At 36.3% G+C, this 72,089-nt stretch overlaps 4 protein-coding genes, 1 long non-coding RNA gene and 1 pseudogene across 6 annotated transcripts; 1 reads left to right on the top strand and 5 right to left on the bottom strand.

The window, feature by feature from the left end:
• The first annotated feature begins 23,623 nt into the window (after positions 1 to 23,623).
• On the top strand, positions 23,624 to 25,399 carry LOC133834072 (uncharacterized). Its single transcript, XR_009893301.1, has 4 exons — positions 23,624 to 23,753; positions 23,835 to 23,910; positions 24,380 to 24,441; positions 25,160 to 25,399. It is a non-coding gene; the product is annotated as an uncharacterized LOC133834072 (long non-coding RNA).
• Positions 25,400 to 37,562: 12,163 nt separating this feature from the next.
• On the bottom strand, positions 37,563 to 41,112 carry LOC133778432 (short-chain dehydrogenase TIC 32, chloroplastic-like). 2 transcript variants are annotated; one of them, XM_062218359.1, is made up of 9 exons: positions 40,964 to 41,112; positions 40,735 to 40,860; positions 39,660 to 39,891; positions 39,347 to 39,426; positions 39,056 to 39,209; positions 38,875 to 38,953; positions 38,404 to 38,488; positions 38,042 to 38,088; positions 37,563 to 37,920 (listed from the first exon to the last, which is right to left on the bottom strand). In XM_062218359.1, the coding sequence occupies exons 2-9, from the start codon at positions 40,838 to 40,840 to the stop codon at positions 37,756 to 37,758; spliced, it is 948 nt and encodes a 315-aa protein (XP_062074343.1). In that variant the 5' UTR covers positions 40,841 to 40,860; positions 40,964 to 41,112; the 3' UTR covers positions 37,563 to 37,755. The 2 variants fall into 2 exon arrangements, with proteins under 2 accessions (XP_062074343.1, XP_062074342.1); XM_062218358.1 differs by having other exon boundaries at positions 40,941 to 41,097.
• A 3,052-nt stretch (positions 41,113 to 44,164) lies between these two features.
• LOC133778431 (aquaporin PIP1-1) lies at positions 44,165 to 45,968 on the bottom strand. Its single transcript, XM_062218357.1, has 4 exons — positions 45,535 to 45,968; positions 44,980 to 45,278; positions 44,590 to 44,730; positions 44,165 to 44,497 (listed from the first exon to the last, which is right to left on the bottom strand). Exons 1-4 carry the CDS (start codon positions 45,860 to 45,862, stop codon positions 44,399 to 44,401), a joined length of 867 nt encoding a protein of 288 aa, XP_062074341.1. The 5' UTR covers positions 45,863 to 45,968; the 3' UTR covers positions 44,165 to 44,398.
• Positions 45,969 to 50,415: 4,447 nt separating this feature from the next.
• On the bottom strand, positions 50,416 to 51,825 carry LOC133780102 (uncharacterized; annotated as a pseudogene).
• Positions 51,826 to 55,004: 3,179 nt separating this feature from the next.
• On the bottom strand, positions 55,005 to 60,718 carry LOC133778430 (signal peptide peptidase-like 2). Its single transcript, XM_062218356.1, has 14 exons — positions 60,431 to 60,718; positions 59,461 to 59,619; positions 59,240 to 59,351; positions 59,023 to 59,142; positions 58,512 to 58,663; positions 58,147 to 58,329; positions 57,871 to 57,905; positions 57,383 to 57,539; positions 57,229 to 57,282; positions 56,801 to 56,893; positions 56,549 to 56,691; positions 55,755 to 55,825; positions 55,488 to 55,571; positions 55,005 to 55,382 (listed from the first exon to the last, which is right to left on the bottom strand). The coding sequence occupies exons 1-14, from the start codon at positions 60,575 to 60,577 to the stop codon at positions 55,258 to 55,260; spliced, it is 1,635 nt and encodes a 544-aa protein (XP_062074340.1). The 5' UTR covers positions 60,578 to 60,718; the 3' UTR covers positions 55,005 to 55,257.
• Positions 60,719 to 65,551: 4,833 nt separating this feature from the next.
• LOC133778429 (uncharacterized) lies at positions 65,552 to 68,712 on the bottom strand. The gene is made up of 2 exons (XM_062218355.1): positions 68,404 to 68,712; positions 65,552 to 67,784 (listed from the first exon to the last, which is right to left on the bottom strand). The coding sequence occupies exon 2, from the start codon at positions 67,575 to 67,577 to the stop codon at positions 65,964 to 65,966; it is 1,614 nt and encodes a 537-aa protein (XP_062074339.1). The 5' UTR covers positions 67,578 to 67,784; positions 68,404 to 68,712; the 3' UTR covers positions 65,552 to 65,963.
• Positions 68,713 to 72,089: the final 3,377 nt, after the last annotated feature.

Here is a 72,089-nt window from a genome sequence, read left to right as displayed (position 1 = left end):
ATATATGCACGTTTACCTTGCGTGTGCAGACTTCACAAAGGGTCACAGCCTCCATACGAAGTTCGTACCACGAGCTTCATACTTAGCTCGGTCCTCGGCCTTCGGAATTCCTGCTCCGGCCTTGGCGGTGAATGCGAGCTCTTGGGGCTTCCTCGAGCTAAGAAAGCACGACACTACGACAGAAGCTCCGGCCCTGGGGATGATCATGAGGTAATCATGGTTAGGCCGCAGCTCAGCTTGCTAATCAGCCCGTGGGAAAATCAAGGCGTACATCTGCCCCCCAAGCTCCTGCTCGTGGTATATTACGTCGTATATAAGACCACAGTGGGGGCTTTTGGAATTCCCCATGAACTCTTCGTATTCCACTTTTTACGCAGGCGCCTGATATGTGGAACATCGTGGGTGGTGACGGTACGTCTTACGAGAACCGCATTTAATGGCCTAGCCTATGCCTAGCGGTCGTTTCGTATTTCGAGTGGAGGGCCTCGGATCCCTCATCAGGGCCATCCAACGGCCCTCTACACGTGATCCTTTACGCATATAAAAAGGGGTGGCCACCCTACGCATGGGCCACCCTTTCATTCAAAAAATTTCAAGCTTCAAACTCCTCTTCTTCTTCTCTCTTTATTTCAGAAGAACAAACCCTCTACTCTGTTATTGCCATTTTCAGCGTTCAAGAAGCTTAGGCGCACGGATTTCTTCAAAGCTTTGGAAGCCAATACATCGACGAAGCTTTTATCAAGGCGATACTTCCATCCACTCCCCAGTCACACACTGTAAGTTTCCTGACCATGTGCTTTTTTGAAAATATTTGTCGCTGTAGCATAGGTAAAAATTTTACCGTGGCCACATGCAAGGGTTTACTAGGTTTTGTGGATACGGAGGGTGAAAGCCCTTTTTAGTTAGGGTATCTTTGCTGTAGGAAACCACTTAAGAGTATGGGTTTTAGGATGCTTTTGGGGAAAATTTTCTGGGTAGGAGTTTTGGGAATTTTGGGTGCAAAACCGGGTAGCTTAGGGAACACGCCTCACATGCGGTTTTGCAATTTTCTGTCTACTGAAACTTTCCCCCCAAGGAAAATTCTATCCTGACCCTCCTGACACACGAATCCCGAGTAATCGGGGATCTGTTGGGAGCACAGGCGCGTGTTCATCGAACCGCGTGGTCCCACTCTCCACGGGCTGAGCTTACCTCAGCTCGTGCAAATAATAATTGCTTTTTCCTCATGCTTGGGTCGCCTTTTTTGAAATGTTTTCTTTTGTTTGTTAGGCAACCAGATGGCTCCAAAGAGAAATCTCCCACAGAGGAACGTCAGCAGCTCGGCCTCCCAGCAGGACAGAGGGAAGGCGGCGATGCCTAGCTCCCCGATCCCCCGCTTCGGGCCGGCAATGGAGAAGGAGGTCGAGGTGGCCCCTGATGCATTCTTTGAGGCGGAGAGGATCGTCTCGAAGATAACCGACCAGGTGAAGATTAACAAAATCTTCATTTCCCACAACATTGCCCTGGGGAAAGCATCCGTAGTGGCCCGACCTGCTTCAGATGGCGAGCGGAGCTGTGCGCCGCTCGACGAGTCGTTCGCGGCCTGGAGCGGTGAACATTTTAAGGCAGGGGCCATCCTTCCACTGGATCAGTATTTTGCTGATTTCCTTAACTATGTGGGGTTGGCCCCATTTCAGCTCCCCCCCAATTCCTACCGTCTGCTGGCAGGGTTGAGGTATTTGTTCCAGAAGCACGAGTGGGAGGTCCCCACTCCTGCAGACATTTTATATTTCTTCTGCCTCAAAGCCAGCCCGGACCAGCGGGGGCGAGGCGACGGGTTTTACTATCTAACCCGGTTTCCCAATACGGTGGCGGTCATCGAGCTGCCCAGCCACCCTAATGACTTTAAGGACCAGCTCTTCATGTCAACTGGGTTCCATAACTGCAAACACCACTATTTCAATCGTCCTCGTAAGTTTTCTCCGACCTTAGCTCATACTTTAAGTGTCATTTTAGCTCCTCCCGTACCCCGTTCTGACTCAAACTAATCTTGCAGCCATCTTCGCGAGGACAGAGAAATCTGTGACCCTCGGGGCCCAATATAAAACGCTGGCGGGCTTGCCCCCCAGTGAGAAGGATTATCGCGTGCTCGTGACGGACGAGACGATGGTGGCCTGCAAGCTGATTTTTCCAAACCAAACCTTGAACCTAAAGAGGCCCCGGGTGCTGCCCCCATCTCGCGACACCAGACCTATCATCGTGGAGGAGGTCGCAGGAGATGAAGGTGAGGAGGACGAGGGCGACGAAGTTCCACTCGTGAGGAACAGGAAGAGGACCCTGGAAGTCGCCCAGAGGATGGGCGAGGAGAGGACCCAATCCGGAGCAGCCGCGGGTCCTTCTGGCCAAGGTAACCCTTACATGTTTAGGAATCTAGATAGGGCCACTGCAGATCCCCGTTTGGCTAGGTTCAATCCTAGGCAGCTCGTCCATCGTCACCGAAGCGATCCGGACCTGAACACGATCCTGCTCCATTATGTCGACCGGCTCGTGCTGGATCACCAAGAGAGCCGACCTAGGGGTACCGTAGTAGTAGATAACACCCTAGCCTTTAGGTCGATCCTATTCGAGGAGTATGGGACCAACCTCCGCACATGGCCATCACTCCAGAGGGGTATCTTAGCTCCGGGACTTAGGCAGTATGTAGGAGAATCTAGCCCTGAGTCAGACCCGGACCCAGAACTTGCGCCAGTTCGGGAAGTAATCGTCTTAGGTTCTTCCAGCTCGGGGGGTAGGGCTCCCTTAGTATTCGCACACTTTTTACCTTTAACCCTTTGTTTTTATCTCTGTATGGTTGCTAACTTGTACTAACCATGGTTTTGTTTTGACAGAAGAGATGTCTCAACCCGAGGAGAGCTTGCAAGGCACAGTCTTCGGGGGGAACCCCTCAGCCGGGCCAAGACTGAAAAGGCTCCGGGCGTCCAAGAGCGCCGCTGGGGCCTCCACCAAATCTCCGGCAAAGGAAAAGGAGAAAACCCCGACAGCCCAGGTCGCGGGAGCGATTCTTCCTGCTGCAGGAGCAGGCCAAATGCCTCCACCACCTCCGCGAGCTCCAGCCGCCACCCAGGACGCAGGAACGGAGCTCGGGACTCCGGCCATGGCGGCCTCCGATGTACGCATCCCAGTCAATCCCCAGGACCTGGAAAAGATCCCAGAGGCCTTCCGGGGAATGGTGTATGAGTCGGCGAACTACGCCGTCAGCCATATATATAAGTTCACCGAGAAGGAACTCCGAGCCATTGAGACCATGAGCCCGGTTGGCGTAATGGAGTCTTCAATGAGCATGACCCTAACGGTAAGCTGCCTTGTTTTCTTTAAAGCTTTTACCATTACACTTTGCCCTATTTTTCCTCTAAGGCAATTTATCTTTCATTTCTCGCAGGGCGTCGTCGCTCTTCACCAGAGCATCATCAGGGCGAAAACTCAGCTCGAGGATATGAGGGCCGAGCACCAGGCCTCTCTTCAGGAGGCTAAGGCGACTAAAGATGCCTTGGCGACCACGAAGGCCGAGTTGGAGAAGACCCGCTCGAAGGTCCAAGAGCTCGAGACCTCCCTTGCCACCTCACGGATAGACCTCGAGGATGCGAAGACTGAGATCCAGGCCGCCCTGGAGGCCGAACGGACCACTTCAGAACAGTCCATGGAAGATCTGTTCTATCACTGCTGGGCCTACAATCCGGAGGCTGACTTTTCCTTCATGTCACCGAGTCTTTGGGCGCGCTTGCTGGTGAAGTTCCAAGCTCGCCTTGAGAAAGAGGCGCCGCCTTCGGAGACTGGGGAAGGCTCTGGCGCTGCGGAGCAGGGTGAGACAGCGACCTCCCAGGGGCCATCTGGCGGAGCTTAGGGCGTTTTTTTTTTTTTTTTTTTTTTTTTGGCCCTTGAATATTTTCAAGTATATATATTTTTTTTATGTAACCTTTGCATGAGGTGTTTCCACCTCGGGACAATTTGCTTTGACGTTTTTAATTTACGCTTTTTCATGCCTTTAAGCATTTCGGTTACAATTTATTGAAAAACTTAGTTCGCGTTAACTTTCATCCATATCTCGAGCTCTTTAGGAAGAACATCGATCAACAGATTTAAATTAACTTCTAAGTCCTATGACCCGGTTAAAACCAGGAACTTAATTTGAAAACTTAGTCCGTGTTAACTTTTATCCATATTTCGAGCTCTTTAGGAAGAACATCGATCAACAGATTTAAATTAACTTCTAAGTCCTATGACCCGGTTAAAACCAGGAACTTAATTTGAAAACTTAGTTCGTGTTAACTTTTATCCATATTTTGAGCTCTTTAAGAAGAACAACGATCAATAGATTTAAATCAACTTCTAAGTTTTATGACTCGGTTAAAACCAGGAACTTAATTTAAAAACTTAGTTCATGTTAACTTTTATCCATATCTCGAGCTCTTTAAGAAGAACAGCGATCAATAGATTTAAATCAACTTCTAATTTTTATGACCCGGTTAAAACCAGGAACTTAATTTGAAAACTTAGTTCGTGTTAACTTTTATCCATATCTCGAGCTCTTTAAGAAGAACAACGATCAATAGATTTAAATCAACTTCTAAGTTTTATGACCCGGTTAAAACCAGGATATGACTTAGTTAGCGTTAACCCTTATCAATATCTCGCGTTTTTAAGAAAACAACGGTCAATCGATAAGAATCTACATCTAAGTCGTTAAGGAGACCTGGTTATATCCCGGTACCATATGCCCCCCAAGTAACTGGGAAAGGGTCTTTCGTGGTTACTTTAAGATTACACTTGCAAATACGCGTAAAAAAAAACTGATTTTCATTAATACATAAAAAGTGGCCTTCCAGGCCTTACAAGTGGATCATTGATAATATCTCTTTAAGTGGATGGCGTTCCAAGTCCGCGGGACCGCCCCTCCATCAAGTCGAGCTAACTTATAAGTTCCCTCCTTGATGACTTCGATGACCTGGTATGGTCCTTCCCAGTTCGGTCCCAAAACTCCATCTTTGGGATCTTTTCCGGCGAGGAAAACTCTCCTCAGGACCAAGTCGCCCACGCTAAAGGCGCATTATTTAACCTTGGTGTTGAAGTAGCGGGTGATTTTCTGCTGATAATGGGCGAGCTGGAGTTGCGAATCCTCTCGCCTTTCCTCAACCAGATCGAGGGAATAGCGCAGGAGATCATGGTTTCGATCTTGGTCGTAAGATTGGACTCTATGCGAAAGAACCTTTATCTCCACGGGGAGGACTGCCTCACTCCCAAAGGTTAGGGAAAAGGGAGTATGACCCGTAGGAGTCCGATGCGAGGTCCGGTATGCCCATAGGACCTGGGGGAGCTGTTCTGGCCAGACTCCCTTCGCCTCATCTAATCTTTTCTTGAGGCTCGCCTTTAGGGTCTTGTTGACAGCTTCGACCTGGCCATTAGCCTGAGGATAGGCCACGGAGGACAAACTTTTTACAATCCCGTGTCTTTCACAGAACTCAGTGAACAGGTCGCTGTCGAACTAAGTGTCGTTATCGGAGACGATCTTCTTGGGCAGGCCGAAGCGGCAGATAATGCTTTTAACCACGAAGTCAAGCACCTTTTTGGACGTTATCGTTGCCAACGGCTCTGCCTCAGCCCACTTAGTAAAGTAGTCGATGGCTACCACGGCGTAACGGACCCCTCCTCTTCCAATGGGGAGGGCGCCAACCAAGTCTATCCCCCAAACGGCCATGGGGACGAGATCATCTTCAGCTCGACCGGAGGAGCTCGGGCAACGGCAGCGAATCGCTGGCACTTGTCGCACTTCCTCACGTACGAGATCGAGTCTTTGGATAGAGTCGGCCAGTAATACCCTTGCCTGAGAACCTTCAAGGCCAAGCTCTGCCCCCCGGTGTGGTCTCCGCAGAATCCTTCGTGAACTTCCTGCAGGATGGCCTTCGCTTCACTTGGAAGAACGCACCGGAGGAGAGGTAGGGAATGCCCACGTCGGTACAACACCCCATCGACCAGCGTATATCTTGGAGCTTGATACAGGATTCGTCGTACATCGTTACGTCCTTCAGGCAGCTTGCCCTCGCTGAGATATTCAAGAATGGGTGTCATCCAGGTCGGCCTGGCGTCGACCATCTCGACCTCAGCCCATTCTTCTTCTATACTTGGTTTTTCCAAGAATTCTATCGGCACCAACCCCAAGGTCTCCGTCTTTCCCGAGGTGGAGAGCTTGGCAAGAGCATCTGCATTAGCTTTCTGCTCCCGAGGTATCTGTTCGATCGATCCTCGCTCAAATGCGGACAGCTCAGCTTTTACCTTTGCCAGATAGGTGGCCATCTTGGGTCCCCGCGCCTGATATTCACCCAGAACCTGGTTTACCACGAGCTGGGAGTCACTGAAGCACTGGACGGAGCTCGCCTTTAACTCGCTGGCTATCCTCAGCTCGGCCAACAAAGCTTCGTACTTCGCCTCGTTGTTGGAGGCCTTGAATCCGAACCTTAGCACCGAGTGGAATCTATGTCCCTCGGGGGATATCAGAATGATTCCGGCCCCGGAGCCGTTCTCGTTGGATGAACCATCTACAAAGATCCTCCACAACGATCGGGGCGAGGTGACCTGAGATGAGCCCTTTGCTGGATTCTCCTGGAATCCCGTGCATTCTGCCACGAAATCGGCGAGGGCCTGACTTTTTATAGCAGTTCGTGGAGTGTAGAAAATCTCGAACTGACTGAGTTCGACCGCCCATTTTAACAAACGTCTCGATGCTTTAGGTTTTTGCAAAACCTGCCTTAAAGGCTGATCGGTCATGACGTGTACTGAGTGAGATTGGAAGTACGGCCTGAGCTTTTGCGAGGCTGTGATTAGGCAGAACGCCAATTTTTCCATCAGTGGGTATCGTGATTCTGCCCCGAGAGGTCTCTTACTGATGTAATAGACTGGCTTCTGAACTTGGTCCTCTTCTCGTACCAGTACGGCACTAGCTGCATCCTCAGTGACAGCCAGGTAGAGAAAAAGAGGCTCGCCTGCCTTGGGCTTGGATAGCACGGGCGGTTCAGCCAGATGTGCCTTCAGGTCGAGGAATGCGCTTTCGCATTCTACTGTCCATTCAAACTTCTTGTTTCCTCAGAGCAGGTTGTAGAAGGGCAAACACTTATCGGTTGACTTGGAAATAAACCGGTTCAGTGCTGCCACTCTTCCTGTTAAGCCTTGGACATCTTTCCGCGACCTGGGCGAAGGAAGCTCAAGCAGTGACCTGATCTTATCGGGGTTTGCCTCGATTCCTCGGGTATTGACTATGAACCCCAGGAATTTCCCTGATGCGACTCCAAAAGTGCATTTCTGGGGATTGAGCCTCATGCCGTATTCTCGTAGTATTTTAAAACATTCTTCCAGGTCGGAAACATGGTTATCCGCAGTCTTTGACTTGACTAGCATGTCATCAACGTACACTTCCATGTTCTTTCCGATCTGGTTCGCGAACATTCTATTTACTAATCTTTGGTAGGTAGCTCCGGCGTTCTTCAAACCGAAAGGCATGACCTTGTAGCAATAGACATTAGTCGGGGTCATGAAGCTGGTGTGTTCCTGGTCAGCCGGATTCATCGCGATCTGATTGTAGCCTGAGTACGCGTCCATAAATGACATGAGCTCGTACCCCGCCGTGGCATCCACCAGCTGGTCGATCCTTGGCAATGGAAAACAATCCTTGGGGCAGGATTTATTCAGGTCGGAGAAGTCAATGCAGGTTCGCCATTTCCCGCTGGGCTTTGGAACTAGCACGGGGTTGGCGACCCAAATTGGAAACTTGGCTTCACGGATAAAGCCACATTTTTTGAGCTGGGCTACTTCTTCTTCTAGGGCTTCAGCCCGGGTTGTCCCTAAACGTCTTTGCTTCTGAGACTTGGCAGGAATGCTTTTATCCAGATGAAGCGTGTGCATGATGACACTCGGGCTAATCCCCACCATGTCCTCGTGGGACCAGGCAAATATGTCTAAGTTAGCCCGCAGAAACGTAGTCAGCTCCGCCTTCCTCTTGCCGCAGAGGTTTTTCCCGAGCCTGACCGTCCATGACGGATTCTATGGATCAAGGTTTACTTCCTCGAGCTCCTCAATAGCCTGGAGCTCGGATCTGTCTTCGCCTACTCGGGGGTCAATATCCTCGCCTAAAGCGACATTTCCCCCTTTGGCGTTTTGAGGTTTTTCAATCTCAGGGCCCGCTGAGGGGTCCTGAGATTCCTCTTCACTCAGAATGGCCATAGCCAGCTGCCCGGGTTTAGATTTTCCCTTCATGGAAATGCTGTAGCATTCCCTGGCATCGAACTGATCGCCCTGGATTGTGCAGATTCCCGTTGAAGTGGGGAACTTCATGGCGAGGTGTCGGATGGAAGTGATAGCCTCGAAATCTATGAGCGTAGGTCGGCCCAAAATGGCATTGTAAGCAGCAGAGCAGTCTATGACCACGAACTCGAGTAGTTTGGATACTGTTCGAGATTCTTCTCCTAGGGTGATCACCAGCTCGATCGTCCCTATCGCTGCTGACCCTTCTCCCAAAAAACCATACAGCATCATGGAGGTTGCCTTTAGATCGGCGACAGTCAAACCCATCTTCTCTAAGGTGGATCGGAATAGGAGGTTCACCGAACTCCCGTTGTCTATTAGTACCCTCCTCACCCTCCGGTTGGCGAGCTGGACTGCTACAACCAAGGGATCGTTGTGAGGGAATTGGACATGGCCTGGATCTTCCTCCGTAAAGATGATTAGTTGCCTCTCCGATCGCTGCTGCTTTGACTGACGCTGCTCCGGGACGAACTCCACTCCGTTATGAGCCTTTAGTTCATTCACGTATCTCTTCTGGGCACCTCTGCTTGTGCCAGCCATGTGTGGACCTCCCGAGATGGTGGATATCTCTCCTCCGACCATGGGAGGAGGGACGTCCTGATCTACCCGGGACCCGGGCTGACTGGCTGGGACCTCTGGAGCAGGTCGACTCGCTGGGACCCTGTTCCGCGAGTATTGAGCCAAGGGGCCGGCTCGGATGAGAATCTGAATCTCATCTTTTAAATGCCTACAATCGTCAGTATTGTGGCCCACATCGTTATGAAAACGGCAAAATTTGGAAGTGTTTCTCTTTCCTTTGTGGTGCTTCAATGGCTCCGGCCTCTTCCAAGGGACCCAAGTAGAGTTGGCCAAGAAGATACTCTCTCTGGACTGCGTGAGCTCAGTATATGTCATGAAAACGGGCTTAAACTTATCTACGGACTTATTCTTCTTTTGCCCGTGCTGACTGTTTTCGCCATTGCCCTTTCTCTTGCCTCCACCGGGCTGGCTGTTCTGTGCGACGTTTGGGGTCACTGCCACGACCTCTGTCCCTACTCCCGCAGGCTGATCGGGAACTTGGCTAGTTCCCGCAGCTGAGGCTTCGGCTTCTTCCAAGTTTATCCACTCTTGGGCCCTGTTAAGGAATTCGTTGACCGAGCTGACTCCCTTCCTCTGTATATCCTTCCATAGGTCTCCTCCGACAAGGATTCCGGTTCTCATGGCCATGAGCTTAGAGCTATCATCCGCGTCTCTAGCCCGAGCAGCGACGTTCGCGAATCTGCTCATGTAGGCCTTCAGAGTCTCACCGGGCTGTTGTCTCACGTTAGCCAAGGAGTCGGCCTGAACACGGGCGGCCTGGGAGGCTCGGAATGCCCTTTTGAAGTCGGCTAAGAAGGTCTTCCAGGAGCTGATTGACTGTCTTTTACTTTGCTTGAACCACTGTCTGGCAGGTCCAGTCAGTGTGGAGGGGAAGATCAAGCATCTCAGCTCCGGGCCAATGTTATGGGCCATCATTAGGGTGTTGAACATCCCTAAATGGTTCGATGGGTCTCCGTCCCCATTGAACTTTGACAAGTGAGGCATACGGAAACCAGACGGGTATGTCGTCGCTGCTATGTTGGGGGCGAAGAGTTCCATCTCGTCCCCTGAATCATATTCGTCTTTTTCTTTTTCTGATAGGAGCTTCCTCATCAGCTCCTCCATCTGAGTCAGGCGCTCGAGGGTTTGGTCCTGATGTCCTTGGTTATTCCGGGGCTGTTCAACAGCTCTGGATCCATTGTACACATTTGGTGGGTTATTGCCCCTCCTATCTTGAGATAGGTTATTTGGGACATTCCCTCCGTTGCGTATTTCGGACAGGACCCCCCCTGAACGAGCCTGGCCACCATCTCCAGCTCGGTCCTCTCTATGAGAGTTGAGGCGATCTCGCAGGTCACCTCCCTGGGTGCTCTGGTGACTTTGTGCCGAACTTAACCGCTGACGCAGGTCTCCCCTAGAGAGATCACTCCGGCGACTACCGGTCCAGTGGCTCCTGCTGGATAGGCTTGGAGTCCGCCTTTGGTGGTGACGACCTGAGCTTTCCCCTAGCGCCCTGCTACACCGGGAAGGTCCAGCAGATGGCGGGTTTCTCCTACTGCTCCCATAGGCTGGGATGTCCCGGACGGGCCGAGGAGGAGACGGATATCTGATCAGAGATGGAGGATGCCTGACTGGGGAGGCGATCCTAGTTCTGTCTGGACGGATCAAGTTTGGTGGGGGCCTTTCGGCCCTGCCAACCTGCTGGTCCCGCGCCGGGCGATCTATACAAGGTGTAGGACGGTCGTCGGGGACGGGCTGATGTCGCGAGCCCCCCCCCCCCCCCCGGATCTCCTTCAGGAATTTCCTCGAGTTCCCCTGGGCGTTCTCAAGGAAGGCTGAGAGCTAGGAGTTGACGTCCTGACCGAACGGCTGTACTGCGGTTGTCCGGTCCTAGGCACTTCCTCGAAGTTTGCCTCTCGATGGTGTGACGAAGGGGTGGAGTTGGCTGCCGAAAGCCTATCCGAACGGCTATGCCTGGATCGGTTACCCCGGCGAGACTTAGGAGCCTCGCCTTGCCTCTCTCCGACGTTAACGCCGGTTGTGAGAGGGGGTAATCGGGCCAGGATATCCTGGATCTGCTGGCTGGCTGTTGCTAACTGGCTCCTCAGTTGAGCGTTCTCCATCTCCACCGTAGTATAATAACATGGGTTTGGATTATGTGGCCGAGGCGCCGAACTACCGGTATCATCTTGGCCCACCGGCTGTTTTCCTGGCCGCTGCTGGACTTCAGGAACTTGTTCATCAGGGATGGTAGTATGATGAGCCTCCTACCCATCATGTTGTTCTATCTCGTTACCATGTCTGGACCGAGTAGTCACCATAGTTGGATGTTTGCAGCAGTACTAATTGAACTTGCTCTCAATGAAAGCACTAAACTGTTGACGCGGTTCTTCGCCAACAGGTAATTAAGAGAAGAAGAGAAAGGGATTAGTGCTAAAGGTGAACCGAAATAGATATATGATCTTAGAGGATGAAAGAGGTGACTCAAGACATGGTTTTTAAGTGGTTCGAAGGTTAAAATCCTTCTACTCCACTAGTCAATATTATTGATCTATACTGAGTATTTGATTACAGAGTATTTCTTACAAGAGATTATTTTTCCGACCTATATCAACTCCCAGGGTCTCCATATTTATAGGAGAAGGCACCTGGAAGTTGGTAAGAAGGTCATCTCGTGACCTTCTTACTTGTCGTATCAATTCTGTGACATTCATGATTAATTCCTAAACCTGACACATAAGTGTGGTCAAATCGATAGGTAAGGAGATAATGGGCCGCACGGCCCAACCCAGTCGTGGGTGTCTGAACACGCACGTTCCTGCTGCGTGTCCGAGAAGTCAGGGGGATACTAGACACGTGATGCCTGATATATGCATGTTTACCTTGCGTGTGTAGACTTCACAAAGGGTCACAGCCTCCATACGAAGTTCGTACCACGAGCTTCATACTTAGCTCGGTCCTCAGCCTTCAGAATTCCTGCTCCGGCCTTGGCGGTGAATGCGAGCTCTTGGGGCTTCCTCGAGCTAAGAAAGCACGACACTACGACAGAAGCTCCGGCCCTGGGGATGATCATGAGGTAATCATGGTTAGGCCGCAGCTCAGCTTGCTAATCAGCCCGTGGGAAAATCAGGGCGTACAGACGTTGTATGGATTTTCAAGTGAAGTAACTGCCAGCACGGGATCCATCGAGCTCCCTGTAACCTTGGGAGACTATCCAGTCTCGGTGACCAAGAAGATGGAATTCATAGTGATGGACACCACGTCTGCCTACAACGTACTGCTCGGGAGACCAGCCCTGGTTAGGTTGAGGGCAGTGTCGTCTGTTAGGCATTTATCCATCAAGTTCCTAATGTCTAGTGGCATTGGGACGCTGAAGGGAGACCAGCTCGTTGCACGGGAATGCTATAACATTTCCATGAGAGGAAAGAACCAAACAAGTGCACAAGCACTTGTTGTTATTCAGGAAATGAACGGATCCGTCTTCGAAATCGAGGAAGAGATCGACCCTAGGGTTGAAGAAAGGGCTGATCTCGAACCAATGGAGGAGCTTGAAGAAGTGAAGCTAGATGAGAAAGATACCAAGAAGGTGGTAAAAATAGGGAAAAATATTTTTGAAAATGCGAAATAGCAATTAACTCGCTTTTTGAGAGAAAAACAAGATGTATTTGCACGGTCACACTCGATATGGTAGGGATCAGTCTGAGCATTATAAGCCATGCACTCAACAAAGATAAGATTTTCCCTCTGAAGCAACAAAAAAGGAGGCTCCTGGACGACGATAGGAAGAAAGCCCAAAAAAAGGAGGTCGAAAGGCTAAAGGCAAATCGGTTTATCCGAGACGCTTTCAACCCTGATTGGATAGCCAATCTTGTGTTGGTTCAAGCCCAATGGCAAATGGTGAACTTGCATAGATTATTCGGACCTCAACAAGGCATGCCCCAAGGATTGCTTTCCCTTGCCTCAAATCGATCAGCTCGTAGATGCCACAGTGGGTCACGGCATCATGTCATTCATGGATCCTTATTCTGAATATAACCAGATATCCATGCATGCACCAGACCAAGAACATACGAGTTTCATGACCAACAAGGGCTTATATTGCTACAATGTAATGTCTTTCAAGCTCAAGAACGCATGAGCCACATACCAAAGACTGGTGAATAGGATGTTCGTTACGCAGAAAAGAAATAACATGGAAGTTTATGTGGACGATATGTTAGTCAAGTCCAAACATAATTGTAACCATGTGGATGATCTCGCTGAATGTTTCGCTGTACTTTGAAAATACAATATGAGACTTAACCCACAGAAATGCTCATTAGGAGTATCCATGGGAAAGTTTCTCGGATTCATAGTGAATGCTCAGGGTATAGAGGCTAATCCCGACAAGATTAAAGTGTAAATTGACATGCCCTCACCTCGAAAACATAAAGATGTTCAGAGCCTAACTGGACGAATGACAGCCTTAGGTAGGTTTATCTCGAAATCTACAGATTGGTGTCTTCCATTCTTTAATATTTTGAGAGGGGGCAAGAAGTTTGAATGGTCGGTCGAGTGTGAACTCGCATTCCAGAACCTTAAGAAACACCTCGCCGAGCCACCAATCTTGTCTAAACAAATCAAAGGGGAAGTCTTGTACTTATACCTCGCCAAAACCAAGCATGCGATTAGTGCAGTATTTGCTCAGGAGAATAAGAAAGTACAAAAACTCGTATACTACGTCAGCAAAAGGTTATTGGGGGCAGAATTGAGATACCCATTAATGGGAAAACTGGCTTTGTGCCTAATGCATGCATCTCGAAAGCTTCGACCCTATTTCCAAGCACATTCTATCCATTTGATAGCTGATCATATGTTAAGGCAGGTATTATTCAAGCCCGAAGCATCCGGGAGATTATTGAAATGGGTTGTCAAGCTCGGACAGTTCGAGATCTACTATCATCCTAGAACGACGATCAAAGGACAAGCTTTGGCAGATTTCATTGTCAAATGTACAAGGATCTCCAACGAGGAATTCGTAACCCCAGCCCGCGAGCTGTGGAGACTTTACGTCGATGGTTCCTCTAATGAAAATGGGTCGAGGAAAAGAATCATTTTGATCACCTCGACGAGAAATCGCTTCCATTCAGCATTAAGGTTTCTCTTTGAGGCATCAAATAACGAGGTTGAGTACGAGGCATTGTTAGCAGGTCTTTGGATAGCCTCCGAACTCAAAGCAAAGGCCATCCACTGCTACAGTGACTCTCAATTGGTTGTTAACCAGGTCCTGGGTGAATATCAGGCTCGTGGCATAAAAATGGCAGCCTATTTGGAGAAATTTAAGGCATCATTTGGGGAGTTTGAGTTATAGACTATAGAACAAGTTCCCTGGGAACAAAATTCGAATGCAGATGCATTGGTCAGGCTCTCCATGACCAAAGAAGCTGACACACTAAACGTGGTTCCAGTATAATTCCTACCGGTTCTGAGCATAACCGGGCCTGAGGAAGAAGATGTAAACATAATTGAATCGCAACCCACCTGAATGACCCCGATAGTTGACTACCTCGAAACCGAAAGTCTCTCAGCAGACCAGAACGAGGCTAGAAAGCTTATGTACAAAATACCAAGATACACCATCTTGGAAGGAAAATTGTACAGAATGGGATACTCTATGCCACTACTTAGGTGTGTAACTCCCCCTGAGGCAAAGAATATTTTAGAAGAAATCCATGAAGAATTTTGTGGAGACCACACTAGGGAGCATAACCTGTCAAAAAAGGTGATTAGGCAAGGATATTTCTGGCCAATAGTCAAGGCAGACTCATTCGAGTACGTTAAGCGTTGGGATAAGTGTCAACGGTTCGCTTCAATATCGCGAGCTCCACCCACCGAGCTTACCATGATGAGCTCCCCATGGTCATTCGCAGTATGGGGAATCGACCTTATAGGCTCATTTCCAACTGGAAAATGTGGAGTAAAATATGTTGTAGTCGCCATCGATTATTTCACGAAGTGGACCGAAGTCGGACCCTTAGCTACTATCACCTCAAAGAAAGTCCTAGATTTCATAGTAAAAAACATCATCTGTAGATACGAAAACCCCAAGAAGATTGTGTCGGATAATGGGACCCAATTTGACAGTGATTTGTTCACACACTTCTAAGAAAAATATGGGATAATTAAAATTATTTCCTCCGCGGTCCATCCCTAAGCAAATGGCCATGTCGAAGCAGTAAATAAGACTCTAAAAATTCTATGAAGAAAATGCTAGAAGACGCTAAGTGAAGATGGCCAGAGGAACTACCTCAAGTCATGTGGGCATACAGAACAACGACGAGAACCTCGATAGGGCATACCCCCATCTCCCTAGCTTATGGATGCAAGGCCATGTTGTCTATCGAGGTCGAAATCCCAAATATAAGGTGTGACACATATGATCAAACCACGAACCAATCTCAGCTCGAAGAAAGTTTGGACCTTATCAAAGAAAGATGAGACGAAGGCCCGCTAAAAAATGCTACATACCAGCAAAGGGCTATAAGATATTTTAACAAAAGGGTCCGAGATAAGAAATTTGAATTGGGAGAATCGGTGTTAAGGTGCGTGTTTCTAGCCACACGAGACCCATCTGCTGGAGTGCTCGAGCTTAATTGGGAGGGACCCTATCAGATCGAGTCCATTATTCGACCTGGAGTTTATAAACTAGCAGGGTTGAATGGAGGATTGGTTCTGCGAGCTTGGAATAGTGAACATCTACGACCTTATTATTAGTAATATAGGAATGATGTTTATTCGTTTTAACCAAGCATGTATTTGATTTTTGCTTTTTGTCAATAAAGTACTGAATTTCATTCAAATGTTGTATTTTTATACTTTTTTGCAAGCCCTCAAAATTCAATAACCTAAGATCACAATCCCGGGATACTAAGGGGGCATAAGTGGTATACAATCATACCATAGGCTCGATAAAATAAAAATATACTCTAAATAACAATGTATGTATTGTTAACCTAACATGAAGAAAATAATAAGTGTATGGATCATTAACCAAACACGAATTAAACAAATTTGGAACAAACCAACAAGACCTGATCGACATAGTCAAGAGTTGGAATTCTAGATAAACCAACCAAAAAACATAAGTCGAGACTAGGCTGGAAATTTTTGCAAAAGATTTTCGACCTCGCAACCTCAAGGTCATACTCGAAGATGAGGAAAAGTAATTGTAAAAACAAAATATAACTAGACTAACGAGGTTACATACCATTTGAGTATTTCTTAAATACATGGTAAAAGTAAAATTCGATATTGATAATAACAAAGTCAAACATGGGCATTTCGAATAAACTATGCATGAATGTATTGAAATTCAAACTTAAACCCAATATATATTTGTACGAATAAACAAGTATAAAAGCAGGTCCTTAATAATAACATGCTCAAAATATTTCGATCCAAAAATATGATGTATAGTATTGAGGCAAAAAGATAAAGGTAGATAATGTGCAAAAATATTTTCGAGCTAGAAAGTTGAAAGCATACAAACTACTATTAAAATATAAACATTCATACGATAATCAAAATAGCATAGACTCGAGTTGTAAATTGTCTTCGCCCCAAGGGCACAAAAAATATATAGTTACAAAAATTATAAGGGACGCAGCCCTGTTCGAGACAGCTCAATGTTGGTCGACTGAACCACACTCGGCCTCCTTGCCTTTGTCATCCCAGTTCCCGCCATCCTGGGTAGTGGATGTGACCTCCTCCTCGACCAATCGAGCCTTCCATTTGGAGATGAACTCCTCTTCTTTATCCTAAAGGAATGAAGTGTCTATGTCGGGGTTCAAAGACCATATCTTGTACATAGCTCGGTCTGTAGCCCAATCCTTCTTGGTCTTGAACTCCTTGGTGAGGCGCTTCTTCTTGTCTTCAATAATTCCAAAGGTGGAATCCTTCTCCTCCTTCAGGCGTTCAGCCTCGGCCTTGGCAGCACTTGTCTCTGCCTTCAAGCAATCGATCTCGGGCCTGGTAGCGTCGAAATTTGCTTTCTTGGTGTCGAGTTCCGCCCTCAGGCTATTGGAAATAGCCTCAGAGGAATCAAGTTTAGCTTGAAGAAGCTTGAGTGCTTCCTCGACCTTGGCTCGGGCCTCCTCAACTTTGACCTAGACTCCCTTAGCCTCTTTCAGACCATCTTCAGCTCGGATGCAAGCCTAGTTTGTTTCATAAACCAGGGTTTCTGTCGTCGCCATCTTCGAGGAGAACATCGAACTCTGGCGAAGAAGACCAAGAAGGGTTTGGAACATTTTTTTTTACAAGGGTTAGAAAATAAATAGAAGAGCAAAGAAAGTAAAAGTCACGAGAAACAGGCTTACCGAAACCCCGAGCTCCATTGTCTGGTCAGTGGAGGTGTGTGGGATTGTCCCCCCTCAAAAATTGCCACACATTGGCATCGAGATTGCTGCAGGCTTGGCCTATTTGGGACAACAGGTCCGAGCAAAGGTCGGCTCCCAGAGATGCCGCAACGTTCTCCGGAGGGTACTCCCGCACGTGGGATGACACCACAAACTTGCGGACCAAGGTTGGGGCACCCGTAGGCTTAAGAGAAAAAGGAGGCACGACTTGTTTGCCTTTGTCTCCAGCAAGTTGGGGAGGTGGCATGGTCTCCAGAGGTTCGGTGGTGGCGATTGTTGAGGTCGCGAGGGCTGTGTCAAAAACCACGTCTGTGGATTTCGGAGCTTAGGCTTTGGGTTCGGAAGAGGCGGGCTTCGAGGGAGAGGAGCCCTCAGCGATCTTGGCTGACTTTGAGGTAGCCCTTTCTTCAAGGTCACGCGACCTTGTTTGGTTCCACGGGGCTTGGGGGGATGTCCCAAGAGGCTGTCCAAATTTGACTCCATGTCACCTGAAAAACATGAGGTATATTAGTCAAGCCAAGAAAGAAAAAAGTCATACACATTTTTATAAGTAAAATAAAATGTTTACAAATGTCAAGAACCTAACAAGAAGAATCCTAGAGCTCGAACTTGGGGACCAAGAAATTCCCCTGTCTTCTGACGAGGCTATGGGAATCCCCTCCCTAAAGGTGGGGGACATCCTCGAGAGGTCCCTATAATCATTTGTGTTGTATTGCACTGCTACCCCAACCCAAACCTCGTTTAAGGTATACATGGTTTGGTATTTACTTAGACAACTATCAAACCTGGACTCTAAGGTCTACCCTCAACCATGCTAAGAAGTTATCCCTGGGGTCCTCGAAGAGGATCACTACGTCAAGCTCGTGCTTAAGTAATGACGGAGACCACATGTGTAGCGTCCCAAATTTGCTAATAAGACTTAGGGCCTTGATTAGCGTGCTTGGAGGGCAATAAGTGATTTATTATATTAATGTGTGAATTTGATGAGTATGTGATTATAAATGTATGTTTAGGTGAATCAAATATGCATGTGGGCCCTATTTGGTTATTAGCGGCATGTTTGTAATTTTTAGCCCGTTGAGGGCATAAATGCAATATTTGTGATTATTGTGATCTTTACCACGTGTGAGTGGTGATATATTTGTGATGCACGATCCGAGACAATCCTAGGGAGCGATTTACCTAAAAAGTCACAACGGGGTCAAATACCCGGCTCGAGGGGAGCCTAGGGGTATTTTGGGAACGTAAAATGTGTTCGGGATTTATGGAGTAGCAGGTAGTATTTTGGTAATGATTTGGACATGTCGGGATTAATGGGGATTTATAATAATACTCGGGGACTAAACGGGGTATGACAAATGACTAAATTGCCCTTGGGTTACCTAAGGGGTTAGGATAAGTTTAAGGGGCAATTGGGTCTTTTGGTAAGGATATAGATGGTTTAGATAAGCTAAGGGGTCTAAGGAAGTCACTGGAATTAAGGGATTGGAAAGAAAAAGAAACAGAAACTCTCTCTCTCTCTCTCTCTCTCTCTCTCTCTTGATCACATCTCACTCTCTTGAGGCTTAGGAGGTTTTGGGGATTTTTGAGGAGAATGCTTGGAATTTAAGGCTAAGAGTTGGGGAATCAAAGCTAGGAACAGGATTATTGTCAGCTGAGGGTTAAAACCATCCTTGAGGTAAGGCTCTATGCTCTGGTTTTAAAGAATTCCTGCCATGTTTTAAGTGTTTTCTTCTAGGTTCAAACTTGAGTTCTGATTTTGAGTTTTGGTGAGGTTATGGAATAGTTTCTAGGGTTCTAGTGCTGCTTATAGTGTATTAGGATGATTATGGGACTCAATTCTGTTGTTGGGGTGTGTTTAGAATAATTTTCAGGGAAGTTAGCTCGTAAAATTTGCATGGGATTTCTGGGTTTCGGGCTCGCGCCGCGGCCCTGTTCATCAGCGCCGCGATCCGCTTGAGTTTATAGGCCAGTGGGGCTTTGAAGAATTTTCGACGTGCTGCGGCGCAAGATTTGGGCGCTGCGGCCCGAGTTGCCCAGCAGTGAGGCATTTTGCCTCTATTTTGGGGCGCGTCGCAGCCCTTAAGGGGGGCTGGGCCGCGGCCCAAACGTGGAATTTTGGCAAATTGAGGGTTGTTAGCTTGGGAACGTGAACACTAAGGCTCGAGAAGGTTTCCACTACCCAATTAGGTAGAAACCAGGGTCCCAGAGGCTAGAGTTATGTCTTGAAACTATTTAATGAGTTAGAACTTGATAGTTGATTTTATTCATGCGTTGTGACTAGGATTTTCTTCAAGGCTCGGATTAGAGGATTGTGCTCGTGATCGCGGTGCTCGGATAGCTTGGGACACAGGTAAGAAAATTGTTGTACCCGTAGAGCAAGGCGATGGTAGGGAATTATATGCTGATCTAATAATGTTAGAGATGCACGATTATGAGGTGATTTTGGGTATGGATTGGCTTTCAAAGTATAATGCCACTATTGATTGTAGAAAGAAAACCGTGATATTTAAGCCTTCGAAGGAAGATGAGTTTATGTTTACTGGAGCAACATCAAAAAGTTGCATTCCTTTAATTTCAATTATGAAGGCCAGGCGATTGTTGGAAAGTGGATGTATGGGTTATCTCGCCAGTGTGGTTGACACTTATAAGGAGCAAAAGTTAAAACCAGAAGATGTACCGGTAGTTAGAGATTTCTTAGAAGTGTTTCCAGAAGATTTAACGAGATTGCCTCCAGACAGAGAAATTGAATTTGTGATCGAGCTACTTCCTGGTACAGCCCCTGTGTCCAAGGCACCTTATAGAATGGCACCAGCAGAACTAAAGGAATTAAAGATATAGTTGCAAGAACTCCTGGATAAAAAGTTTATCAGGCCTAGTTTTTCACCATGGGGAGCTCCGGTGCTATTTGTGAAGAAAAAGGATGGGACAATGCGAATGTGTATTGATTATAGAGAACTGAACAAGTTGACAATCAAGAATAAGTATCCACTTCCTAGAATTGATGATCTTTTTGATCAATTACAAGGAAGAGGAGTATTTTCAAAGATTGATTTAAGATCTAGGTATCACCAATTAAAGATTAGAGAAGAGGATGTACCAAAAACCGCATTTCGAACTCGGTATGGCCATTATGAGTTCCTTGTGATGCCATTTGGATTAACTAATGCTCCAGCTGCATTTATGGACTTGATGAATAGGGTGTTTAAGGATTACCTTGATAAGTTTGTAATAGTGTTTATTGATGATATTTTGGTGTATTCTCAATCCGAAGAAGAACATGAGGAACATTTGAGGTTGACGTTGGAGAAATTAAAAGAAAAACAACTCTATGCCAAATTTAAGAAATGTGAATTTTGGCTGGAGAAGGTGGCATTTTTGGGCCATATAGTCTCAAAAGATGGTATTTCAGTGGATCCATCAAAGATTGAAGTTGTTAGTAAATGGAATAGACCAACAAATGTTTCAGAAGTAAGGAGTTTTCTGGGATTAGCAGGCTATTACCGAAGATTTGTTGAAGGATTTTCGAAGATAGCAATGCCATTGACACAACTGACGAGGAAGAATCATAAGTTTGAATGGACTGAACCTTGTGAGAAAAGTTTTCAAGAGTTGAAGCAAAGATTGGTTTCTGCTCCGACACTTACTATTCCATCTGGATCAGGAGGACTTGTGATTTATAGTGACGCTTCAAAGCAAGGTTTAGGGTGTGTGTTGATGCAGAATGGCAAAGTCATAGCTTATGCTTCTAGACAATTGAAGGACTATGAACAGAAGTATCCAACACATGATCTGGAGTTGGCAGCAGTTGTTTTTGCACTAAAGATTTGGAGACATTATCTGTATGGTGAGAAGTACGAAATATATACCGATCATAAAAGTCTCAAATATTTCTTCACTCAGAAGGAATTAAATATGAGACAAAGGAGATGGTTGGAGCTAGTGAAAGATTATGATTGTCAAATACTTTATCATCCTGGAAAAGCAAATGTAGTTGCAGACGCACTGAGTAGAAAGTCTCATGGTAATGTGCCATTTTTGAGGAAATTGACAAGACCACTTCAGGAGGACATGTGCAGAGCAGAGATTGAGGTAATCACAAGAAGATTATCAGTAATGACTATTCAGTCTACCTTGTTAGAGAGAATCAAACAAGGTCAATGTGAGGATCCTTACTTGGTGGAACAAAAAGGTGAATTGGAAAGTGGGAAGGTCAATGAGTTTAGTGTGTCATGTAATGGGATGCTAAAGTTCAAGGAAAGAGTTTATGTCCCTAATAATGAGGAGTTGAAGAGAGACATCCTTACCGAAGCTCACAATACTTTGTATTCAGTACATCCGGGGACGACCAAGATGTTTAATGACTTGAAAAGACACTACTGGTGGCCCAACATGAGAAAGGATGTGGTCGAGTTTGTAGCCAAGTGTTTAACCTGTCAACAAGTGAAAGCTGAACATCAAAAACCTACTGGTTTACTACAACCAATAAAGATACCAGAGTGAAAATGGGAAGAGATTACTATGGATTTTGTAGTTGGATTGCCAAAAACTTCTAAACAACATGATGCTATCTGGGTTATAGTAGACCGATATACCAAATCAGCACACTTTCTTCCGGTACGCATGACTTATACTATGGATCAGTGGGCTGAATTATATGTTCAGGAGATTGTTAGACTTCATGGAGTGCCAGTATCTATAATTTCAGACCGGGATGCTCGATTTACTTCATTGTTTTGGGAAAGTTTGCAGAGAGCATTGGGCACAAAATTGAAGTTTACTACGGCATATCACCCCCAATCTGATGGACAATCTGAAAGAACCATTCAAACTCTTGAAGATATGCTTCGAGCTTGTGTCTTAGATTTTCAAGGATCATGGGAGAAGTATTTATGTCTAATAGAGTTTTCTTATAACAATAGCTTTCATGCAACGATTGGTGTAGCACCGTATGAAATGTTATATGACAGAAAATGCAGATCACCAATTCATTGGGATGAAATGGGAGAAAGAAAGTATCTTGGTCCAGATCTGGTCAGAAGGACAACTGAAGCAGTAGAGAAAATAAGAAAAAGAATGTTAACTGCTCAGAGTAGACAAAAGAGTTATGCTGATTGAAAGCAAAGAGATGTGGAGTTCAACATTGGGGACAAGGTATTTCTGAAAATTGCCCCTATGAAAGGAGCAATGAGGTTTGGAAAGAAAGGGAAGTTAAGCCCAAGATTTATTGGACCTTTTGAAGTACTGGAAAAGGTGGGAAAGGTAGCCTATAGACTGGCATTACCGCCATTATTGTCAAATGTCCACGATGTTTTTCATGTCTCATTATTGAGAAAATACGTGCCAGATCCTTCACATGTGCTAAACTACGAACCAATAGAAGTGGAACAAGACCTAACATATGAAGAAAAACCAGTGAAAATTCTTGACAGAAAAGAGAAAGAGTTGAGAAATAAGAAGATTTCACTGGTTAAGGTCTTGTGGAGAAGTTCAAACATTGAGGAAATGACATGGGAACGGGAAGATGAAATGAGATCTAAATACCCAGAGCTATTTGGGTAAGATAATTTCGAGGACGAAATTTTTATAAGGTGTAGAGGATTGTAGCACCCACATTATTTGGATATAATATAGCCAATAATCACATGATTGCATTGCATTACATAACATACAATATGTATAATTTGAGCATATGCATATTCTTATACGTGTTTTCATGTATAAGTATAAAAGTTGTGTATGTGATGTCTATATGTATGCTCAATATTATTAACCTTGTGGCATTTGAGTTGTCTTTTTGGGTGTTTTATGTGCTCAAGATATAAGAAAGTATGAAAAATATGGACAAGGCATGGAATTAAGTGAGGAAAGTGAGATATAGAAGGCAAAAGATGTTAAGTGGTGAAAAATAGTACAATGTCGATTACTAGTATTTCGGGGTAAAATTGAGTATTAGTGGATTTACCAAATATAATTGAGGTATGATTAAGGTCTCATTGATGAATTAAAAATGGTTTTAGAACCATTAGATCAATTCTTGATGGGAGGTATACATAATCAGTGGTATTGATGCAAAGTGAAAACGAGCTTAGCATAAGTGCGCTACGCTCGATCAGGTAAGCATAACTATTGGGTATGAACTCATATGGACTTAAGGTTTGGTGTGAGTGTTTTACACATAAGGATAGTAGGCCTAGCAGATGATTAAGTCGAAATTATTGAAGTGATAAGGTTTTCATAAGTCAAAAGGTGAAATGATGAGGTGAAAGGTGTCAAATTTTGATACAATAAGGCCAAATCATTGAAAATAAAGAATTTTCATCAACCTTATCACTTTGCACGACCATTAATCTGAAAAACAGAGAGAAAAGAAAACCAAAAACCATTTCTTGGCTGGTTTGAAGAAGTTCTAAGGAGATCCAAGTGAAATCAAAGCCAAAGAAGTGGATTAAGCTTAGTTCTAGCCTTTTTATGGTAAGTTCTTGTACTTGGAAGTTAAACTATATTTTTTAATTTTGCTGAGATCTTATCTATGGTGTTTTATCTTTTGTTAAGATATTTCTTGGTGGTTTCCAAGTGGTTTGAGGTTTAGAAAAGCTAGAAGAGATTGTTTTCGCCAAAAAGTTGCTCGGTAAGTGAAATTTTGTGTTTTATGAGGTTTTTGGGGTTCTTGGAGTACAAACTGATTTTTTGGTTATTTGATTGAGTTTATAAGAGAGTATATATGTTTATAAATGTTTGAATAGATGTGGAGACTCATTTAATTTGGGTGATGATCTAGGAGATTAGAATTTTATCAAAATCGGTATATGATAACTTTATGATGAATCATGTTGGTATTTGGGATATATGGTTATGGCGGGTTATTTGATGTTGATTATTGGTTGATTTTGATATTTGAGGATAGCTAAAATTAAGGGGAAACTCTATCAAAATTTCTCCAAATGTCTAAGATAAATTTAACGCTCGATCTAGGTGGTTTAAGGCATTTTAGGCATGAATTGGATATGAAATTTGATATGATGTTTTATGGGTATTTTTAAATGAGAGTTCAATGTATTTCTGCCATCATTATGATGAGAAATCCATGCCATTTTCAGGATAAGCACATCAACACCTAAGACACCACTTGTTACACGGTGAATTATATTTTGGACAGAAGGTAAATAAAGTACTCAACTGCAACACAAGAATTACATGTTATGTGAAAGTATGCATTATATGAATATTTTGTGAGTAAGTGGTATTAACATACATTGATACTTCATCATAAATTTGTATGCATGGCATAATAGTGATATGGTAAATTATTATATGATATAAGACCATGCATGATATTATGATGATTAATTATATGATGCCTTTGCAAGTTTTGTGCAACATAAAAGCAAGTTGTAATAAGAAGTTTAAGTTCAATGCCACTGTTTTGAAAAGGCAAATGAAAGTGTTAATAAGTGTAAACGGAGGCCTATAGTAGGCTTATAGTGGTTGCCCAATAATTTGGGCTAGGTTTTAGTGAACCAATTATATTGTTTGCCATGTTTCCGTTTTTATTTCTCCTCCATATGAGTTATTGTTATATGTATTGACACCACAGTGTGTGGCCGCCTTAACTCTTGAGCCCGACGGGGCAACGATGGAATAAGGTTTTTAATGTGCCCTACTGTGGTGATGGCTAGCCGAAGGAGAACCCATGGGATTTTATATTATATGTGTAACAAGCCCTGCAGGCATTGACCAATTCAAACAGTGTACACAATTTTAAGGGGCCCAAAATTTAAAAAGAAGTTGTGTATGTCCTTTGACATTGAGTAATCATTAGCATTGCATGCATTACTTTGCTTACTGAGCTTTAGGCTCACAGTTGTCTTGTGTTGCAGGTAGAGAAAGAAATGAGTGAATGGCATAAGGAGAAATGAAGCATGGTCCTAACCCTGATTTGTACATATGAACACATCGACCTTTTGTGGGTTATTTCAGTTTACCAATGTGATATTTGTAATAAAGTGTGAAGTTATGTTTTGAAAACAAATTGGGTTATTTAATACTTATGTATAATATGTTTGAGACACACTTTATGTTTAATGTAAATAATGTGAAATAAGTTTTCAAGTTTTAAAAAAAAAAATGTGTCCAGACTTTCGCAGAAATAAATTATGATATAGTTTTAAAACGTAACACCTCAGATATGATTTTAACTAAAATAAGTGAGGGTGTTACAAAGAGAGAGATCGCCGACCATAGGGGAGCTTGAGGATGGCTTCCCTATGTTCCCTCATGGCATCCGTAGGCTGGGGACGATGGTAGGTGGCTATATAAAAGGTTTGAGCAAGTCAATTAGGGCTCGCATATTAAAGGAAAATTTAATCAGAAAATACAATTAAGGGACTTCTGAATTCTCCAAAAGGAGTAGAATCGGTAGGGAGCAAGACTGTCAGTCAAGAAGAAGGCGGTCTTGAAGTTCGGAGGATGGTTTGAAATATCCTTGAATAGTCGCTTCTCCTTCGGGTAGCTGGACAGATAGTAGAACCCATCCCCACCATGAGCTCGGGAATGGTTGCTTTTGAGGCAAAAAAGGTACACAATCTTGTGCATTGTGGGCTCCTCCCACTTCATCTCCTTATACAGCGACTTTAACGCAGATAGAACCCTGTAAGAGTTCGTCTAGAGTTGGAACAGAGCTATGCCAGCGTAGTCCAGAAAGCTTCAGAAGTAATCATGTTGGGGTCGTAAGGCCCCAGCTCGTAAGTGCTCAAGGCTCCAGGTCGTGAGCTTCAATTTTCTATCTAGATTGTCTTCTAGGTGCAGAGCAGCTCCTCTCGTCGGAGATGGCAGGGCGACAGACTAACTTTCCAGAGAGTCTCAACCCGTGACAAAAGAGGAGCTCGGAAATTTGTCGAGTCAAGGTTATGGAACTTTGATAGTGTTCGGCCTTGAAGAAAGAATTCTCTGAGACTGGGATAGAAAGGATTTGGGAGCTTTAGGTGGTTGGTTAGAAGGACCCTTCATAAGACTGAATACGAGCTCACCAGGTGGAAGGCTATGGTAACTTTGAGTTTGGGGTCTAATGGAATAGGTCGAATCTCGGGGTCTGGGTCTAGGTCAAGATAAGCTGCCACTCGGAGTCTCTTCCTTGTGTCGTATATCCTCTTGCTCGCACTGTTCTTTGTGCTCGAGGATCAATCGCTAGTTTTGGATGAAAGTCAATTCAGGACTGGGAGTTGATGGGTGGTAAGGGATATCAAACCTAGGCCCCCACCGATTCTCAGAGTACTGCAACATCTAGTAAGGAAGAAAAAGGTGAGGGTCCATTATATAAAAAATAATAAAAGGGGAAGGGGTTAAAATTTTGATGACTCGAGCTCGAAAGCTCGAGATAACGAGGTTACCCTAATCGAGCCTGAAGGCTAGAAAATGCGTGATTGACTCAGATGTCTATCCCGAACTATTGTAAAGGTCGGGCATCGAGCGTGCACCCACGCGAGAGTGGGACACTTATTGACGGTTTATTAGAATCCCAGATTTCCAAGGAAAAAGTTGGAAGTTACCCGAAAAGGCGATATTTTTGGGATTCGTGCATTAAAACCCTATACCAAAACCCTATTTCTTAAGCTACACGAAACCTATGACCAAAAAAACCCCATTACCAGAAAAACTCCATTTTAACATGTTTTTACCATAAATTTTTTTGTTTCAACCGTGATCTTAACCATGCCAAATCCACTCAAAAAAAATTTAAAAAAAAACTTGCTTAATGTAAGAAAGGAGCCATAATATTTGGCAAGAACTAGAAAGTCATCTTCACGGACGAAAGAAGCACATAAATAAGAAAATGTACATATATAACCAGGAAAGATCAGAGCACTTACGCGAATTGGATCGAGGATATGATGAGATCTTCGACTGAAGTAGTGGAAGCAAGAATGATTTCACGTTTTATCCCTAGTTCGTGTTTTTGAAAGGTAAAAGTGAGAATGGGGAAGATGGAAAAGGGTTATATATATACCCCAGTTGTCAAATCAAAGGTCGAATTGATCTGGACCGTTGGTTTGCATTAGAAGAAGATCCAAGGGACCACGTTTGATTCCCGAAATATGGATGCAAAAGGAATAAGAAAGGATGTGTGTAGAAAAAGAGAGTACTCGAGTACTCTGGGTATTCAATCCCCAAGTGATGCGTGTCCGCACTCAAGTGTGGTAGGTGACACAATTTTCGAAAGTGGAGTTCAAAAGTTTCCTTCTCATAGGATTTGAACCAACACTTTTGAGGCGGCAAAATGTTACACCCAAATTTCAAGGATGAATAAATGAGTCTCAAAATGTAGGCTCGTAAAGCGTAAGCTTGAAAATAAAAAGCAGTATAAATATGCATGATTCCTGACCTACTCTTGTCGGCGATCGAGCACAAGTTTAAAAGGTTCGAGCTTATTCTTCAAGCTCGAAAGAAAGAATTCTCTGATGCATATGGGTGTTATTCGCTCCTTAGTTGTAAGCTCGAAGATATTGGTCTCCGAAGATTGATTTCGATGAAATCACTAGCTAAGGAGGAGGCTGACTAGAATAACGAGCTCGAAGTATTGGGCGATCTCGAAAGCGCGTTAACCTTGCGTTCGAGGTCAGCAATGCGTTTTGCACACAACAACTATAAGGAGATCCCTATTCCTTAGGGATTTGTTGTTATCTGATATCCTGATTATCATGGGATATTATGTATTTAATGTATTTATTTACATTTATTTCATATTGGAATAATTGGTTGTAACTTCCCTAAATTAGGGGGAGTATTCTCTCAATCAAGCTTATAAATAGCCTGATAATTTTCATTTGTATTCAGGCACAAATTGGTACTGAGAATACCTTGTCAAATTATTCTGAGAATGCTTTGAGAGAATATTAAGATCAATAATATTGACTCATAGACTAGGCAGATTTTAACTGCTAAATCACGTAAAAGTTATACTGTTCTTTTCTTCTTTCCATAAATATTGTTTAGTGCACTTCAAATTCAAGTTGACGAAAAATGGCATCAACACACGCAAATTAATTATGACCTCAATTTTTTTTAATGACGTTGTCCATTTGCATTCATAATAGGCCTTTTGCAAAAAATTTGGAAACTTTGGATAATTTACGGTGCCGAAATCAGGGTTCAAGCAGTCAGTTGCAGCATGTCTTATATGTGTGTGTGTGTGTGTGGGGGGGGGGGGGGGGGGGGGGGGGTATACACTAGGTAAAGTAACGTGCAAATGCATGTTTACTTAGTTTTATTTATAAAATATATTAATTTATTTCTATTATATTTTTTAATTGTCATATACATTTTAAATAAATAAACATTATCATATATTATAAATGAATGACATAAACATATTTTAAAAAAAAATTAACCAAAACATTGTTTATGGTTTTAAAAAAACAGATAATTTAAAAAAAAAAACCAAGAATCTGCTAGATATACATTTTTTATATATGAATATATGGTGCATCTAGTTTTAAATTTTATTTTCTAATTTTCTTTTAAAAAAACAACTATAATTTTAATATAATAAAATATGAAAAAAATTCTAAATTAAAACTATGAATTTAAAAATTTTATTTGATCAAATTTTAATTATTTGATTTAAAAAATAAAACCAGCAAAAATTTATATATATAAATATATATTATTTAATTAATGACTTATGCAATTAAAATAAGTCATTAAAAAAACTAAACAACAAAATAAGAAAATATGTATATTTATGTCTTATTTCACTATTATATATATGTTTTGATAAACAAAATACGTTAAATGACAAAATAAATAATTAATAAAAGAAAGAAAAAAAATAAATTAACACATAAATAATTTTCGGTTATAGTTTTGAAAACATAATTGATAGAGTAATTTAAATATATATTTTTTAAAGAAAAGTAATTTAAATACTTTAATATCAAATTTTAAAATATGTGATGAGATTCATTTGTTACTTTTTATTTTATTTTTTAATTTATTTACCTTATTTAGATTTATTGCTTTTTATTTATTTACCTTATTTAGATGATTTTAAAACTAACGGTGTTAGAAAAAAATAAAAATAAATGCTAAATCTAACAGAAAACAACAAATTCCGTGAAACTCGCATTTATTTATAAAGATATATCTCTTCTATATAAAAAGTGTGTAAATAACAGAAATCCTTGGTTTTAACGGTTTTTTGTTAACTTTAACGGAATATTTCAAATATTTAACGAAATATACTCTTAAAACTAATTAAAAATAAATATTTATAAATTATCATCAGATATTTATTAATTATATTAATATGAATTCAAATGTTATAAAATATCATTATTATAAAAATATTTAATACTATACTAGATATTTATTAATTATATTAATATAAATTCAAATGTTATAAAATATCATTATTATAATTATATATAATACAAAACTAGATATTTACTAATTATATCAATATAAATTCAAATGTTATATAATATTTTTATTGTAATAATATTGTACGCCCTGATTTTCCAATGGGCTATTAGCGAGCTAAGATATGGCCTAATTATATCAGCCACGTGGATACCCCATGACCGGAGCTGCCATCGTCAGGTCCTACCTCTTTAGCTCGAGGTAACCAAAGGTTCATCAAGATTACTCAAGGGCCGAGTCAGGACTATGAAGACCGCAGGTCGAGAAGGCATCCAGCTCGGGGTACGAATTGGAGTTGGAAGCTATGACCTTTTATAAAGTCAACCACGCAATGTAAACGTGCATATATCAAACATCACGTGTCTGATATATCCCTGAATTCTCGGACACGCAGCATGAACGTGCGTATTCAGGCACCCACGACTGGGTTGGGTCGTGCGGCCCATTATCCCCCTTACCTATTGATTAGACCATACTTCATTTGTCAGGGTTTAGGAATTAATCACGAATGTCACATAAGTGACATGATGGGTAAGAAGGTCACGGGATGACCCCCTTACCAACTTCTAGGTGCCCTCTCCTATAAATATGGAGACCCTGGGAGTTGCAAAGGGTTGGATTCGATTATGTAACAAAGTATCATGTAAAGAATACCATAAATATAACAATAATATTAGCTGGTGGAGTAGAAGGATTTTAACCTTTGAACCACCTAAAAACGTAGTTGTGTCATCAGTCCATTAAAAGATCATTTATCTATTTCGGTTCATTATTAAGCACTAATCTCTTTCTCTTATTTTCTTAATTACCTGTTGGCGAATAACCGCGTCAACAAATGTATAATCCCAATTTTTATAAAATTTTGCTAGAATAAATATTTAGTAATTATATTAATATAATTCAAATATTATTATAATAATATTTAATACAAAACTATATATGTAATAATTATATTAATATAAATTCACATGTTATAAATATTATTATTACAATAATATATATAATACATAATAAATACATTATATACAAGTGTCATGTGTGTACAAATATATGATTGTTGTTGACGACGTTTTTCGTCAACTAAAAGTAAGGGCAATTAAGCCACATATATGATTTAGTAAGAAAAAGAAAAACAAATATTTTAACGTGGTTCAACAATTAAAATATCCCTACATCCACGAGTCACTTTTATTGAAATCTGCGTAAAAGCTTCAAGGAAGAGCAATTTCACAAAGTGTTTCTCAGTACAAAAAAAAATGGCATGTCTTTAGAAATGACTATTCCTAGACTATTTATATAGGCCCGGTTACAAGAATTCTCCATTAATCTTAGGTCTAAATCGGGATAACAAATCTCGTAGTATAAACACAATCAATCGCATTTATTGTGAATAAGCATCCCTAAACAATAGTGTTAATTACATGGTTTGGACTAAATCCCATGATTGTAGAGACTTCCCAATAACATCTCTGTGCATTAATTTAACGCGTCTTTGAGCTTCAACGCTACTCCAACGCGCTTTCGAATTCACACATATCTTCGAGCTCATCATTCTAGTTGTCACTACCTCCTTGCTTGGTTGGTCTTTCGGACTCATATTTCAGGGAAGATTTGTGTTTCCTTCGAGCCTGCAACTCATGCTCAAGCGCTGATGACATAGCTCTGGAACTTCATAACAAATTATACAAGTATAATGATAACACTTGTTGATCCCGATCTTACACTTTACGAGTCTACATTTCGAGGTTGTTTATTTATTCTCAAAATTTTGGTGTAACAACTGTGTAACTAAATAAGAAATTAGAATAACATTTATCTTGTATCAAACATAAAGAATTTTATTCTCTAATCATTAAGGTGTGATTTGAATAATGTAATGAATGTTTTGTACCTTAAATAGGGTAGTTTGTGATCTAAAAGGTTATCGTATTATTTCTTAAAAAAATCATAAACAATGTTTTGGTTTAATTTTTATTTTAATATGTTTATGTCATTCTTTTATATATAATATTGTTTATTTATTTAAAATTTATATGACAATTATAAAAATTTAATAAAATAATTAATAGATTTTTTATAGAAAATTAAGCAAACGTGCATTGCACATTCTTTGCACCTAGTATATATGTGTGTGTGTGTGTGTGTGCAACGTCCCAGAATTTCCTATAAGGCTTAGAATCTTGATTAGGGGGCTAGGATGGCAATATATGGAATTATGTGTTTAATTGTTATTATGCGAATTATGTGATAATATGACTAGTTGTGCATATTTAGGGGTATTAAATATGTATGTGGGTCTGTTTCTTATTAGAATGGCGATTTTGATAATTTGGCATGTTGCGGGCATAAATGTGTATTTATGTGCATATATGTGATATAAGTGTGAGATCACATTATTATGTGGATGTATTTGGATTATTCGACACGAGGCGATCCTAGTGAACAATTAGCGAAAAAGGTCACAACGGGAACAAATACCCGACTCGGGGTGAGCCTAGGGGTATTCTGGTAAATTAGTACATCACCGGGTATTATTGGGTAGTGGATATTTATTTGGTGCTTATTTAAGATATCTGAGATTTATTTAAGGAAATGTTGATAAATGGTGACAAATGACTATTCTGCCCCTATGGGCATTAGAAGGCAACCTTTGGACTTAAGGGCATTTTAATATTTTATGGGCTTTGTCTATACTTAGCCAAAATAGGAAACTGAAGATTAAAGGGAAAGAAACAAGAAGGAAGCATGCAAAACTCTCCCAAAACTCTCTCTCCCATTTTTCTCTTCTGCCTTATTTGGAGCTTGAGGGAAATTGAAGTTTTTGAGGAAACAAGCTTGGAAATTGAAGTCTGGAGTGTAGGATCAAACTAGTATCGTCTTGGGAACCATTGGGCAGCCATCAAGGTAATGATTTTGAGCTTCAATCTCTGAATTTTCTGAGTTCTTACTCTGTTTTTATGGTGTTTGGAGCTTAAGAGCTTGGGTATGGATTATTGGGATAGGTTGGAGTTTTGGAGAAAATTTTGGTTAGGTTATGTTGCCTTTGATGAGTAGAGTGTGTTTCTATGGTTAATTTTGGGTTTGGAGGTCTTGAGGGATGAATCTTTGGAGCTTTGGCTCGGGGAAATTCGAAGAGAAAACCTAGAATTTCGAAGTTCTGGTGTCAGCGTTGTAGCGCTAGGTTGGGAGCGCTACAATGCTAGGCTACGATTTTGGGGGGCTAGAGTCTCTAACTCTAGCGCTGTAGCACCCTATAGGTAGCGTTGTAGCGCTACTCAGCTTTCAAAACTTGATTTTTGGGTACTTTTTAGGGTTTTTGCTGAGGAGCTTGGGGGACAATTTCACCACCCCATTTGGTGGAATTAGAGGTCCCAAGGGCGCGGGATTGGGCTTTGGAATTTAAACTCATCAAGGTACCATTTGTGGATTGTGACTAGGTGTTCGCTAGGGCTCAGAACGGGATCGTGCTCGAGGGTCGTTCTTGTGTACGCTTACTTGGACCTGAGGTAAGGAAACTGCACCCAATACGTGTTATATGTGATTAGGGCTTGGCCCGACTGTTATATGTTATTATGAATAGGGCTTAGGCCCCAGGATGTTTATGCTAGGCTATTGTTTCACATGTTTGCTGATAAATGCTTAAGTGTTTTATGGTCATTGCATGAACACTATGGTTAGGGCATGTGGCCCCGTTAAATAGATATGTTTAGTATTGTGGAAAATAGGTATTCAGTGGCATTAGGCGATTAACGTGCATATGTGCTTAGTTATCGGGATGTGCCTATCCACATCTATTTTCTGTATTGAGGTATGTAATCCTGGATCAGGGCTTGACTTACGAGTCAAGGACGGTAATAGCGCGCTGCACACTGGTCGAAAGGCTTAGGCCTAAACAAGTAACGTACTATTACGTTGGTCGACTTTAAGGTCGATATTAAACCAATGGGGTTGGGCTAGCTCTATGGCTAGTGAGACAAAGCTAAGGGCGAGGGCCCCAGGTGACTTTATAGTCACGTAGCTAGGGCATAGGCCCCGAGAATTGGCTCTAAGGCCAATTAGTTAGGGCAGCGGCCCCAGGTTGATCCAATGATCATTTGCTTGAACCTAAATGATAGTATTTATTGGTTGTTATTACTGATTGTATTGAATGGGTATTTCAAGGTTTATATTCTTTATTCATGCATATGTTGAGTCTCGGCTCACAGGTGCTTTGTGGTGCATGTAAGGGAAAGGGAAAGCTTGACCAGCCATGAGTTGGAGAGCTTCGATGGTGGCGTGTACATATGCGGCTGCTCGACCACCACGGTCGAGGTTATCTCAGAGGAACTAGGGTGTTAGCCCTGTTTTGCCGCTTAGGCCGGCTGATGTAACCTTGATGTGTATAATTACTTCTTTTTTTTTAAGTTTAGTTGTAATATTTTGGGATCCCATGTTTATATAAAACTTTTGAAATAAAAGTCAGTGGTTCTTTGACCAAAATTTTTAACCCTAACTTTTGTCACTAACCTTAGTTACACATTTTAAACCAAATGACCTGATTAGCAGGTCTGACACAATTTTAAGTACACAGTGTAACGGTCTTGTATTAGGAGAGCGTCACAATATGCGTGTAAAAATACTATTTAAATCCTAATTTTGTCATTGTAAATTATCTAGAACTTTTCGAAAAATATTGATGTCATAATTGATTTACTTGCCTAAAACAGGCTTACTCTAGACTCTTCTTATAATTATTAATTAATAATATTTTTTTTAGATTTATGGTTCTATTTCGTGTTTTTTTGCATGTTGTGCTTTCAAACTTGTCGTGTTATGTCGTCATACTTGACATGTAGACCCGACACGACCCACAACATCATGTCATGTTTGGCCCAAATTCATATTTTGTGTGTCTTGTCGAGGAACTCATACGGTGCTTATGCCATATTAAAAAGCCTAATCCACATTTTTAGCTCTAACTTTGAGTATTTATAATCATATAATTAAAATAATTATAGAATATAAATTTAAATCTTATTAATTTGTTTTAAAATTTATGAGTTATAAATTTGAATATATATGTGTAGATATCAAAAATAATAATTAATAATTTTAATATAAATGTGTATAATGTATTGTTGAAAAAAAATATAAAAATAACTGAAATGATTTCATTTTCAAATAAAAAAGTGCATTTAACTTTCCGATTAATTCATTAATTACTAGAGAAGAAGTTAGGGTTTAAAGTTTAAACCCCAATGTCTTGGCTTTGGACCAAAAATAAAAATAAAAAATGCTTTGGTTGCGTTTGGTAACACTTAAAAAATAATTTTTTATTTAATTAATTAAAAATTTGACAATTAAACATAAAATGTGTTTGGTAACTCTATTTTTATTTATTATTTTTTTAAAATTTTAATTAAAATTTATTAAATTTTGAAAATAAAATTTTTTCATTTTCAAAATTTTTTTAAACCGTTTTTTATTTTTTTTTCCTTCTATTATTCAAATCAACACCTCATATTGTTAGATAAAAAATAAAAATAAAAGTTATCAAACACGTTTATTATTTTTTGTTTTTAAAAACAAAAAACAAAAATAGTTACCAAACATATTTTTATTTTTTAAAAACAAAGAAACAAAAATAAAATAATATTTCCATTTTTGTGTTTAAAAAATTTAAAAACAAAGGTTGTGTTTGGTAAAATTTTTGATGTTGTTTGGTAACACTTAAAAAAATAGTTTTTTATTTAATTAATTAAAAATTTGAAAATAAAACATAAAATGTGTTTGGTAACTCTATTTTTATTTATTATTTTTTAAAATTTTAATTAAAATTTATTAAATTTTGAAAATAGAATTTTTTCACTTTCAAAATTTTTTTAAACAGTTTTCAATTTTTCATTTCTTTTTTTTCTTCTCTTCTTCAAATCAACACCTTATATTGTTAAACAAAAACTAAAAGTTATCAAACGCGTTTATTATTTTTTATTTTTAAAAACAAGAAACAAAAATAGTTACCAAACATATTTTTATTGTTTAAAAATAAAGAAACAAAAATAAAATAATATTTCTATTTTTGTGTTTAGAAAATTCAAAAACAAAAATTTTACCAAACGGAGTTTTTGAATTTTTTAAACATAAAAATAGAAATATTATTTTTATTTTTGTTTTTTATTTTTAAAAAATAAAAATATGTTTAATAACTACTTTTGTTTTTTGTTTTTAAAAATAAAAAATAATAAATGCGTTTGATAACTTTTATTTTTATGTTTTGCTTAGCAATATAAAATGAGGTGGTGATTTGAAGAAGAGAATAAAAAAAAACTAAAAGTTGAAAACAATTTAAAAAAATTTTGAAAGTGAAAATTTTCTATTTTCAAATTTTAATAAATTTTGTTTACAATTTAAAAAAATAAAATATAAAAATAGAATTACCAAACACTATTTTATGTTTAATTGTCAAATTTTTAATTAATTAAATAAAAAATTATTTTTTTAATAGTTACCAAACAACACAAAGATTTTACCGAACACAACCTTTATAACTCCATAGAATTTTTCTCATGAGCTGACTTGTCAACTTCTTATTATTTGACATTTTGTTTTTCTTTTATTTAATTGCATTCCAAAAAAAATATATAGCTTTGACCCGAAACTTGCAATCACTTGACTGTACTCAATAAATAAAAATCTCATTACAATTAATGCAGCATCCAACTCTATCTCTAATTCGAGTGTGACCACAAGTGGTGGCCATCCTTGGCTTTATAACCAAGGGTACGGGTTTAAACCGGCCCAATGCAAATTTTGTAAATACTATACTTTTGTCAAGTATCCCTATTTTATTTTGTTGAGGATCGACACTTTTTTCTCCTTGTATTGCAGATCAAAATTTAAAGAAAAAGATTTGTACAATAACCAAAAGTATGTCCTTTGATGAACTGTGCTGGGTTGAAAATTTATATCTATACTATTAGTAAAAGAGCGCATAAGCAGCTCTTGGTGCATCTTTTTTTCCATTTTCACCTCTTAATTATTTTATATATTATATTTGTTGTTTAATAAAAAAAACATGTAATTCTTCATTTAAATAAGGTTATTTAGGTAATTTAAGTGTTTTTGTTTTGGACTTGGCTGATTTTTTTTTTTGGAAATTGTTTTGCCCAACACATCATCTATTCATCTATAAAAAAAAATTAGAAAGTGTTGGCTTTTTTTTGTGAATTTTTTACCTTCTCACTAGCAAATACTAGCAAATAGATTCCAAAAAAAAATTGTATGATATTACTTAAATACCCAAATCTAATATAGAAATTATACTTTTTTATGAAAACAAAATAAAATAAATATAAATTAGCATAAGGTTAAAAGTGGCAAAAACGTGGCAAAAATTAGCATAAATTTCTCCTCAACTTTGTGTGATATTACTCTTTCTCTCTCCTCACGTTAGGGAAGATACCAGACACAATTCGAATATGGCGAAAGCTCTAGCTCGGGAGAGGAATAAAAGGGGCAAGCATACCTAGGCTCCATAATTATTTTTTTCCTTTGCTCTTAAGCAGGCTTCTACCCACTCCATAATTTTTTTAGCTCCTTCTATCTCTTTCTCTTGCTATCTCATCATTTACATCATTATCTAAAATTTATCATAAAAGGATAAATTTATACCAGCCGCACGTGCTACGCCCTACTAGTTGTAAATAGAATTGTGGATCAATGACATGTTCCGCATTTAAAATACAAGGTTCCCACCAAAGATTGCTGCCATTAAAGTTGACCAGCTCTTTTTCATCTACTTAAGCACCCAACGGCCATCGATTGGGTGGAATTTCATTAGAAGTAAACACATGTTCTGAATTAGTAACATTCCCCCAACAAAAAATATAAAGATAAATCTAAAATCTGCACTGGTCACTTTAATAATGCACTTCAAACAGGGGAGATGAACCATAATAGTAGTCTCAGTGATCACATATTTTTATTTACACAGCATTAACTGTCATTATAAATAGTACTTCAGCTGGTTTTGGGGAAAGGTTGGATAACTCGAGTCTTCCAAATTATATGTAATAAAAAGCTATTTGGGGTTGGTCAAGTTTATGCTAAAATCCCACAGTTCCTTAGCCAATTTAGCATCTTTAGCCAGAAGGGTCGGATTTGATTTATTGTTGTCGACGAAATACTCACCGCTTACTCCCTTGACCTGTGGATGCAATGCCACATAGCATTGTGTTGATGCTCCCTATAAAAAACCGTCAAAAATTCGTTAGGAAAACAAGTGAGGTTGCAAGAATGCTGGAACAGGTAATACACAATGATCCAGAGTAGTCTGTTCATGGTCTGATAAGATAGATAAAACATACCTGCTGAACATTTTTAAGGAAATATTTACCAACTGCATTAGCAACAGCTGCATCAAACCGAAAGCAAAGGACAAATCAATAAGAAGCCATGCATTTCTAAATGCAAAGAATTTGGAGGAAAATAGATTCACAGCAGCTGATCATAATAACATTGCATTGTAGCATAATCATTCTGGAATCAATAAGGTTCTGGCTTTTTGATATTAAATCTGTTAACAAAGCCTGTTTCCTAATATATGACTAGAAGCATTCCCCAATAAATGAACATCTATATCAAAATTATTCCAAGCCAGAGTTTGACCATAATCTATATAAGAACATGTGTAAATAAATAAATATATGCAAAGAGTTTCGGGATATACTATTCAAGATACTGTGATGGCGCAGAAGATTGGTAATAATTGATCCAGGATGAAGAGCATTAACAGTAATATCAATTCCTTCTGCCTGTTGAAAAAAAAAGAAAGGGAGAGAGAACAGTCAAACATTTTGTCTCATAGAATTGGATGGTTATGGATAGAAGTGCTAACAGAAGGGACTGCATATGTAGATTGAATACACAGTATAAACTAAAGACTTGGCGATTTTTTTTCCAACAAAGTACATATTTACAGTTGATAAATCCTTGCATGCGCTATAGCCTTGCTCTTTCATATGAAATGAATAAAAAAAATTACATTTATCATTTTTTTCAGCTTATTCTTTACAAGCACATGCGGCTCTTTAAAAGTTTCAGAAAGTTCATTACTATGCATTAGGAACGATATCATTAAATTACCGATCATCTAAAATACGATAGCTAAATCGATGCATTGCAAGTTCAAACTAAGTACCTTCAGATGCATTGCAAGTTCACTAGCATGCAGTATGTTGGCAAGCTTTGATTGTCCATAAGCATACATGCTGCTATAACTGTAATATTCAATGAAATTCAAACATCATTTGATGACCTCAGAAAATAAATTCATAAGTTGCTGCAACAGAAGTAGATGGGTTAAACTGTCAGAATGGGACCTCGATTCATCATCAATCTTATCGAATCGTATCCCTTCTTTATATGGAAATCTGTGAGCCTCAGAGGACAAAATAACAATTCTTCCCTCCCTGCCACTTTCTTGTACCGTCTTTTTCATGGTCTCCAATAGAAGGTTCGTCAAAAGAAAATGACCTACAAAAGGGTAATGAAAGAACTCTAAGATACCACTTCCACAGAAAATCAAAGAATAGGAATTTTGAAGTAATTAAAAAAAAAGGCTTATAAACAAGATATAGATTGCCACTGTTTATAGTCTGATCTTTTCATACCTAAATGGTTAGTTGCAAACTGCAATTCAATGCCATCTTTGGAACGCATGAATGGAGTTGCCATCACCCCTGCATTGTTACTGTCACAGAGGAGGGAATATTACTTGTTGATGCAAAAATCCAACGCTGGAATAAACATATGTTTCTCTGTTTAATTCTGTTTCATGTAACAAAAATAATAGAGCATAGAGCACGAAGAAGATAATCACCATCATAGATAAAGAGGAAAAAAAAGTGTGAATGGAGCCAGCCAGCTACCGAGCCAGTATGAAAAATATAATTTAACTACAACACTTCCAACATAAATTCTTACACAAGGAGATTCAGAGGTAGACCAGACGATTTGTATTCTGATGCAAATTTCCGAACTGATTCCAATGAGCTAAGATCTAGTTCCATGACATCAAGTTTAGCAGTTGGGATTTCCTTAGATATTTCATCTTTCACATTCCTTCCAGCATCCAAATTTCTTACAGCCATTATGACATGAACACCGCGCAAAGCAAATACTCGTGTTGTCTCTTCGCCGAGACCACTTGATGCTCCTAAATACAAAAAATGAAGGTGAAAAATCAGAACGCAAATGGCCAGATATAACCACTGCAATCAATGAAGTCTAAAGTGTACAAACTACAAAAGCTAACAGATTAGACTCTACCAACTCTGAGAAAAAACTAATGTTTTGATGCACAGATTTTACGAGGTGATAATGCCAAAGTTAAGTAAAATCAACAAATTTATGTGTTTTTTGTATGAATTCTATGTCGTTCCTCAAAAGTTGTGATTCTTAACGTGAGATTTTTTATTAAAACACTTTGTGAACGAGATTTCATCTAGATAAGACGTTAAATCAGATAAGAATAAGTTCCCAAAATCTCTTCTAAAACCAAGCGAAGATGACAAGATGTGGCCAGGCTTGGACTGCATAAAATCGTTGATCATGCATGTTAATCCTCTTGATTTTAGCCAATACTCTTGATTTTAGCCAAAAGATCAAAGCCCAGAATCAGCATGAAACACCATAATGTCTTTGGAAACCCCATCTCAATACCATCTATTGGAAAATATATCATATAAAGCATCAGATTCAAACAAAACCCAAAAATAACCATAAACAGAACTGAAAAGTAAAGTTTCGTCCTTCTCAAAACATTTATCAAACCCAAATCTGCCAGACACCCAACTGAGTAAGAAACAACGAACTATCGTAATATACTCAAATCAAGCACACTCCACTCCAGTGAGCTTGCTCAGTTGTTCAAGTAATAACTTAACTCTTACAAAGGCACAACCTTTTTTCTTTTTCCAGTGATTATTTATTCATCACACAGAAAAAAGAAAATGAATTCAACAGATAACACAAAAAAACCAGATTCCAAAAAGAAGACCTGTAACAATGGCAGTGAGACCGGTTCCATCGATCCCTTGAGTGACTTCCTCTGCCGTAGAACGAGCAGAGAACCCAGATGGCCCTTTCCACCCAAATATCCACATTCGCCCAGATTAAGCTCAAACTGCACCAACCCAAATCCAAGTTAGCTAAAACTTCCACATTCAAAAGTCAAAACTCAACTCAATGTGAGAGAAAGCTAACCTCGTAATTTACACTCAGATTACCTCGGATGTCTCTTTGTTGGTGTCGATGTTGATGTTGACGTTGATATTTACAAAGAATGTATTTGGCAGCTAGCTAGAATGAGAAGGATAATGCTGCAATGGTGGCTGAGTTTGAATCCATGCTCTACAATTTATATGATGACGATGAAGAATGAGAGAAAATGAGTGGAGATTCGGCTGTCGTATCTGCATAAAACGACAAGTGTTATTGTGAATGCGGGTGTAGGTGATTACTGCTCGCCTCTTTGATTGATTGATGTGATTTGAATCTAACACGTGTAAGAAGATAAATGTTTTGTGAACACGGCTGTAGCTGATTATACAAAAAGCATTATTTATTCATCATGACTGATCGCTCTATTTTATTTATTATTTGAAAGGAATACGACGAGCCAGAGCCATTGTGCATTTACTATTATTTATTTTTTTTAGAAAATTTCTTTTACCATTTATAGCTTGGAAATTTCCATCTTTAGTTTTCAACGGCTTAAAATCATTTCAAATACTCACATTAATATATGTATAAATTATAAATGGGTAATTTTTTATTTTAAAAATTAATTATTATTAAGTTTTGTACTTTTAAAGTTGAGAGTGTAACTTTATAATTTTTCATATAGAGTAGAGAAAATATTATTGGTAAATAATAATTAATTTTTTATAGTATAATTTAATAATGTTGTAAATGACTACATTAGGATTTTTACCATAAATATTTCTATTTTGTATTATTATTTTTTATCTAATCAGGTACTAAGATGTGACACTGATAGAATATGTATATATTTATTTAGCGTATATGTATATATTTAGACTGTAGTATATGTATATATTTAGACTGTAGTTAATTGTGTTTATTAGGTAATATTTGTTTCCTCATTATTAGCCTAATATCAAGCTTGTAATCGTGGACAATTGTTGTATATTATGAACCTTTGACTATCAATGAAAGGCAGGGAATTATATTCTTTCAGACACCATCAACATAATTATCAATCAAGGACTAATTGCATACCAAAATATTAATGGTAGGAATTTTCGCCACAATTATCATTTTATGGAATAATTACACTTAGTTTGTATTTCTGATTTTATTTACAAAATATATTGTATTATTGGATTTTCAAGTTTTATATAAATACCAAACTTTTTTTTGTCATTACACTCTCCATGGTGTTTACTCTTGATCCTAGATGTTGACCACTGCTCATCAGAGCTCATCAGAGTGGTACATTCGTTGACCCCATGGAAGCATGTTCGTCGATGACCTTGCTGCCTGAAACTACTAAACGATGGTGCACAGACTAGTTAAAGACATTGAAGGCATGAATTTGACTGGATTTTCCAACCAACTTTGACCACTCCAAGGCCGATAGGTGGTACCATTGGAACAAGTATTTTAAGGGGCATAAAACCCATCAACCTATTTCTCCTTTATCGTCGTCGTTTTCTAATGAGATCGTGGGTATATCTGTCACTTCAGAAACATTTTCCCGTGATACCAATATCCGTCTCTTTGAGGAGGACATTTTGGTATATACCAAGCCCGTGTCTTCTTATCATCGTTGGAGAAGATTATTATAATTGTATTGTAGTTTTATATTTGGTTAGCCAAAAAGTAACTAAAATATAAAAAATGGCACACAATTCAAAACCAATTAACCTAATGAGTTTCCAAAAAAATTGTTTGTTATTTTACACTTAAAAGTTACTAGATTAATATCCTAAACAAGTATTTTTAAATGGTCCTTTGGCAAAATGACCTATTTATTGAAGTCAGTTTGCACTCTGATCTCGATTTGATAATTTTTTTCAAAATGGTATCCGACACCTCAGACAGTTGGTCAAAATTTTTTAGATAGCTAGTAAAAAAATTCAAACAATTAGTGGAAATTTTAGACAAAGGTTATTTGCAAAAAATTATCAAAACTAGACCAGAGTGCATAATAACTTCAAAATAGATGTCATTTTCACCAATTACTCATTTTAAAAAGCAACTTTCATAGGTTTCTAAAATAGCTTATAGAATAACCAAAAGGTGTCTTAATAATGTTACCAAATATTACTTTCAATTATAACCTACCAAATAGTAACATCAAAAACAAGTTATAAGATAGTACCACAATAATTCATTCATTAGGTTGATTGGTTTTAAATTATATTTACGTTTTGACTTTTAGTTTTTTTTAATAAGAAAACCAAATAGAAAAGTAACTAAAAATTATATTATTTATAATATTTTATGATAACTTTTAAATGTAAAAAAAAACACATTTTTTGGTAACTCAATACTAAGTTACCGAATAGTACCTAAAAACTAAGTCATGCTCTAAAAGGTGAACAATAGGTATCATAAATGGTTTCAAAGACAATCAAATTATAACTTTTAAAACCTAGAAGAAATCCTTCCTCTTTTTGCTCATTGAGTTGGCAAATGCCCACTTTTTTGAACAACTATTTTGTAAGATGTATTATGAGAAAGGAAACTAAAAGGTAAATAGACACTAGAGGTCTCCAATTTGTCTTAATTGTTACTTAAATTTTAGAACACATAAATTTATATATTCAACTAATTGCTACACATTAGTCCCTTCACCTATTTATCATTCAAAAAAATTGCATGTGAAATGAGTTAGGTTTTATTTGTGTCTTTTTAGTTTATAAGAGTTACAAGAATATTGGCTTAGACTAGACACTAAAGTATCTATTATAAGAGTTACAAGAATATTGGCTTAGACTAGAAACAACTTTCTAAGAAACCAAAACTTATTTAAGGAAAATGTGAAATTCGCTATAATAATTCTAAATCGTATACAATACAAGCATTATTATTTCACTATTCGTATTTTCAAAGTCTCTCAGAACTTGTGTGATTAATCGTGAACATGCACAAGAAGTGTCCCATATTGATTTTGATACTCTTCCTTCTCACTTTTCAGATCATAAAATTAGTAAGATTTAATTTTTTTCATTGTGTAATGAAAAAGTTTGGGATAAGATTTAATTCGTTTTCTTAGGTCATTTTTTTTATAACACACAAATTTTTGAGATATTTCTATAATTAATTAATTTATTTCTAAAAATTTATTAATAATGTAAACTTTAACAGACTATTTTGATTAGGCTAAAACTAATATTGCAAAATATTAATACATTTGTAAAATAATGATAATACTAAAATATGAAAATTTGAAAAGGAAATTAAACAAGTTAAGAAGCTACCATTAATACCATTAAAAAGAATCCTCCATTAATAACAAAAAGAAGTCTCAAATTCTAAATAAATAAAAATAATAATACATCATAAATACTGGATAATGTACACACATTAATTTTCACACTACCACCAAAATACAATACACAAAAAGAAGAAGACTCAAAAAAGAAAAGAGAAGAAAAAACTAGGCGTCTCAACACTCAAAAGAGACTTGAAACTCAAACCCTGGAAGACTTGAAAGGAATGGCTCTGATGACAATCTGGTGGTACACAGCAGCAAGAGCAGCTCCAATGAAGGGTCCAACCCAGAAGATCCACTGCAACAAAGCACAAGAATTTGAGTCAAGATATTCAAAAGAAGGAAAAATTGTAAGAAGGGGTTTGGAAGGTTTGATCAGAATATGCTTACATGGTCATCCCAGGCATGGTCTTTGTTGAAGATGATTGCAGCTCCAAGACTCCTTGCAGGGTTGATACCAGTTCCAGTAATTGGGATAGTTGCCAAGTGAACCAAAAACACTGCAAACCCAATTGGGAGTGGAGCCAAGATCTGTCCCACAAGACCAAAAAAAGACACAAAAATCAGAACTAAAATATCACAACAAGGTTGCCTGCCTTGTTTCCTGCGCTGAAACATTAATTATTTGCTAGAATTGTTATGACCAACCTCTCACTCTTATTATTATGGCACTGTTTTCCACTAAAGTTGCTAGGGTTTGGAGACAAAAAAATAAACTCCAAGAAAAATCTAAAGAACACAAAAGCAACAAGAGTTAGAAGTGTGAGAAAGAAGACTTACAGGGACATGAGAGTCTCTGGCGTTTCTCTTGGCATCAGTGGCTGAGAACACTGTGTAGACAAGGACAAAGGTGCCAACAATCTCAGCACCAAGACCATCACCCTTGGTGTAGCCTTTGTTAACAACGTTAGCTCCACCTCCCAACCTCTCAAAGGTTGAGGCATTCTCAAAGCCCTTCACAACACCAGCACCGCAGATGGCACCAAGGCACTGCATGATTATGTAGAAAACGGCTCTTGTGAGGGAGAGCTTCCTTGCCAAGAAGAGTCCAAAAGTTACAGCTGGGTTGATGTGTCCTCCTGTTCATACACAGACATACCATGCAGATCTAGTTTAGCTTAAGCTTTTCTTCAGAAAAATCACATCCAGAACAAACCCACTTGAGAAATATAACACAAAAACAAAAGGCTAGAGTTTTGAACCAAACAAACAAGCACATATGAAACTAAAAGAGGCTCCTTTTTCCAACAAAATTTAGCAAACATGAACCTGAAAAGAACCCCGTTTTTCTTAAGAAATAAAATAGGAAGTTGGATTATCAGAAAGGATTATTACCTGAGATACCAGCAGTGCAGTAGACAAGGGCAAAAATCATACCACCAAAGGCCCAAGCAATACCTTGAATGCCCACAGTAGAGCACTTGCTACCAGACTTATTCACACCCATTACAGTCAAGACAGTGATGTAAAGGAACAAGAAGGTAGCAATGAACTCTGCAATTCCAGCCCTGTAAAAGGACCATGATGAGAGCTCTCCTGGCTCAAACAAAGGAGCTGGTGGTGGCTCCTTGTAGTCTTTGTCTGTCTGAGCTGATGTTCCAATGGGCTGTCTCTCTGAGTACTTGTTAGCTCCAAGCTTAACATCCTCTTCCTTACCCTCCATTGTTAAAGCTCAAAAAAAACTCTCTTTCTCTTTCTCAAATTCTAAGCAAAGGTGCTGTATACTGAAGAAAGAATGGAACTTTATAGCAGATAAGCCTGTAATTTGGCCAGAGGTGAAAATGGGCCACCTCTTTTTCTAATATTAATATTATTTTTTTAAACTAAAGTGGCACATAATAATTGTGTTAGTAGTGGTTAAACAAGTGTCATGATTAAAAAATATTAAATTATTAAGGAGATCAGTAGGATTTTGGTGATGGTTCTGGAATGGCCAGAAAGGAAGTGGACACTTGACAGAGGGGTCCTGTTTTAGTTTTTATCTTTGTTGTTCTTATCCTCTCCTCAAGAGATTGTCACATTTCTTTTTCTTTTTCTTTTTCTTTTCCTATGGTTTATTGATTTTTATATGTACTTTTATTTAGTTTATTTATTCTCAGCCACTTTTATTTAGTTCACATATCCCTTCATAATTTAATACCCAACCTTAGTTAAAAAGAAAATTGTGTTATAAGAAAAGCAAAAAAAACAAAAAAACAGAAGTGGACCTTGTGGTCCCTTGTGGACATCCTCAGCTGAACAAACTTTCTTTTATTCTTTTTTTTTTTTTTTTGGAAATATTCTTTTATCTTTTTTGAGAGCTAATTTAAGGATGAGGAATTAGGAAAATAAAACATGTGCAATATTAATAAAAATCTTTTCTTTTCTTTGCAAACAATAATTATTTTGTATGGTTGGATGTGGCTGTAGAGTTGAGAGCAGGTGGAGAAAATTATTTTGTAAAAATTATAAAATGAAGTTTCTTTTTATGAGAAAATACTAGTTTGGCCTTGTATATTTTCAAATACATGATTGGTCTTTGTATTTTGCTAAATATCAATCCGGACTTGTAATTTATAAAATTAATCAAATTAGTATTTTATACTCAATTTTGGTAAAAAAAATTTCAAATATAATATGTTATTCTTAGCTCCTCAACCACTTTCTTCGTTTTTCTGAACTCATCGCATCACTAATGATTCGATAATTAATATTATAATTGAAAATATTTTGACTAAAATCGGGTCTAAGGTACTATTTTGATCAATTTTGTAAACACAACAAGGTCTGAAATATCATTTAACAAAACACAGGGTCGATTGCGTATTCGAAAATCATATTTTCTCTTTTTTTATTATTAAAATTAAGTAGTTTGAAAAGATTATATTTTTTTATGAGTAACTTAAAAGTGTATATATATAGGGGAATTTTTCTTTAGGAGTTTTACTTTAAACTCTACCGTTGTGGTTCTCAGTGTTCTCGACTCGTGAATAGTTTTCGACGCAATTTTTTTATGACCGTGTATACTGTAGCTATTTAGAACATCCTGCAAATTTTCAGAAAATTCCAAATAATTTACAGTACCGAAAACTAAGTTCAAACATATTGTTGCACGCATGACTAGTTTTTTTTATGCGCGTGGAAAACAACATGTTTGAACCTAGTTTTCGATACTGTAAACTATTCAAAATTTTCTGAAAATTTGCAGGATGCTCTAAATAGCTACAGTATACACGGTCATAAAAAAAAACCGCGCTGAAAACTGTTCACAAGTTGAGAAATACTGAAAGCTCCACCGGTAAGACTTATAGTGAAGCCCTATAAAAAAATTCTCCAAAATATATATTTTTATAATTCCTTAATAAAAATACATATAACAATTAGTTCATTTTTCTTTAAAAGAGGATGTTCCAAATTTGGCAATTACTCCTTTTAGAAGGGTTAATTTGCAAAGAATCTTATAAAGTTGGTAAATTCTTTTTGAAAATCATGTTGATTGTTTAAGAAAAAAGAAAGGTAGTAGTTGAACTCAAAAGTAAATTGAGAAACTTTTTCTTTATTGACTTATTATATGTTAAAACTTACAAGCTTTTTTCAGCTGAGTGAGTTATAAGAAGTTTCAGGTACTACTAATTATATGAGAAGTCTCGCTCAAAACCAGTAAAATACTCACTAATATTACTTGGGTTTTGTAGTATTTTTCTCTCACTTTGAGTTTGTACTATAAAATTCTAGTATTTTCTAGTTATTTGCCGAACTTTTTTCTAATCTAGAAAAAGAGTATAAAAGTCCAAAGTGAAGTGGGGCCAAATGGAGAGAAAATTAGCCGTTTATTGACCGTTGGGAAAAGTAATGGCACTGTATATCCACGTGCGAAGCAAGCAACGGCAATATGTGTGTGACATTACAACACGTACCAAGAATTTACTGCCTTCGTGAGAAAGGTAAATAAATAATAATTGAGAATAAAATAATTTACTGCTTTTAGTCTCTCTCAATGGACCACCACAAACAACCCTGGTCATTATCCTTTTTTTTTTAAATGATTAAAGTTAAGAAGCCTTTCTTTTTTTTTGGGAAAGGATTAAATAAAGTTAGGATTAAGAAGCCTTCAAAATAAGAATTTCTTTTTGAAAAGTTTTAAAAAAAAAAATTAATAAGAACTTTACACTTATAGTATGGTTATATGTATAATAAAGTGATATACAGTGTAGATGGATAAGTGATTGACATTTATCATTAATAATGTACTCTTTGTGCCATAATATAACAAAGAGTTTATATTTTTTGATCACATATTTTATCTCATTATTTATTTGGATAATGTATTTTAATAAATTTATTTTTAGACTCTGTGTTTTGTAAAATAGTTCAGATAAACTTAAACCCAATTTTGATGAAGACAAAATTAAATATAACAACACAGTCGTTAGACAAAATGATTTTATTTTTGTTTTAAATTGTTAATTTGGTGAATTATTTGTAATTTTAACTCGAAAAACTTTGACCAAAATCGAGTTTAGTGTTCTATTTGAACTATTTTATTAAACATAAAATGCAAAAAATTATTTATCAAACTACAGGATCTAAATAAATAATTTAACGAAACATAAAATTCAAAAAGATATATATCCAGTAACAAATAACCTCTAGTCTATCCATACACCCAATTAACATAAAGACATTTGTTTTTCTTAAAGCTTTTTCTTATGCTTTATTTGAGTAAATGAATAAAATATATATTGAAGTTTTTTTTAGTTTTAATTATGACTTTTAGTTAGTACATTTCATTTCTAATAAAACTAAAAATTTAATTGTTTTTATTAAATATAAATTTCTCCAATCTTAAAAAGCCATGTTCATCAATATCAATATAGCAATACAACAATAAAATCTTATCATTAGATTAATCATCTATCTACCAATTTTATTATTTTATTTTGTAAATTTATATTTAAGATTGTATTAAACATTTGTGATTACCTACTATAAAAAACATAAAAGATTTAATTTATAAGGTAAATTAATTTTATTGAGAATGTATATATAAATATATAGACTATAATTACAACTCTCCTTCCTCAAATATTATTTTGCACACCAACTCCTTTCCTACTAAAAAAACAGAAGTAACCAATATTTATACCAAATAGCCGTTGGGATATCTCACTAGTACTACAAAAGTAAGAAATAAATCTTACTCTTAACTTAAGGCCACAAAATGGCCAATTTTATATAAATTTAATATGTGCACTACATTATTATAATCATTATTATTATTATTATTATTATCCAAGACTTTCATGCTTTTATTCCAATCACTTTGTTGTCCCAAACCTAACATGATTAAGATAATGGATGTATGACCTTTCTTCCCCAACACTAATATACATGATAGGGTTTTGATTATTTTAAAATGGGTTAGTTTGGTTCTTACTCATGCTTTTTTTATTGATTTATTTTAGCTAATTCTTATGTGGACCTAATCTTATTTGGTTGTGAACTTTTTTTTTTCATTGTTTAGCTTTTTATGTGATGAGAGGGAAAGAAATAGTTGATGGTAGACAACTCATACCCATATAGCAAAGCATATAGGATAGGACCCCCTCAAAACACCCTCAACTCACCCATCTTCACATGTAGCCCTAGCCCTAGCCCTAGGCCTAGGGCCCACCATGCAGCCTTAGGCCCCATGCCAGCCGTTTGTGACATTGGAAACACCGAAAGGTTGCTGTTATAATCTCCAAAAATGGATAATTAAAGCTTGACACCACACCAAAAAGATATATAGAGAGAAGAGAAATGTTAAATACAAGTATACTACTTATTATAGTCTATTTTTTATGATAAGTGGATTCTACTACTAATAATTTAAAAATATATATTAAAATATAAAATATTAAATATTAAATAATATTCACATCTTATTTATGAATAAAACAAAATGCAATCAAGAGTTTTTTTTTAGCATTCCTCGCAAAAAATGGTAAAATATACTAAATAGAGGACTAAGAGCAACTCCAACAGTGGCTACCCAATAGTGGCTTAACATGTCTAAATCATCCCAAAATATAATTTTTTATTTTCTCTCTCATCCACATCACTTTTGGCAACTTTTTTCATAAAAATGCTCCAATGCTAAGCCACCTCAAAAATTGTCAACTACGGCCCTACATATTATTATTTAATATATTATTTTGTAGTTATAAATATTGTCACACTAAATTTTTTAAATCCATATATTAATATAAATAAATATTACATCAAATTTAAATTAGACGAAATTTAAAGGAGCTTATAAAATGACATAATCATAATTAATCAATCTAACATAATTAAAAAAATGATAATTAAAATGATTTCCAAATTTTGACCATATGTGCTCTACCAAGTCCGCCTGAAGATTGCGATGAATGTTTCTATCACGAATTTCAGCATTTCTTTGAAGCATTGTCGGGAAGTCAGAAATAGGTCCATGCAATACTTCAACCATTAGGGTGTCAACAGGGCCGTCATCATAATTAAAATCAAACAAATTCTCATATGCATCTCTTTCATCCTCGACAATAATGTTGTGCAATATGATGCATGCATACATAATATCTTTGAGAACATCTCTTTGCCAAAAACGTGCTGGTCCTCGTACAATAGCAAAACGAGATTGAAGTACTCCGAATGCTCGCTCAACATCTTTGCGTACCGCTTCTTGGCATCGGAAAAATAATTTTCTTTTCTCTCCTTGAGGCAGTGGGATAGTTTTAACAAATGTACCCCACTCTGGATAGATACCATCTGCTAGATAATACCCCTTGTTGTATTGTGTGCCATTTATCGTAAACTCAACTCTCGGAGCTTGCCCTTGTAAGATATCAGTGAATATTGAGGATTGATTTAACACGTTGAGATCATTATTAGATCCTGGAACACCAAAAAATGCATGCCATATCCAAAGATCTTGTGACGCAACTGCTTCGAGCATGATTGTTGGTCTGCCGTGATCACCTCACGTAAATTAACCTTTCCATGCAACTGGGCAATTTTTCCATTCCCAGTGCATACAATCAATGCTTCCCAACATGCCTGGAAAACCACGCACCTCCCCCATTTGAAGTAAGCGACGAATGTCCCCAGCATTGGGCCGTCTTAAATATTCGGTCCCAAAAATATCATTCACTCCTCGAACGAAATTGACTAGACATTCAATAGCGGTAGTTTCACCAATTCGAACATACTCATCAACATAATCGGCAGGCGCTCCATATGCCAACATTCGCATAGCAGCGGTGCACTTCTGTAATGGCGAAAGCCCCCTTCTACCGACTGCATCAAACCTCGTATGGAAATACTCTGAATGATTTTCTAGAGCTTGCACTATGCGTAGGAATACATGTCTACGCATTCTAAATCTTCTTCGAAATTGATATCTGTATACACCGGTTCATCATAAAAGTAGTCATCGAACAAACGTTGGTGTCCTTCTACATGACCTCTATCAATGTGGGCTCTCTTTCTTCCTTGTCTTGTTGAGCTACCCCCATCCATGAGTGCTTTGAAATATTGATCATCATGATCGTCAGTACACACTGCAATTATGATATCCTCTAGACTCATATTGTCGTATGGATTCGGAGAATTTGGCAAATCCATTGTTGAACTTAGAGTATATGATATTTGGGAATGAAAGATGAATGAAAGAGTAAAATGAAGGATTGAATGGAGAGTTGAGTAAAAGGAATATTGAAATTTGGTATTTATAGACATGGTAGCCGTTAAAATATAGCCGTTGAAATATAGTCGTTAAAATGTAGCCATTAAAATGTAGCCGTTAAAATATAGTCGTTGAAATATAGCCGTTAAAATGTAGCCGTTAAAATATAGCCGTTAACATAAAGGATAATTTATTTAAATAAAATAAAATACATAATAATGTGGTTGATAAAAATACATAGTAATTATAACTTCAGGATATTATTCTTAATATAAATACACAAGTTTTCATGATCTTTCTTTTGTTCAGGAGTCATATGCGACGTGTCCATGATGAGATAATCCATGTATTTTGTCATCCTATTATCTTCTGCCTCTTTCTCCTTTATCGTCGCCTCTTTCTCCTTTATCGCCACCAATTTCTCCAATGCAGATGCTTTCCGTTCACTAATTTCTATAAATCTAGCATGTGTGTCTTTTTTTTCCTTCCCTTTTCTCTTTGCTACCTTTTGGCCAGTAGGGCGCACTTCTCGTACTTCATCATCACTGATGTTTGCATTGGAAGAAGAAGTAAATGCCCCTGTATCTGACACCTTTGTTCTCTTACCACCTTTTGGTTGGTACATTGTATTCCATTTCGGCTCATCCTTTAGCAATCTCCAGCAGTCCACAAGCAGAAATTTTGAGTGCATTCTCAAGAATTTGCTCATCAGACCAACCACTGTGATGTGCTTGTTGTACTCGTTTATAACACCCATTGAAACGCGCCACCTTTTGATTCATCTTGTTCCAATGATCTTTACATTGCCTTCCAGTTCTTGCTTGCTCGCCTTTTTGGTTGGTGTTGTAGTATTCTGCAATCCGAGCCCAGAAATGTGTAGAAGTTTGGTCATTCTCCACAATGGCATCCTTAAATGTATTAAGCAATCCACTTATCAGAAGTATAGTGGCTTCCTTGCTCCATTTGACTTTACATTTATGCCTTGATTCATCTTCATTGTGTAGTACTACATTTTCCAACCCTTCAACACTATGTTCAGGTTGGGTTTCAGAGACAGATGTCGATGATGTTCTACGATTCAAATCAATACTAGACTTTTCCATACTTGGCCTATAATTTCTTGAAACCATTTCGGGTTGGTGTAGGGAAGGCATATGAAATGCATATGGTAGTGAATTTGTTGGTGTGAAGAATTGAGCTTGTTGGGGTGTCTCAATAGAGCCAAAATTTTGGTAAGGGTAAGAGGATATGGGATAATTTTGAGAATTTGGAAAACTTTGGTTAAATTGATAATATTGAAAATTTGGATTTTGAGGATTAGTAGAAGGAGTATTTTGAAAATTTTGATTGAAATGAGAATATTGAAAATTTGGATTTTGGGGATTGGTATGTGGAGAAAATGATGAATTTTGAAAATTTAGATTTTGGGAGTTGGTATTTGGAGAATTTGGAAAATTTTGAGAATTTTGAGAATCCATTGGTAAAAAAATAAATTTTGTGATATTGATAATTTGGAAGAAAAATGTATGAAATGGTGTGAAAATTGAATGAAATAGATGAGTATTTATAGAAGAATTTTTTTTAATATATTACCGTTTTTTACACCAACGGTAATATTTTCCTATATATAATATATATATATATAATTAAAAAATAAAAAATAAAGATAGGCAACGGCTCCTTCAAAATTGAAAAGTCACTTTCCACTCCAATGATAAGCCATCAACATATTCGATAGCCTGTCAGAAAACTATTTAGGAGACCATGAGCGTTGGAGATGGCCTAAGAATGAGTTAAAATAACTAATTTTTTAAAATAAAGAAAAACAATAGTAAATATGGGCTTCTAATGTATAAGCTGAACTTGAGTTATTTTTCACATTTTATTGTTTTTTTCTTTTTCTATTTTGAGTATTTTAATGAATAAAAAATAATATTTAAATGATTTAGAAAAAATATAAATAAAAAATAAAGAATGATTTATGATGTAATGTAAAATAGAAAAAATAAAATTTGAGTGACGTAATTAAAAAAAAATAGAGTTAACATCTATTGAGAAGCTTTGCTTCAAAATCTCACCATCCATTCTCCAAATCTTTCATCCACGTGTCACCATCTGGTATGCTTTTGTCAGCACAAATAACCAGCACTACACATGGAGATACATACCTGTCAAAACTGCTAAAAGTTGCCATTGAATATTTATCATGAGCTTATGTGTAATTTTAGATTGAATGCTCAATGTGATTTGGGATTTTTGAATAGGCAGTGTTAGTGGTATGCTTCAATCACTAATACAGTCCACGTGGCATTTAGGTCTATTGCTTTATCAGGAAGAATTTTTTTTTCTTTGATTGTTTGCTGAAAGATCAATTATATGATTCTATGATAAAACTTGAAACTCCAAAAAATATGGTTTTGATTGTTCAAGGTGGTTCCAAATGAAATGAACAAGCTTTGTATAAAGGTAGGTTTCTTATGTACATTACCTTGGATAAGGGAATATTATGATCTGGCAAATCTTTTGATGGTTCAGTCATGTAATTCGTTGCAATTCTCTTTCACTACTTTGAATCTTCTTATATATAAAACCACCACTTATGCACCCAAATATAACTTAGGTAGACCAAATATTTAATTTTATCCAAAATATATACTCAAATATTACACATAATAACATATTAGTACTTTTTAAAATAATGTTTAAATTTTAATAAATATAATCAGTTAGACTAAACTATCAAATTACCGTATAATATTTTTTAGTACTTTGAGTGGAATGTTGTTTTCTTCTCCACTTATTATTATTGTGGTTCTAGAAAATACACAAGTATTTTTTTGTTTTTTTAATCACTTTCAATCATATATTCACATACTATTTTTTGAAAATGATGTCTGACTTGTACAACATTTCGAAGCAAGAATATCCATCATAAGCCGGGAAAGAAAGTTTAGCCCTAAGGAAAGTTATCATTGCACTTTCATCAATAGTATCCATTAATAAAGAAACAAATATTTAGTGTTTAGGTACAACTATTTTCATTCCATGTTTGTAATAATTTTGCATATAAAGCTTTAGATTATTAAAAAAAATAAAAAACAACGCTTTAGTACTCTCATTACACTGAAAGTTCACTCTTCCTTTTTCTTTTTCCCTTGTTGTATTTAAAGCTGGGAACCAAAAACTAAACTTGATTAATCACTGTATACAACTTAAAGACCAAGTGCTTTCATAATCACTAATATGCAATAATACAAGGTTGCTTCTTTAGAGTAAGTTCTTCACCATATTTCCTAAAGCTAAGCAATATTATATATAGGATACCAACCAACCCTATAGTTATATTATACAATAAGTAAATAAGTTGTCTCCTAATTATCTTCGTCTAATTCATGACTTTGTTGAAGTTGTATATGTGGGCAGGGTCTGTCTGGATCACCTCTGCTCCACAAATTCCTAAGGTCACCTCTCTTCTTCCCCAATGTCAGGAAGGTTCCTGCATCGATATGTGAATTCGGGCACAGTTTATATAAGAGTTATAGCAAGTTATTTGGAACTCCGCAGCCATGGCAAAAAAACAGAAAAGATAGAGAAATATTACCGAGTGTGAAAGGGACGATGTAAAGCAGTGCGGGTTGGCCGTGCCCATCCATTAAATTTAGTGCCAGATAAGTTATGAGAAGACCTGTAACGGGTTTGAAATGATAAGTATTTTTGAGTTACTTAAGAAAGCTAGGAAAGGGGGCAACAAAGTAGTGTGGAAATGGAAATGTGAACAAGTAGCTGAGAACCAGAGGTGCTAAGTAGACAAGTACATCAAGTTCCAGTGAAATTTAATAATAAAGAGTGCAGTGTGTTTGTTTCTCACCTAATCCATAAGCGAGCATCGCCCACAAGAAGTAACCGGCTCTGAGAGTCCTATTTGACAGCCAATCATACCTGCAATTATATAATTGTAATTGACATTGATCAAAATTCAAATATAAGAGATTCCACAAAAGCATAACCACTGTAAAGGCCGGATAATAGAAGATATAGAAGATTCTGGTATTCTCTCTCTCTCTCTCTATAAATATATATATATATATTAAACTAGGCTCCCTATCTAACCTTGCAATATTTGGAGACCAAGAATCAATAACAATTGTTAAGTAAGTACCCAAGAGGGACTAGAACCTCAGACCTTGTGGGAGCAAACCACATGCCTAATCATTTGAGCTTAACCCTCTAGAGTTTCCTCTCTCTCTGTGTAAACAAGGGCAACAAAAGGAAGAGATTTCGGGATTTTAGATTATCTAGAGCTAGAATGGCTTTTGCAGAGGCAATCTAAATGTAGTCTTCAAGCCAAATATAATAGAAGAAAGGTAACTAGCACATTTGGTCTCTTGACTATTTAAGTCGTAAAAATTTGGCCTCTGATTTTTCAAGTTTGGCACATTTGGTCTATTGACTTTTTAAGTTGTTTGGTCTCTAAAGAAAATTACAGTTGTGGTTAATTTGATCCATTAATTATGATGTGGCAAATTCGGAGACCAAATTGTCATAACTTAAATAATCAAGGAACTACATAAGCAAAATTTGAAAAATCAAGGACTACATATGCCAAAATTCTATGTTGTCAATTAGTTTCTAGTAAGTAATAAAGGAATGCAGAGCTTAAACCTGAGTGAAAATGCTACTAGCAGTCCTGGTAGTAAGATATCACCAAATCCAATGATACTGTAACCACCCCATGGATCGAACATTCTTGGAATTTTTAGTAGCATTGGAATACCATCCTCCCCACTTTTGTCGCCACGAGCCACCTAAAATAGAGCAATAAACGAATCTTCAGCGTTTCAAACCCAAAATTTCAAGTGAATACTTATAATGGAAGCTAATCACTGTAGAGTAAAAGTTACAAGGAATACTAACCACGATCATCACGCTTTCGTGGAACATTATTTTGGAAAGAAAAACCCAAAATATATCGTACAAGAAGGCACAACTGAGAAGAACTGTACCGACCTGATTGACAAACAGCTTCACATCAGTTGTCAGATCATCACAAAATGTGGCATCACTAAAGAGATATCAGCATGGAGATATGGAGTCTAGACAATCTTTTAAAACAAATCCCTATTCCTTTCTCACTAGATGAGAATATTTACAATAAACCACTCCTAGAATGCACGAGTAAGGGGTCAACAACACTTCAATTTCAATGATATCAAAGAGGATACTTTAAGCCTTTGATCATAGACATCATTAAAATAAAGTAATTTCCCCAAAGGACAATGATTCAGAGAACTTAAAAATATGATCATTACTAACCAGTAAACCTGATAGCTTTGACTCTTTACCTTGAGATTAGGTATATGGACAATTTGAAGAACTGTGATAATCAGTGCAATTCCCTGATTGAAAAAAAAAATCGAATGTTAGCAAGCTTTAGTCATGCCATGTAACCCACTTAAATAATTAGGATGAAGTTCTTAATTAGAAAATCTCTCTTACAAGGATATCTTGACCTATCCAAGCAAAGGAGACATTGCGATAAACTCCCCAAAGGACAGAAAATACTATGCAGAATGGAGAAACAGCCAAAGTCAGGTATGAAACAGCTCCAAGGATAGGTACTTTAATGTACGATTCTGCAGTGCGTCTGAACCACCTGAAGAAGCATACATAGATAAGATTTAGCCAGGATCTTGAAACATAAAGCGAAGTCTCCAAACCATATGGAAGGCAATTAACTGACAGCCACCTTTAAGATCAGTGACGAAATACAATACCGTTTACAATTATATGATTGGAATGAGAAGCCACATATTTGTTTAATGTAGAATTATGTAACATGCACGCCATATCTAGCAAGTACTTAGATGCTTTTTTTGTTTAATCAGCCAATTTAAGATTATGGATGTAGCTGAATATCATGTAATGAAGTGGAGAGTCATCATTACACTCTGAAAAGCCATATCTTAGTAAGAAAAAAGCTGTACCTAGATAACAAAGCAACCAAGCAAGTTTGCAAACCCTACATAAAAAGAAACTAGAAGAGGTTAGAATTGATCCAAGAACAAGAAGTATATTTGTACCTATGTAAAAAACAATAAGCCCAAGCTATTAATATCTATTTTATATAGATTCCAAACAGTAATACCAATTTTGGAAATATTCAACACTTCTCTTTTAATGTGTGACACCAAATAGACCAGAAGATATAAAAAGTATCTTGCATTTAGTACAACAAGAACTAGAAACAGGGAAATTTATACCTCTGCACCCCCAATGCAAAATAGGACAACCAAAAGGTCAATGAGCAAGGCCGACATTAGCTTGTAGAGAATAACTAAAAAGCACGATGCAATTAAAACAAACAGAACGGCTGACGTTGTGCTGATGTCTACTACACCACCTAAGCCCATGACTTTCTCGCTTGGAATTTCATCAACAGCGTCCTATACGAACAGGATAAATTTACAAATCAATAATAGTAACAACCAAAGACCTGGAAAAAAAAATGTATAAATGCTTACGATGCAAGTAGGTGTGTCTGTATTTTAAACAACTATATGTATGAATATATAAGTTCGTGTGCATGAAGCTAGGCCTATTTACTTCAGATCTGGGAGAGAGTGACCTTTAATAGCTTGTCATGTTCAATAGCTTCTTCTCTGGCACTCCATGCAGACCAATAAGATGCACATAAGATGGTACCAACAGCCATCAACCATAGAAATACTTCAGCAATATCGACTACTGGGCGCAGTGGAGAGTACAGCTGCACGAACACTGCTTGGGCGCAACAATTAGGAAAATTTCAATAAGGATTTAAAGTGAGGATGATATAACCACATAGCAAAACTTGAACCCCCAAACAAAGTTTCTCCACTTAATTTTTAGTTTCATCTTTTCAATCATGTTCAAGTCAATATAAACATTGATTGATCAAATTCAATATAATAGAATATACATGCAGACTGCACCAAATGAAGTCCTACCTACATATATTTACACATTGAAAGAAATTAAAGTCTAAGGTTAGTGTCCAATTCTAAACAGAAAAGAAAAAGGTCCCAACCTACATTCAAATACGATTTGAAAAACAAACTCTATTTCTTTACAATCTCCAATGATAACAGAAGCATTACCTGACGAACTGTTAAGCAGCATTCTTTCTAAGCTCAAGCCAGCATCCCGTGGTAGCATAACAGCCGGTATGTGTATATTTAGATCAGTTTCATCTGGCTCACAGACCATCTTGTAAAGTTCTGTCAAAAAAAGAGAAAAAGTTTGACATGAAAATATAGCAAAATATAGCTGAACGCTAATAAAATAAATAAATACACACAAATAGATTCTAAATACCTTTCTGATTGTTTATAATGAGGACAGCTGAAGCACCAGCAGCTTCTGCATGATTCGCCTTAGCTGTGAATCTGCATTTACCTCGATCCACCATGATGACATCTCCAGCAAGCTAATAAGTTCAAATTACGCATGATTAAAAGTTAATAACAGATAACATATTTGCTTCACATTGTGGGATCCTTGACAAATGCTTATAGTATACAGGTTAGTTGAAAAACCTTATTCTTAGGTGCACTACAACAATCGCGGGGGTCTGCGAGAGTAAGGCGAGTTTGATTTGCATTCTTCTCTTTTGACACAATGGTCCTGCCAAATCTAGCACCAACACCAACAAATTCACTAGCCTCTACACCATTAACCCAAGTTTGCACTTTTACCTTAGAAAACAGAAATGGCGAACGATCAGATAGAAGAAATCACAAAATTTGCACAACTCCCATAAGCATTAATCTACCCCCAATATTTCTAAAATCAGATAGCAACATCCAGTTCAACATGATTCCTACTGAACTGAAAAGCCATACTCCAAAGTCCCAATCTAAATAAAAGCTGGTTGGAAAGCAGAACATATGTACTAAAAGAGAAAGATTAAATAACAATTACTCCTTGTGTCAAAATCTCTTACTAGCACAATGCATAAAACAGCTGACCATTTTCTCCAAACTATGATTATGATAATGGATTTACTGCACCTATCAAGTAATCAAAGTAAAAAAATCTTTACTAATTCAAATGGATATTTACTTCATTGAAAATTAAAAGGGGTTTAGGAAATAAAAAAAACTAATTAAAATTTACATGGAATATGTGGAATCTACTGAAACACCCTACTCTACAAAGATTAGGCCTTATCAATCTAAAATTTAAAACCCTAAATAACTAAAGGAAACAAAAATCACCAAGCCAAATCCCACTCCAAATGAAAACCAAGAAAAGAAAAAAGAACTTCTTATGCCCAACTTCTATGTACACCAACCGTTCCAACTACCAAAACGATCATGGAATACTGATATATTCATATAACCACCACCACCACCATCATCAGTTTCTTCCACAACTAAGCAACTACGAAATAAATAAAAAAACCCATTACTCAAATTGAACAAAATGATGAAAATTAAGCAAAACCCAGCTCTCAAAACACCCAAACCAGAAACAGGCAAGCAGAAAAAACAACATTTAACATACCAAAACGAAGTTGTTCTCACAACCAGGCTTCTTGGGAGCATTTTCGTCATCGTGCACAATATCCCCAGCTGTAACAGAACAAGCACTATAGACCAATAAAATCACAGCTGATAGAATAACAAAGCTCCAAACCCTCTGCAAATCCATGAATTCCAGAGCTCATCCACTAGATTTCAGCAACACCCGGCTGGGTTTTCTCTCTCTGCTGCATCACAATCTTCTCTCTCCATATTTATATATAAAGCAGGGGTCTTGTTCTTCACAGTGAAACCCAAAACTTCATGATTGGACAAGACGAAAGTAAATTATTAAAATATTTTTAATAAATTTATAAATAAATAATATAAGACGGTGGATCTATCTGTCTATCTAGTTTTACTGAAATACAATACTAAAACGCTGTCGTATTAGTATACCCTTCTTTTGTTTTTAATTATTCTATAAAGTTTTTGTTTTATTTTTTTAATTACTATTAATAATAACCGGGTTTACCGGTAATAAGTAATTAAATATGTCCGTACGATAAAGGCCGAGAGAACAAATAAATACTAAAAAAATATAGTATTGTCTGTGGAACTATTTTTGTTTTTTTTCAAAGTTTTTCTTTTTTAAATTTGCATTTTTGGATTTTTTTAGAGAACATTTTTTGGATTATATACTCTTAATTTTTTTTTAAATCAAGGTAATTAAATTATATAAAATAAAGTATATTCCATTAAATATACTTTCTAATGCTTCAAATTTAAGAAATAATTTTTTTTCATTATTACTATAAGTCTTGCTACTACAATACCCATCATTAATAATTTAATAATCTACTGACAGAGATTTATAAAACATTTTTTTTAAGTTTATTGGCGTGATAAATACCTAAGTTTATATTTTTTGTTGTACTTAAATACCTAACTTTTTTTTTACGGCATAAATATCTACCATAACAACCGTTACTTTTGTAAATACCAAATTTTTTTATTTGAGTATTAGTAGCATATATACATTAGTTTATATAATTGTTGCACTTAAAAGCTAGGTATTTAAGTACAACATTTATATAAACATATGTATTTATACCGCCAATATACTTATTTAAAAAGTTTTGCATTTGCTACTTAAGGAGATAACAAGTAACGGTTGCAACAAAAAATAAATGTGAGGAATTTATGCTATTAAAAAAATAAATTAGGTACTTAAGTGCAACACATCTATAAACTTAAGTATTTATGTCGTTAATATCTTTTTTTTATAACAAAATAATGAATAAATAATAGATATTATAATTTTAATTACCTAAGTTTACTTTTAACAATGAAAATAGATTATGAATTTTATACAAATTTTGATTTTTTTTCTTAATAATTTTTCTCGATGTTGAATATATTCAAAACAAGAAAGATTCGTGTATGTTTGTATTTGATTTAATAAAGAAAGTGACTTTTGTATTATATTATTCTATAATATAATGTTTGATTGGTTGAATAAATATTACAACAATTTATTACTAGAGAATTATCATTTAATAAGTGGGGAATATTATATTATTTTATTTTGTATCATTTTGATTGTATTTATTTTATTTGATATATATATATTTAATATTTAGTTGAGACTAATTTGGAATGTATATTTATAATTAGTAACATAAAATATTAAATTAGAAAATATATTATTTACTATTAATAAATGTTATTTTTATGTAAAAATATGTGGAGCGAAAGTAGTTTTTTTATATTTTTAGGATATCAATGAGATATGTTTTGAAAATACATAAAAACATATTTATTTATTAAGATGTTGAATTGTTTTTGGTTATGATTATTTAGACCTTGATTAGAATCTTTAAAGTTGCACGATGGATTGATTAAAGAGAAAAAGGAACTATTTCATATCTATGCTTGAAAGGAGATCGAAGTAGAAGAAGATATAGTGGATAGACATATATATTTCTATTTTATATATTTTTTTAAAAGATTAAATATTGAATATTTTTATTAAAAAATGCAATTATTTGCCATTTGATTCTACAATTGGATGAGTCTATCTTTAGAAATATGGTTGCACTTTTATTTTTTGACTAAACCATATGGTTGCACTTTGATATATAAAGAATATGATAAATATATATATTAAATTATTAGTTTTTATTTTATTTTTTGTTTATTAAATTTTTTCGCATTACAAATATACCCCTTGAAGAATTCTAATTGTTGGAACCTTTTCTCTTACGTTCGTAAGAAAAATAAACAAAACTATAATGTGACATTCTCATGAGTTATTAATTTTTTACACCAAAACTATTGAGCCATTCTACTTGTTTTGTTTATTTAGATGGTAAATATCATAAAAATGTATTTACAATAATTAAATTTCTTCAAAAGTACATTTTTCCATGATCCCACATTCTAAATTTATTTTCATATCACAATTCACAAGTCATATTAAAATACTAAGTTACTATTAGATTGGTTGAAACAATTATCTCCATTAATTTTTAATTATTTTAAAATTATTTTTGCAAACAAAATATTTTAAAAATTAATATTCCCAACATTTTTTTTATATTTAGTAATGGTTGATTTAAATTTTAAATCTCTATGTAAAAATAAATCATAATAAAAAAAATAAAAAGTTTCATTAATATCTACATTTTAAAGAAAAGTAAAATGATTTATTTTTATTTTTATTTTATTTTTTAAAATGGTCCTTCAAGAAATGATTATTTTCTGACAAGTCATCGACCTGAAATTTTTCATACTTAAACTAACTACAACCATAAAATATATTTTGGTATTGAACCAACATTTAAAATTACACTATTTTTAGCACTATTTTTTTCAATTCCAATCATAATACTAAAATTACACTAAAAATATATATTTTCTATTATTATATTATTTTACTAATGAAATAAGATATTCTCTTCATTATTATATTATTTTACTAAATCAAAATTTAATAAAATTATTATTAATTATTTTATATTGGGTGTGTTTGATTTTAACTTTGTAATATATGTTTAAATTTGATTTTTTTTTTAATTTTGTTTGATGTTTTTTTAATCAATTTGCATGTTAATTTTCATTTTCTTATAAATATTTATTAAATTTTTAAAAAAATATACAAATATTTAATAATGATATATTAAAATTTTTAATACGAATTATTAATTGCATATTTGGTTTACAATTAAATTACAATATAAACTAACTAAACTTGCACCACAAATAATATAATTTATAAAATATTAATATAAAAATTAAAAAGGAAAAAAAAAAGTCTTGTCCCACCATATAGCTGTAGCATATCACCAAAATGCAGCAAAAATTACCGTGCGGTTGAAAGAGAAATGATGTGAATTTCACATCAAAAAGTCGTTTGATCGTTCGGTTGGTTTTGGCCTTACTGTTTTTTGGAACAAGCCAAAACAGGGTTTGGTGCACTATCTTAGACTTTGTCCCAAATAACATTACTACACTTTAAAAACCAACATTTTCCAAATTCAAAATAATAAAAAATCTTGGTCATGTCACTCATAAGATAATGTTGTTGATTTTTTCCACATATTAAACCAAAATCATTAAATGTGAATGTGATACAAACTAAAGTATACCTAATTAATGATTTACATTAAATCTAAGTAGCTCAAAAACTATACTTATTAAACTACCATGTCACAATGATGCAAACAATGATGTAAACTTCAAAATATAAAGAAAAAGAAAGTAGAAAAAAAAAAATCTATTTAATGCTCTATTCTTATTTTTATTTATTTTATTATTATAATAATGGATTCTCTTCATTTAAAGATTGCAATTCATTTTCAAACATTTTTTATTAATAATATCTCTCTTTTCTCACTTCTCAATCTCTTCTCACTCCTCACTACTCCTTATTTTATATTTGAAATTAAGAAAAGAAATTAAAAAATATATAATATCTTTATTTAAATAATAAAAAAAATAGAGAAATCGGTATAATTTACAAATTTATGTAAAAAAAAAATACAAATAATGAAGTTTTTGAGATGTATTTAAAAATAAATAAAGTAAGAAAGTCACTGGAGTGGTCTCAAAATTATCAAAATTATAATTACATGCCCATCTGTTAAAAGGTAAAAGTAAAATTGAGATAATATATGTAGGGAATTCTCTCATAGGACTATATTTTAAGCCCTACCGGTATGACTCTCATTGTTTTCAACCCGTGAATAGTTTTTGGCGTGATTTTTTTTTTGACTGTGTATATTGTAGCTATTTAGGGCATCCTGCAGATTTTCAGAAAATTCCGAATAGTTTACAATACCGAAAACTAGGTTCAAATATATTGTTGCACGCGTGACTAATTTTTTTTATGCGCGTGAAAAACAACATGTTTGAACCTAGTTTTTGATACTGTAAACTATTCGGAATTTTCTGAAAATTTGCATGATGCTCTAATAAATAGCTACAATATACACGGTTATAAAAAAAGTCGCACCGAAAACAGTTCACGAATCGAAAAACACTAAAAACCCTACCGGTAAAGCTTAAAGTGAAGCCCGATAAAAAAAATTGTTCAATATATGTATACATATATAAATATTTATATTTAAGATGAGAGTTACAGCTGCTTTCATAGACAGCTGACCCCCACCATCTTTACAGTTAAATGACATGTTGTGTAGATCACATATTTTGGATTATCCTTAAAGGTATGATCATGAAAATCTATCTATATATTTTTATATATTCGACTAAAAAGATAACTTACACTATTTTTTGGATGATGGTTGAAAAAGCCATTAAAAGAATGAAACTGCTACTTTGGCTGGACTGTTACACATTTCAGGAGAGAAGCACACAAAAAATAGTGTTGGAGGGCTAAATATGCCTCATATTATTCTTGCTGTGTTATCAATTTTTATTTGAGCATTTTGTGAAAATAGATTTTATTTTCTATTTTACAAAATGATCTTCTTTTGATAATTTTTTATAAAATAGTGTGAAGTTAACACGACTCCAATTCGTGTCAAGTTGCATAAACATGATTTGGAGGAATTGCATTTGTTATAAAAGTGGCAAGAATAATCTTTTAAAGGACAAGTTAATGAATGTACATATAGTGTGCTACTAGGGGAAAAATTAATAAGTTTCAAAGAACAGATACCATTCAATTCCCATATACTAATTTGAAGAGAAAAGGCAAATCCAAAAGTAGGAATAAAATTCCCAAAAGTAAAGCTTATTTTATTGTGTTAGCATTAACAACTAACAAGGCTTAAGCATCTCCTCCCCATTGGTCAAAAGAATTTTCCAATATTGGAGAAAGTGTGATCAAACAACAGTCTCTCAATTCAGATTTGGTGCATATTCCTTTACTTGTTCTTCTTTTTCAAATGTGTGAATGAAAGAGAGAGAGAGAGAGAGAGTATGCCAAAGCATAACTAGTGACTGTTCCTGAAAATGAAGCCCAAATTCATAGTTTGGTGAGGTTGAACAACAGTAAAAGAAAATTGACAAGAGTGTCATGGGTTGTTGTTGCTGTTCTGTGTTCAATGTCACTGAGACCTGAGATTTGAAAATGAGTGAAGCCTACTCTCAGGTTTATTATTTGAATGGCTGCCAAACTTGTTGGCAGCATAGTGTTCTGATACAGGATAGCTTCTTCCACCAGAAAAGCTCAAGGCTCCTCCATCCAACTTCAAACCTGATATGTTGGTTTTTTCGCGGATTTGATTTTCAAAACTGAACCGGTTTCTTGGCAGGCTTAAACCAGTAACTATACCCGGACATTGGGAATCAGTCAACCCAGTTCCAATGATTGCATTAGATACACTTCCTTGAATAAATGAACCCACATTCCCAGTATTTAGTCTAGTAAAACTTCTGTTTCTTTCTTCATGTAGCAGGCTTGAAGCCTTTCCTTCATGATTTGCTCCTTCCAAACTCTGGCCATTTCTGTTGCCAGTATCTATTGGCTGAACATAACTGCAAGAAGAAATTTCAAGTCTATGGCTATTTAAACATGGCTGCACAGATGGTACCATTGAAGACATTGAACAAGCTGCTTGATTGGAAAGATGGGATGTGGTACTAGACTCAACAGATAATAACCCAAAATGTCCTTTTTTCTTTGGAGGTGCTGTTATGGATTCCATTTCAAAATCATAATCAACTTGAAATTCCAGTGCTTGGTGGGAATTCTGATCATGCAACTTTTTTTCTTCCACGTAGCTCTCTAAAGCTCCCCCATTGCAATTTTCATATGTTGTAATTTGGTCACTATAGTTGGCATGACAAGATTGAATATCGGACTTAACATGCAAGGTCAAGCTTTCTTTTCTACCCTTGTCTGTTGATGATATTCTGTGTCTGGAGGACTCAGCATAATCGTCTAAATCTTCAAGTGTTTCATAACAATTATCAAAACTTGATTCCCCCTCACTTTCAATGGACCTCTCTGAAGACCTGTTATTGCTGTTTTCATCTCTCAGGCGAGGTTTGAAGTAGCTTTTATCCTTCGCCAGTATGTTTTCTCTGAGATTGCTCTGATGCTGCAATTTTGTACCTGGAAACTTGTTATGATGGTTCAAGTGAAAATTCTCCTTTAAGTTGTTTTCACCTTGAACTAAGATAGTTTCTTTGACACTCTTTTTGGGACAAACCTGGATGTTCTCCTGAAAGCTGTTTTCATTATGTAAACCAATTTTCTCCTCAGAGATTTCTTCATGTGCCAACAATTTTTGCATTTCCTCTTTCATCCATGTAAACAAATTTTCTCTTGTCACCTTAAGATCCTCCAATAAGGACTCCATTAAGAGCTTGAGATCATCTAAAGCAAAAAGCTCATCAGCAGTAGTTTCAGTACTCTTTTCTCCACTGTCATTACTAGTTAAAGAACTATCCTTTTTACTCCTTTCAGTATGTCCTTTCTTTTCCCCCTCCAATTTTGGCTGAATCCCAATACAAAGACCAATCCCACCATCCTGCTGGACTCTACCTTTTCTGATTGATTCATCCTTTTTATGCGAAATCAAACTCGAAACCAGTTTAATCTTCTTTGGTGTTGGCTCTTGACTTTGACTTGAATTATACTCATTACAAGGAGAGTCAAATTCATTCTCTCTTTTCTTAAACTCCCACTGATTCTTGAGTTTCCTCCCATTTCCCATGTTGAAACTAGGGAGTAAGGACCACAAATGAAACTGGATTTCAGCCCCTTGGAGAATCAAAACACAGATTATTGGAGCCCTTTAACTAAGCATGAATTCAGTTCAAGACCAAGTTAAGTCCAATTCCTAAAATTTAAACTTCTGCAATGACACTAACTTGGCCAATCTGGTATCTTCATCTGCGCTTTCTTTCTTTTTCTCTCCCACCTTATTACATGACACACAAGAAACAAAATCAATATGAGGCAATAGAATAGAGAAGTAATCAAGAAGATTTCAAAGAAGTAATTATTACTTGGAACTGAAAACAGTTAAAAAAGAGACAATTAGAGAGATTGGTACCACAGGTAGTTAGAGAGAATATCATTACAGACATAAAATATTATCAAATATAAAAAATATGGGACATTTGAACTTAATAAAGCAAATCAGAATCTAGTAATGTATTCGATTCTGGCCCTGTAAACTGTAGAGAATAATATGTTTCAAACCAGTCTTGACAAGAGAGGCCCACGATGAGAACAATCTACTACAGTCTCTGCACAACCCTCAAATCCATTTAACAAGACAAAAATATGGAAACGAACAACAAAAAGTAACATAACATCAGAACCACGGAAAAGAGTCTCAAGCAAATATAGCAAATATCAACACACAATACATCAAAAAGAAGAGTAAAAATCAAAACTCTAAAAAAAACCCAGAAACACAATCAATAGAGCCAGCAAAAGGGTACCAAAAAATTGAAGAAAAACACTAACTTTAAATGAAAATATTTAGCAAAATACAATATCAAGCTAATGGGTTTTCATCTGTTTATCCTCACCATATATCAGTGGTTTAAAAATTTGGACTTGGGCCCAAGAAATTCTTCCGGTTAATAATCATCCATGGAGCTCTCAAGAGCAATTTCTGGTTTATTTATATATCCCAAGTTTGAAACTTTGGGTTCCCCATGAGGGAAAACAATATTGGCTTATTTATTTTGTGTATGGTTATTGATATTTCATTTGTGGACACTCTCTGTGTTCTTGTATTCGGTGGTTCAGTAGTTGGGTGGGAAGTGGCAGAGAAAAGTTATGGATGATTCTCTCTTTCCAATAAGTTGGTCTGCAATTGGTGGATGAAAGGATAATTACAGAACTCAACCACTTTCCTTTTTTATTATTTTTATTTTTTTCTTCTTTTTTTAGTTTTAATATTAAAAAAAAAATCAGACTTATTAATCATCAGTCAGCACATTATAATAATAATGATGTAAATAATATGATCAAACCATTTCTTTTAGTTACTATTGTTAAAAAGTTTGCTTGCATATTTAAATTACTCACTATTTGCATTATTTTAGTAACTCAATTCTTTATCAATTACTAAATTAGCTTAATTACATGACCTGTCATGCAAAAAAAAGATTGATACAAAATTGACTTAACATTCTCAATGACATTGTACTTAAAATAAATTTTAAAAAGAGAGAGATAATTATGTTGTGATAGACTTCAATATTCGAAACAAAATAGATGGCAGCTGTTGCTAACTTGGTATTGGCTGTTTCGAAAATCTGAAATTGAAGGGTGGGGACCTTGGAAATTTTGGAAATGGAGAAATAAAAGTTTGGCTGAAAATAGTCTCATTTTTGGAAAGGAAATTTTAGACATAGAATTTTTTAAGTAAATTCTTACCATTAAAAGAGATGGCAAACACTATCAACTGACATCCCATGCAAAATATACTGCTTCTATTTGTGGAATGTTATATCCAATTTAACATAAAAGTAAAAAGTAAAAAGTAAAAAATAAAATCTGAGTTTTTACTAAGTGGAGTCCCAACTAAAGATTGATGTGTGTTTTATGTTAAAACATTTGGTCATACTTAATAAATTATTCAAAATAATTTACTAATGTTCTGACAATCAAAATAATTTAAATATATATTATACACATTTGACTTTCTATTTCTAAGTATATTAAATACTATTGTCATTTAAACACTCGGAGTATGTAATAATCATAGCATGGAAATTAATTCAAAAAATATTTATAAAAAAAAACTCTAAATATTACTATTTTTTTATGCTCAATAAAATGAATATATTTTTTCAGAAGAAGTAATATTAAACTCATGTGAGTATGTAGCATTTACATTCTTCTTCTTTATAAACTTGTGCGACACACGTAATTAAAAAAAAATCATAATGTTTTCATATGCAATTAAAGTAAATCTAATGCAAGATTCACAAGTACATTCAAGCATTACTTTACATTATTTCTGACAATCATGTTACCATTTTTAACTTTATCGTTAATTAAAAAACTTTAAACTCCGAAAAAAAACCTCGAAAAAATCAACAAAGTATAGAAATTTAAAATTGATATTTTATTTATTTAAAACGAAAAATTATAATAGGATGATATTTTCTTTAATAGCAAATTATAGGATGATTGATAGTATAATCACCAATTACGGTCTTATAGTACAGAGAAAATAACTTATCAAATTAAAGTTAATAACTTTTTTGTTGGCTTAAAATATTTTTTAAATTAAATAATTAAAATTTGATAAATAAACTTTTTAAATTTAGTTTCAATTAATTTTTTTTAATACTTTATTATATTAAATTCACTCGTATTTTTCTAAAAATATATTTAATTATAAAATTAAAATGCACGATATCTTTTTATATATAAAAATTATGTTTCTAACGAATTCTTAATTTAACAATTTTTTATATTTTTTGTTTACGATGTTTTTTGTTAACAAAAAATAAGAGCAATTAAGTATTTATAATTAAAATAGGAAAAAAATAAGAAAATAGATTTTTTACATGGTTCGATAGTTAAATTTACCTAGTCCACGAATCACTTTTATCAAGATAGTCTGTGTTAAAGCTTGGAAGCAATTCCATAGAGTTTTGGTGTATAAGAATTGAGTGTGCCCTATACAAATTAACAATCTCAATATTTATAGATTGAGTTTGTGACAGTCAGTATCCTATGATCCGTAAGGAGAAAGACGGGGTAAAAAAGCTGTGCAATCCCACATCGCCTGGGGAAGGTCAAGTGTGATGATTTTAAGACTGTGTAGGTATGGCTACATAGTTGAATATGACTTAAATGGATTGATGTGTACTACCTATATCAACAAGATGCATCTTCTTTTCGGTAGACCATCACTTGAGAACTCCAAAGTTAAGCGTGCTTGACCTGGAGTAGTCTCATGATGGGTGACATCTTGGGAAGTTTTCCCAAGAAGCGTGCAAGTGAGGACAAAGCACGCTGGAAAGACGGGTGACATCCTGGGAAGTTTTCCTAGGAAGCGTGCGAATGAGGACAAAGCACGCTGGAAATACGGGTGACATCCTGGGAAGTTTTCCCAGGAAGCGTGCGAGTGAGGACAAAGCATCGTGTTGGTTTGTAGGGTCAGTCGTCATTCCAGGAAGCAGTCATAGTGACATGAGACATTACAGAGTTCAAATATTCCTTCCCAGAATTTTAGGGAAGTTACAACAACATTACATTTTGAATTTGAAATATAAAGAATTCATTAGGAACCGAGTTGACTAAACAAACACATAATCAAATCCATGAATACAGGTTATAATTATTTAAGTGTAATAACATGGTATCTCACGAACATACCCTTCCGAGCCTACACCATGATTCGAGCTGACACCTCCAACATCGTTCGAGTCATCAACTTCCGATCTTTCAAGGTCCACCTCTAGTCACACTCCAAACCTTTCGAGTTAACTCCCCATTTCGAGCCAGATGGTGGCGTGGCACCAATATTGACAACATGTTCACATTTGATAATATATATATATATGTGTGTGTGTGAGTAATGATACGGGCACAAAAAATATACATTCAAACATTACATACAGTGATGAGACAGTTTAGCCTAGCCAATCACATTTATTAAAATGGGACCCACTGTTTTAAAATGCAGTGACATATCATTATGTATAATGTTTATGTGCATATTTTGGGTGCACATATCATTAATTTATATATATATACATATTTATTCTTAATTCAATTATCTCTTCGAGCCTACACTTCGAGATAATATAATTCGTCTTGAAATTTGGGGTATAACATTTATTTAAACTATAAACAATGCTTTAGTTTTTTTAAATATGTTTATATCATTCTTTTATAATATATTACATTATTTACTTATTTAATAATTATATGATTATTAAAAATAATAATAATAATAAATTAATACAATTTTTAAAAATAAAATAAATAAATGTGTATTATATTTACACCCTAAAATTTGATTAGTATGCTTTATTTTGATTAAAAATTAACATATATTCAATTTGTGCTTACTTTTTTTTTTTAATTTTTTAATTTTTCATATTCTAAAAAATACATATAAATAATATATATTTTAAATAAAAAATTAAAATGAAAAATATATATAAATTTGTTTAAATAAGAGTTATGAGAAAAATATAAAATAAATTTAAAAAGAAATTAAAGAATGTCAAAAAAAAATATTGAA

This window comes from Humulus lupulus, chromosome 5, assembly GCF_963169125.1.
Source record: "Humulus lupulus chromosome 5, drHumLupu1.1, whole genome shotgun sequence".
NCBI lineage: Eukaryota > Viridiplantae > Streptophyta > Magnoliopsida > Rosales > Cannabaceae > Humulus > Humulus lupulus.
The sequence above is the reverse complement of the archived record's forward strand: the minus strand, read 5'-3'. Positions and strand labels throughout refer to the sequence as shown.

Excerpts from the sequence above, each read along its gene's own strand:
- LOC133778432 (XM_062218359.1), bottom strand. The coding sequence starts at position 40,840 with ATGTGGATATTTGGGTGGAAAGGGCCATCTGGGTTCTCTGCTCGTTCT. Across the intron at positions 38,954-39,055 it reads AAGATTGATGATGAATCGAG|TTATAGCAGCATGTATGCTT; the intron begins GTCCCATTCTGA and ends TGAATATTACAG. Across the intron at positions 37,921-38,041 it reads TCCTTAAAAATGTTCAGCAG|GGAGCATCAACACAATGCTA; the intron begins GTATGTTTTATC and ends GGTTTTTTATAG.
- LOC133778431 (XM_062218357.1), bottom strand. The coding sequence starts at position 45,862 with ATGGAGGGTAAGGAAGAGGATGTTAAGCTTGGAGCTAACAAGTACTCA. Across the intron at positions 45,279-45,534 it reads CTGCACTGCTGGTATCTCAG|GAGGACACATCAACCCAGCT; the intron begins GTAATAATCCTT and ends GTGTATGAACAG. Across the intron at positions 44,498-44,589 it reads ACCATGCCTGGGATGACCAT|TGGATCTTCTGGGTTGGACC; the intron begins GTAAGCATATTC and ends GCTTTGTTGCAG.
- LOC133778430 (XM_062218356.1), bottom strand. The coding sequence starts at position 60,577 with ATGGATTTGCAGAGGGTTTGGAGCTTTGTTATTCTATCAGCTGTGATT. Across the intron at positions 59,620-60,430 it reads GTGAGAACAACTTCGTTTTG|GTAAAAGTGCAAACTTGGGT; the intron begins GTATGTTAAATG and ends CTGTTTTCTAAG. Across the intron at positions 55,826-56,548 it reads CTAGTAGCATTTTCACTCAG|GTATGATTGGCTGTCAAATA; the intron begins GTTTAAGCTCTG and ends ATATAATTGCAG.
- LOC133778429 (XM_062218355.1), bottom strand. The coding sequence starts at position 67,577 with ATGGGAAATGGGAGGAAACTCAAGAATCAGTGGGAGTTTAAGAAAAGA.